The sequence below is a fragment of the Opisthorchis viverrini genome, assembly GCF_000715545.1.
Source record: "Opisthorchis viverrini unplaced genomic scaffold opera_v5_175, whole genome shotgun sequence".
NCBI lineage: Eukaryota > Metazoa > Platyhelminthes > Trematoda > Opisthorchiida > Opisthorchiidae > Opisthorchis > Opisthorchis viverrini.
The window spans coordinates 49,531-121,619 of record NW_008751833.1 but is presented as its reverse complement, the minus strand read 5'-3'; the positions used below and the strand labels follow the sequence as shown (position 1 = coordinate 121,619).

At 45.1% G+C, this 72,089-nt stretch overlaps 2 protein-coding genes across 2 annotated transcripts; one reads left to right on the top strand and one right to left on the bottom strand.

Annotated features, from left to right (window-relative positions):
* Window positions 1–27,583: 27,583 nt before the first annotated feature.
* T265_07566 (hypothetical protein) lies at window positions 27,584–56,938 on the top strand (the record flags this gene model as incomplete). Its single annotated transcript, XM_009173123.1, has 22 exons — window positions 27,584–27,629; window positions 29,529–29,743; window positions 29,783–29,858; window positions 32,847–32,962; window positions 33,002–33,077; window positions 37,108–37,320; window positions 37,625–37,815; window positions 39,185–39,289; window positions 40,039–40,149; window positions 40,828–40,899; window positions 41,864–42,083; window positions 42,367–42,446; window positions 42,764–42,871; window positions 47,204–47,327; window positions 48,640–48,717; window positions 50,168–50,231; window positions 50,318–50,432; window positions 51,849–51,925; window positions 52,737–52,963; window positions 53,688–53,747; window positions 55,373–55,587; window positions 56,603–56,938. The coding sequence occupies 22 exons, from the start codon at window positions 27,584–27,586 to the stop codon at window positions 56,708–56,710; spliced, it is 2,697 nt and encodes an 898-aa protein (XP_009171387.1).
* Window positions 35,869–56,520, bottom strand: T265_07567 (hypothetical protein; the record flags this gene model as incomplete). The annotated part of the gene is made up of 2 exons (XM_009173124.1): window positions 35,869–36,146; window positions 56,487–56,520. The coding sequence occupies 2 exons, from the start codon at window positions 56,518–56,520 to the stop codon at window positions 35,869–35,871; spliced, it is 312 nt and encodes a 103-aa protein (XP_009171388.1).
* Window positions 56,939–72,089: the final 15,151 nt, after the last annotated feature.

Genomic DNA, 72,089 nt, shown 5'->3' with positions numbered 1-72,089 from the left:
ATGATACTGTGAGCCAGGTCTAGCAAGCTGACATGCTTTGTCCAGAGTTCGCTCTGTCCTAGAGGTTTCTTGCAGATGGACGTGGATGCCAGCCCCTAATTATAGCACCACGCACGCACTGATCTTGATCTTCAGTTGCAGATACAAATTTAAACTCAGTCTTTCGCTAATGCTTTCAGTTTTCGTACGAACTGATCAATATTCTATCCGTTTTCCTGATTGTAGGTCTGCAGCACATAGAGTGCATGTATGACATTTTTCGGACGGACATATAATTTCCGTAACGTGTCGATTGCAGATTCATAGTCGGTGTGATCAGCAGTGTGATCGTATATTAACGGATCCACGAAATGGATGGGACTTTGAAGTTTGTCTGGTTTAGAAGATTGGACAGTTTTTAGATGGGTTTCGAAGGTAAAAAACCAGTGATCCCAGCGTTTTGCTGCATCTGTCGAGTTTGAGTCAGCGTCGAAGAAACGAGGTCGTAGTTGCGGGTCCAACGTGTTCTTAGACAAGTAAATTGAGACGTTTAAAATGTTTTTGAGAACGAGTTAAAACAGAGTCCGGGGTAAGCAACGTTCCGCTTGTCTAAGAACAAGCGTGGTTGAGCTGAAATGTACATACAGATGTTCAATACGACTATATATGGTAAGTATAATAATAAGCACACAAAAATCATGACGATAATCACAGGTAGGACTTCTGTTTTTAACGGCGGACTGGTGTCGATGTTCCATTCACACCCACTGCATTCTTCCAGTGGTAATATTTAAGATCAGCTGACTTGTTCTTGGAAGTGCACAACCCATCGTCTCACTGACACCTGCCATCTTTTAACCGGTTGATCGAATCAGCTGAACAGGGGCGCAGCTGTTGCCTGCAATGAAAGACATATCGATCTCCTGGGTATTCAAAAGGCACCAGCGTTCTGTCATTCTTCAAGGATCTGATTATGCGTTGTTTGAGGGATCTGCGTGCGCCAACACAGTCGCTAGTTCCTGGTATGGCCTCTCCCGCCGCAATAAGATATGCTGGTCACGACGATATCAGTGTTCATTTAGTCGAGTCAGATGGCTTGAAAAACAGTTCTGAAAGCTCAGAGTATAGCCTCTTTAACCCAGTTCCAATCAACTTCCCAGAAATATTCACAATCCGCATGACACTGCGCTTCCAGTAGCTTTATAACCAGATCAATTGGATACTCTTGGGCTACTGAAACTTGTACAAGTTGATGGATGGGAGCGACCTGCTCTGACAACGTAACGTTGACGGAAAGCGAGGTGATAACCGAGATAGCACAATGCCACGATTAGAGTCAAGTTGCGTACTGCAGAAGGAACGACAATCTTGAGCTGAGGCTCCCCATCGGCAACTGAAAGCCACATGCTCCAGCTGAGTCCATGACTGTCTTGCAGTTGGTGGCTCCCAAGTGACTCGATACGAGCGTTTGTGTTGGAAGTTCGTACGGGTCAGGAACAGACGGTGATCGGCACACAACTGAAGCGGTCGCTCCCCATTATCCGTAACCTGCGCATCCACTCCCAATCTACCATCAAATTGTACTACTTCCGGACCGAGTCGTCCAACTTAGGCATTTCTATTACTCGCTAAGATTACTATATCCGTCCCTCTTGCAGACCGAGGCAGTCGCGACAAGTCTTGATAAAACCCGCCCTTCTCAGTTTCAGAACTGCAGACTGTCTGGGCGTACGTTGATACGACGAATAAACACCGTTTACCAGATTGACCTGCACTGATCTTAATCGAGTCATACAAACGCACAGCGCAAAAACTAATAACCAGTCCAGTAGGACACTTTTATTCCTTGGGCTAAATACGAACCGCACAATGTAGATTGCTTCAGGATCATCTGATACCCCAAAAGTGAAATTTGAGACATCTAAGCTCGTGCTAACCGGCTTGAGGTGCACGATCGAAGTGAATCTTGAACGCACAATTCGGAAGCAACGATCGATAGATAGGGAAATCAAGGTTTCAGAGAGAGATACCAGTTATCCAATTTGCCATAGAGTACGGATATTGAAGGCTGCAGCGTAGATCAGACCTCTTGATGCTAGCAAGTGATTATTATGGTTTGCTTTGCTGGGTGACGGTTTAGACACGAAACAATGACTAAGTGACTCGCAGATGGGTTAATCCCACTGCATCACTCGATGGGTAGGGAGGGGGTGCAGGGGAAGACCGGTGAGCGAAGAGCTGCTAGAGTGAATGATACTTCGCGGTTGCTCAGGCCGAAGAAGGGGTTTTGGTTGAGGCACCCCTTTGAGCCTTTGACTCAAAAATATAACCAGCAAGACAACGGGATGATATATGGCTTTGTTCAGGGAGCCAGCCCCCCAGCCCCTAACTCAAAAGTATGAGCCGCGAGACAGTGGTTTTCAGGATTTTTTTTTGAGGGACCCTCTCCAGAAACAATGACCCAACAGTCTGATCCACTTGGCTACAGGGGGCCGGCCTGGCCTGAGGACACAGGGAGTAAGGCATTACTGTCTCACTCCTGGTGCAGCTACACACAGCAGGTGCCTTTTGTGCAGCACAGAACTCTATGGTTTCAAAAGTATTTCGACCGAATTGAATAATGCGCCGGCGGTTACGCTCAAATATTAGGCGGTCTGGTTTTGCGATTTTTAGAGCCGTATTTCCTCAGGAAAAGGCAGCATCGCTGCTTCCACAAGTCATCATCATCATCATCATCGACAGCATGACATCAGTGTTCAACACTGATGCTTCACTGCCGTACAAATACGCACATGCTAGTCTTCCGGGGGGAAAGCCTTACTGCCTTCACACTCCTATTGCAGAGGACAGTACGACTTCACCTCCGGACGCCTCGTAATACGATTACTCACGGTACGTACCGTTCCATGTTGGCCTTCCTGGCAGATTGAACTTTAATGGAGTTCCAACAAGTATAGCCGCAGGACCATTGCAGCATAGAACCCCGACCATCATGACAAAGTGACAGCTTTAGGTCGGGTGCAGTTTTCGTCAGTGTCTGTTAGAGTCATCGATCGTTTAACCAGCTGTAGACACAAATAGGTCACTCTGCAATCAGCTGCTGAGGATGTGTTCAGTATTGCAAATCTTATTGCAACACCTACGTCGATTCCGACCATGTCTTGGTCTGTGCAAAAAGTACTGTTCGCTCCCGGGGATCCTCCAAACAATCCACGTAAATTGATCCAGCTCAGAGGCAATAGTCACAAGTGCTTAGGAGATATCCAATCTAACTAGCTCTAGATTTTACAGCCAACTCTTCTGATGAAATCAGAAACCTCTGGCTACATATCCGAGACATCTGGCCGACCGTAGGCATGCACCTTAACTACTCGACAACGGAGGTGCTCCTCAAATATTTGCCCCCCTTATTATTACTCATTTCAGAATAATCCATTCCTGTTGGCCATGGATACAACCTAAATCATAAGCTCCTCAAGCTACAGTCGAGAATTTTCTTGAAGGGCTATGAAGCGCAGCGGTCAGGCGACCCGGCCCAAGTATAAGCTGCATCGGTCTCTGGAAACTCGAGGAAGCTGCCGCAAATCAACAGAGCAACTGAGCATAAGTAGAACAATCAATCAAGAAAGCGATGGACTCCTGATCAGCCCCCACAGACTCACAATACTTCGACCAGTGATCCAACTTGCCTCTTGTGTCATCACCCACATCCCAACAAATCACATGTACAAAGTACACTCATCAAACGTATTCGTAGTCTCAAGACTGACTGTCAATTTCAAAAGAGACAAGGTCTATGGCTTAGATGAACTTTATCTAGCGTTGTACACAGATAGAGGGTAGTGATGGAGGATCCTTAATGCCCTGTTAGAAGACAACTGACTGCTAGGGAAATTTTCGCTGCCATTATTCTCATCTATAAAACGAGCAAACACAGCACTTGTACCAACCACGTGGTCAGTATAATCAATATCGCTTCTGTAAATTCGATGTTTATTTTGCTTAATGGACTAAGTCGTGCGCGAACAATCAAACCGTGAAGAAAGTCAAGGTCCTGGCCGGGTCGAAGCCTAACTCACCGTTTGACAACTTCTGGAGCTGCAGTACACACCTACTGAAGATCGGTTCTCCTGGTCCTCACTGGCATCGAAACTGCTTTTCACGCAGTCGATTGGACCATCTGATGAAATCGTTCCACGGAAAACAGGGTTCCATTGGAATCTGTCGATATACTGAGGGTGCTTAGTGAGCATACAATTGGAAAGCAGGAGCACACCAGGAACCACTATTCAGCTTCACCATTTCCAGAATGGGTCGGTAAGGTTGCTCAATACTTTGTTATCGATGACATCCTCAAGAAAATGTCTGACCGTTTTACGCAAAGCGGTTAGGTTACTAACAAGGGAGTAACTTCGGAACCTGGAATACCCAGGCAACTCCGACTATGAGAACGAGGTACATGACATCATTGGAAGGCGGAAGACTCCTATCCATCGTTTTGGATTGAATTTCTCTTCACGGGTGAAGTGGTGGTATAAAGCCGCAAGTAACGCGTCCTTCCTCTTTTCCTCCATGGCACCGATCTCGAGTTGGTTGAGAAAGGTGTAATAGCTACCCCATAATTACTGACCACCGAAACTCAAGCAGCGTCTGAAAACCTTGGTCAGTTTTGGCGTCGGCGAGATGCGAGTTTGTCGCCTAAAGGATGAGTACACGCCTTAGGACACGCTTGGAGAAACATAGGTTTTTGAAGTAGGAGATGACAAGGGGATGACTGACTTTGATCACCGACGTCTACTATGGCAGCAACGAATAAGCACTATGATCGAAACACTGACGCGTACCTGGTGCGATGACAAAAGCGTGTCTTTATGGTGCCAAGTCATCGGTTTCCTCCTAGAATTTTCTTTGCAGAACAAAATATGGAAACGATCTCTACTGGCTCACCACGACTCCTTGGATCAGAATCTAAATAAGAAAACTGTATTGATCCGATATACTTAGCAAAGTTGCCCAAAATTGGAACCAGTGGCGCGTTTTTTGGTCTATTATCAAACCATCAACGCATTTTCCCCTCACATTTTCTCTCCATACATTTTAGTACTCAGGCTTTTTACTATATACCATACTTGTGAAACTACTATATATATATATATATAATGTTGAACAGCACAAGGCAAGCAAAGCCAGGTGACATTTTGGCTCGTGTAAATCTGCCACACGGTAGAGGAAAATTCATAACAATGAGCATGCTCATATCTACAATTAGTAAAGCCCTTGGATAATAGTGGAAAACACATCAACACTTGGAAGCAAACGAGCCAGTTACAAAAACACTCAAACCATGAAGCACATGAGGTAGTTAGGCTGAAGAAATCCCGCACAAAGAATGAAGAATTCATTGCATGGCATGCCGGTGGACTGGCAAGAGGACAAAGCAAGAAGAATGTTTTTCTCGAATAATGTAATCTGCACCTGAGGTGCCTTCACAAGTCCTGATACTACGTAACGGACTGTCTCAATTATAAAGCCCAACCAATGAGAATTAACCTTAAAGAAAAAAGTGTGACAAAAAAATAATAAAAAACGTTCAGCTATAACACCCTTCCGGTGCCTAGCTGTCATACTAACCGAAGGAAGCACGAGGGCTGGGGCACTGCCAAGTTGCCCAAGCCTAGACAGAGGAAGTCAAGAGGCAGAGGTCGGGTTCGAACCTGGCCCTTTCGGTCAGTGGACCCGCGCTCTAATCCCTTGAGCCATCTCGCCTCCCCCCCCCCCGAAGTAAAACAAACTTTTAATAGTAACCATACATTTTGCAGTCACAGCCTGTCGCAAAATTCCAAATCACCCAAACAAGGGTGTTTCGCTGTGCACTGATGGAGGTGTTCAGAAAACTGGATAAGCAGTTAGTGAGCGTGGTGTCAATGAAAACTGACACTCCAGACGTAACGTAGTCCACTGCTTCTTACACCGTTGCTCCCCGGTAATAGCATCACTGCCTTGAAACTTGAACAATAATTCTAATGTTCGGGTGAGATAGCCCTCTGAAAAGTCTACTACTTAAGCCGCTTTGCTGCGGCATTAAAGCAAGATGGCTCGTTTGCAGCCACTGACTGAAGTATTTGAAGCGCGTGAAATTTATCAGCATCCTAATAAACATAAAACAGTTCAAACAAACTATAACTTTGATACCGTTACGCCTACATGAATGCCATTATGAAGGACTAAAGGTCCAAATGTCATGGGTGCCATGTGCATGTACCTGCACAGCTGAGACTTACCTAAGTGGTCGACTTGAGTTAGACTCAATAAATACGGACAACGGAGATCAACGCAAACTAACTCATGCAGAACAAAACTTCGGATTAACAGTAATGAACCGACCACCATCAGATGTCCACGCTCACTTTAATGCAATGGAAACGCATTAAGCATCGAGTCTCGTCTGCGGCAAGTCACAGACAGTTACCCTCAAGGGCTTGAGAGTAGACAGGATAGCAGTATTGTCCAAGTCCCGGGAAAATGTTCCGGCCGTTACCGAGCGCATTCAACCCGGCGGATTATCAAACATCAAGAGAAAATTAGTATGGAGGCGAGATGGCCCAGTGGTCAGAGAGCGAATTTACTGACCGGAAAGTCTGTGGTTCAGAGCCGACCTCTGCATCCAGACTCTCCTGTCTAGGCTTGGGCAGCCTGGCAGTATCCCAGCCCTCGTAGTATGGCAGTTAGGTACTGAATGGCTGCCACAGCTGAATGATTTGATTTTTTATAGGGACTGACAATCAAACTTGTCGGATAACGAAGGCCAAAAACTCAGACACGAAGAACGCCGGAAATAACCACAGATTACTCAATTGAAACGATGTGACGGGTCCCTGAATACCTTCCATAATTTAATCCACTAAGAATCTGGTTAGCTCGATTATTCTCAATAAAGTTGAGCATCTGGACCGCTCGACCAAGCACGGTGAACAAAAGTTCACTGGCCGCCATCGGGCTGATGGGTCATCACCACCATTACCGACAACGCCAGCGGAGAACACTGGTGCATCACCGTCAAGCAGCTGGGTCAATTTATTGGAATAAAGCCCCATAACCTACCACAAACCTTAGTCAAACAGCTTGGATAGAAATCGACACCAGGGAGGCCACTGACACGCTTAGCCACTACGTGTTTCCGTACCTCCAGTTAAAAACAGGGATAGTCACGTGGGCTTCATTCTGGGAGGCAAATGGCATCAACAACACCCAGGTTTTTAGTGACAACCTTCATTAATTTTTGCCAGTCACGTCATTCTCATCAGCGTCAAAGACAGTGATTAGCCAGTAATAGTGCTTAACTACCATACAGACTTAATATAGTAATCGTTCAGCTGTAAAGCCCTTTCGGTGCCACTCAAGGGAAGCACGAGGGCTGGAATGCTGCCAGCTTGCCCAAGCTAAGACAGAGGAAGTCGAGTGGCATACAAACATGCTCCAGTAAGTCATATCCGATCCACCACGAGATTTCCGTCGTCCCAAATGAGACGCGTAAAAAATACTCCCCCCGACAGGCGGTAATTCAGCATACGTAGCACATCTTTAGGCCACCTTAGCTTACAGTTTTAGATGCATTCTTTTGGTAAAGCACACTCTGCTTCACCCAGAAGCGGCTTCCTGGTCATCCATTAGCGAACTCGCTGGCTTCAGAGGACTCCAACTCTAGTTCTGAAACATTGATCTCAGAATTGAAGACTTAGGACCTGAAGATACCATCCACCCGAAGTGGCCAAGTCTCACTGCGTGCAATACACTCCGCACTGTAGTCTGATACAACCGTCCTTTGAGATTCAGTGATATTCTATTTTGATAGCACAAATGGCGCGAATTCGCAAAGGAACTCTGGCCCATGAGACTCGTATGTTGACTTTGTCTGTCACACTACTATCCAAGCTAATACAGCTTCCAGGATACTGTACTGTCCCACATTTCCGGTGTCATTTCTTAAATTCTCAGAAGGATTTTTAAGGAATGTAAATCCCACAGTCTGCGCTCGCACTTTAAAGGTGCGCACTAGATACCGAAGAATTAAATGACCTTGGGGAGCTTTTCTAGTAATACCGGTGCTTTCCGATCTTTTTCATAAATGTAAGATGTATTCTGTGGGCGAGATGGTTAAAGCGCAAATTTACTGATCAGAAGGTTCGTGGTTCGAACCCGGCTTCTGCATCTCAACTGCTGTCTAGGAGTGGGCACCCTGACAGTACCTCAGTTCTCGTGCTTCCTTCTGGTGGCATGGCGGCTGGGCACCCATAGGGGCTACGGCTGAACGATTTTGTTCATTGTATTCTCCAGGCTGACAAAGTCCTTACCCGAGGCAAACTGGATACTGAGATTTTAGAGACCCTGTTGGGTTCGCCTGATTACTTCATCAATGAGGAAGTTAAACAGAGCTAGTGGAAACTCCAATATCACCGCTTCTGTGGGAAAAGCAAGCTGATCGACAGAATTGAACGCACCCTTGAAGTCTGGAAACATCAAGATTGTAGGGCTCTTATAGGCGTGGAGTTGCTCTAACACTTGAAGTGTGAAGATGCGGTCCACATAGTCCCCTCCAGGCCCGAATCCTGTTCGTTGTTCTCGAGTAGCGTACTCACGTGACCTCGTAAGAAGATGTGAGGCAAGCAACGCACACAGTCGAATTTCCGTCATGAGGAGAATGCACCTTATCGTGGTGTCACGGTTCGCATACTTCCGTGATCATTTACAGTTTCTGTCAGGTTGGTCAGTGGAAAGACGTTTGTCTCTGTATGCCAGGAAGCGACTTCTGACACGACTATCTACTACTTTTGCAATAGTTTTCTCCATTCGGTGGATTCTCTTACATGCATCCGGACAAGTGTTCCTTCTTCCAGTCCGTGGAATTAATTGGTCTTTTGCACTCAAAAAAACAGCGCCCAGCAGAACGACCATCCCCAGTCTAGAAGGCAAACAGATCGAGCGACTGAAAGGTACCTTGTGGGAGAGAGGGCAAAGAGATTGGACCACACAGTCTTTTTCGCAGGGTTCAATAGATAGAGGTCTTACAAACAGTGTCCTGGGGGGCATTTTGCTCCTTGAAATTGGGGCTGCTCGAGTAGTCTCACTTAAACTACCACTGCCTTGCGGTCAGGCTTTTGAACCAAAAGCACTGGCTGAGGAACTTGATCGTCCGCCTGTTTAAGTTTTGGCGCCCTGGCAGCATCTCGGCCAAAATACAACAATGTTGCTTGCAGAAAATCTACATTCATGCCACAAAAACCGTCGCTTGGTGACAGCCACTAGATCGTCTTGTTCGCTGCATACAACCGGGTGGATAAGGGAAAACACGTGACCGCTGACGACCCCTATCTTTTTTCGTCCTCCTCTCTTAAATCAAATCTTGTCCAACTCGACAATTGCTCTAAAGTAAACCCCATCTGTAGGTAACTTGTGGATTTGACACATTACACTTCCCTATTCACATCTCCAGCTCCGCTTCCGCTATTCAAGCACCATTGTTCTGTTCTTATTGCAGACTTTAACGTGAGGATCATAAAGTTGAACAAGCTACTCTTGCGCGTACTTCATCGCGTGACATCTGTAAGACGTCTGAAAATCGAATACAAGGTTCAAGTGCAGTTGCACTCTCTCTATTTAGGTGCCACAAACTACGAACTACGAGTAATTGTGACGGCGCTGCAGCGGGTTGCACTGGTGTTAGTAGTTCTAAATTCTGGAGTCGGAGCTGCATTGCTCGACTGGATATATGCGAACAGCCGCCTCTAAGCGGACCGGCTTTCTACTTCGACAAAAATTCGCAGTGGTCGAAATAATAAACGTTCATTGTTTGTCGTGTCTACTTATACGCCGCAGCTGCGATTCACTGAGAGACACCTACCCAAAACTGGCCATCTCCTTGCTCCTCACGAAGAGCTCAGATAGTCACGGTAGCGGGAAATTTCAGTGTACAGGAAAGACGCCTCAGGTCACTAGAAGTACGCCTGGGTTTTATGCTTAGTCTGAATCCAAAATGCAATTATAATGGTCAACGTTTTTTGCAATCTTGTCCTGATCATCAGACGTTTCTCAGCAGTACTGGATTTGGACGCAATACGCACCATTATGTTTTCTGATATCGTCATACCACCAAGTAACTCTGAAGCCAAATTGCCCGCATCGTCACCATGCATACTACGGGAACGCCACAGGACAACGGTTCTCCGAAGGTAGGTGTTTTCAACAATTTCTGTGAATGGAAAGCTCATGATCCGAAGTCCAATAAACAAGGCTGCGCATCACCAGCACTAAAATACAAATCAATCAAAATTGCACACTAAACCAGCAACTGTTCGCGTGGTTCAATACTTGAGTGCTGGTGGTTCCAGAATATACAGGTCGAGCCGGATCACACTCTCAGTCACTGCACGTTTATATTAAACTTATACAGATAATCTCGTAAATGAGCCCTCTACTCACCGATAGAGAAACTGCTAGGACGAACACCACACCGAAAACGCTTTACCACTCGCAGATGGGCACTGCTACGGTCAGGAGCCCTATCCCGCACACGATTGGCCAGAAGACGCGCAGCTTGCTGGTTCGGCACCAAGGACAGCTCTGACTGGGCACAAGTCTGTACGCAAACGGCCAATCATGATCCAGTATCTCCTTCGTCATAAAACCCACGGGTTTTTGGTGATTTTCTCAACATCTGTTTTCAAGCTGATTGCTTTTGGGAGTAATCTTGCATGTCATTCCAGACTGAGAAGAGCGGGGATGCCCATTTATTGCAGTAATAATCTTGAGACTGATAAAATTTTGGTCTTCTGTGGTACAGCTCTGGATACCCTAGCGAAGATTCTGTCGAAGATAAGAAACTCCGATTCATCCTCTGTCACGATAGTGAGCTTTAAGCAACTACATTCTTCGTTTACCGCACCGGCATACGTGACACAATGTGTAATATCCCTTTCAGTAATATTCAGACACAGACACGGCCATCGCGTGGTTTCATCAGTCGCTTCACTTTGCTTGTCGCGTGGAGCACGACAGATTGGCGAAAACAGGCTACTTTTAAATTCCCCTTACGGCTTCATCCCACATCCTGATTGATGGGGTATGTGGTATTTTGGTTCCAAGTAAACGTGCATCTCAAACTAATGTATTTCGTGGGCAATGTAATGCAGTATGTACGGCAGTGCTTACGGCATTCTCCAGCAGTTTGATAGCGTAAATGTACTCGGTTTACCTGACACAATCGCATTTTCGTAAAAATGTCTATGCTGGTCAACCGTCTTAGGGGGGAAACGGAAACCATTCCAGCTAGGTCCCTTATGTGGGTTAAGTTTGGAAAGACTATATACTAACACTCAACTTGATACCAGTGTCTGCTAATGCGTGGTGACAGCCGGACTGTGACGCTAGCTTCAAGAAACATGGCCTGAAGAAGCCAGTTAGTGGTTCCGTGTGATTACCATCATGTAGATCTTCCTTCCCTCAGTCCACGAACTCATCGAACACTCTTCTTGCGGCATCACCCTGATTTTCTGGAATGCTGATTTTGAAAACATTCAAAAATGAAGGCCTGGATTGTTTTTGCTTTACGATTGGCCCACTGAAGTGCACTGGCAATTTATTACGTTGAGACACTCATGTAGCCGTCACAAGGGGAATTTACTTCTTAGTGCAATTTTTTGTTCAGGATCCTATTCCTTGCCAACTTTTGACATATAACATCGTCCATCTTGGTCGCAGGTAACCATGCAGGGTAAGTAGAGTAGTTAGTTGGAGTGGTCTCACATATACCAAAAAATCTTACAGCAAATTTTCGTAAATTCCTCCAGTCTTGGATTTCTACATTATCATGCTCAGGTTACTTGAGAAGTGCACACTGATTCACACTGCTGCACCATGCCAGAAAAGGCCTACATACCGTGCACACCCAAAAGAATGCAAAAGTTATTAAATGACAACGTAATATTAGGATCCTCGCCGTCACATCTCTTCAGGGATAAGGTTAAACAATTGAACAAAAAGAAAACCACCTATTCCTGATGCTCTATCGGCTCTCCGTTTCTGGCATACATTTGTCAGTCAAACTGTTTCAGGTTTTTAAGTGTTGTTTGTGAAGGCTGACTATAGGAATACAACCGTTGCTGTGGATCATGCGCGTAATAATAATAATATTATTTAGTCCCAACTAATGGGTAGCATACATTCAGGCAAAATCATAGTATTACAGTCAGAATAAGAGCATGACTGATGGGGGTTGCGGTTATTGGGAGCTTCCTGGAAAAGGGACGGCAACGTGAACACTGGGCATTGACGAAATAGACTTCATCACACCTGAGGTGACGTGCGTAGGGATCCAAAATTACAAGGGCTCTTTAGCTCTTATGCAGAACATATCAGATTACACAATGTCCGGTCGTTAGGATTTAAAAGTGGCGGGAAAATGCAATACGAGTGAAGGTATAACAAGAGCTTCTTGCCTGGAACGCGACAAAAAACTTCAAACTGCAGTAAATGTGGAGCCAGAATAATGGATTTGGAGAGGCAGCAGAACTGCGACGACATGGCCGGTCAATTTGCACTGAGGCCCAAATCCGTCACTAGGGCTTCATGACCTTGGGTTTTTGGGCGTATGGCCACGGAAAGTAGGGATGGTGAAGTGGGGTAAAGTGCACTACGGATAAATGGTAGTAGGAAACTCAGAATCACAAGGTGCAGCGAAACTTGAGCGACTCACCAGTGTTGCTGCTGGAGCAGGGTCGAGTGTAAGAGTTACTTGGGAGAACGAGTTCACGGAAACTGTACGAAAATTGACTGACATGGTGAGAAGTACGAACAAAAGTCGTCTGGATCTTTGCATCCAACAGAACGTTCGGCAGATTGCAATGAACGCCTACCGGTGGCGGTTAGTGACAAATGAAGACTGATTGTGGTTGCCGGTAAGGGAACGAGTGGGCGAGAGGTCGTGGTCAAAGTAGGACGTGAACGATTGCGGGCGTGCTATCGATCTGGGAACCATAGTGCCGTACTTTCACTGCACTGAAATACTTCGGTTTCTAGACAGCCCAGTGATGGACGTAGTGATTGAGGTAGTTAGCTGAGATGCGCAGTCCTGTGATCAGCGGGATATTGTGCGTCTGCCGGTGAATTTCTCAGATCGAGCAACACCAATGTAATGTCGCGCGTACTATTTGTTTTTGTTTTTGTCTTTTTTTCAGGTCGTTCGTAATGCACAGACCAGGTGGAGTGGACAACGGCCAAACAAGTCATCCATAGCGCGTATTACCACTGGTCGAGGCTTGGGAAGAAGGTGAAATGAGATGAGATCAGTAAGGTCTGAAGAGTAATAGGGGTCATCAGGATATAGTCCTTTAATAGGGGAAAAACGAACAACTACCACATTTATGGCGATAACACCATGTGGTTAAAAAAGACAGGATAGGGATGGATTTGCACTTAGTAGTTTAGTCATCAAAGGTAACATAAGATTGCCAATATAACTATACTACCTGAGACAGGACAGTTCACTGTATGTAGGCTAAGAGGCGGTGTGGTGAGGGCAACCAAACACGTAACGCCTGGCAGGGGTGTAAATTCTGAGACATTTGGCTAGATTTTCTGGATGTTATCAGTCAGTTGGATGACACTAGGACAATCTAGGATGGAAGGTGTATGTAAATGAGATGGTCACCAGTCCGCGGAGCACTACTATCAGCCGTAATCGATGAGTGGTGCATGACGAAGAAGACTTCTGATGCCAGCCTCACATGCTGTTAGTGGAGAGTCTGGTGTCTCATTGTGTGGTTATGTCTTACACGCGTCCGCTCCTGGGAGCAGCAAGTTGGTGTGTCTTTTTGCTTAATTAACAAGGTGGGTTTTGGTGCGGTGTAGTCTCGATATTGACGAAGGCAGCTACAGCTATGTACGTCGACTTAGGCCATGGACATCGAGGAGTTTCTTCCGGTTAACTCAGGTATATTGTTTTTTAATACTTTTGGACAGGCGGAAGGCCAGTTTTGTTATTTTTGTTGTTTATGGCATTGCCAAATAACTCAACTGAAGCGAGGCTGACACCAGCAGTGACAATCAGAAGACAGCATTTTAATTTTTTATTTCCCGAATTTAAATGTCAGGCTCAGAACCACCACGCCATGTACCTAACGCAATCTAAACGTGCGTACCTGGAAAGCTGTCCACTGGATCAGTCTGAGGGCAACAATAGACATACCGACGACCGCGATTGCTAGATTTTCAATGTGTATACACTAGTGCACCAGGAAGATGTAGCTGACGGATTCAGAAAGTGCATCCCCATACTTCCGTTGATGCCTGTTTCCCCCAACTAAGTTTATAGGCGATGTTGAGATGCGCCCACTTCCAACCGGAATTATCGCAGTTTAAACCCAATTTCCACGAAGCATCGATACTCACATACGGCGGATTATAGTAGCATCCACCTCGTTACATCACGCTTGCTCATGTGTATTCCGGGGACCTGCAAGCTATAAGGCGACGAAAAAATTTACATGGTAGATTTTTTGTATGCAAATCAATTGGCTTCAGCTTAAGGGACGCTAAAGATGGGAAAAGAAAATTTCATCTCTGTGAAAAACGTGGGAAACTAACCTGGTGGATCGTCAGATAAGAAACACACCGAGCTTTGTGTGATCCCTGCGTGGTCTTGAAAACATGTAAACCGATCCGGATGACAAATAATGGGTTCTGTTCGGGTTGTGTTTACCAGGCTGCGCCTGCTTTAGACTCTTGCTACATTTGGCGGGTATATCGACACTGGTTCCGCGGCTGGTCACTGAAAGACAGTCACCAATATTTGGAATTGATCACATTCAACGTAAGAAGCCTTATTAGAGAGCTGAAGAGATTGCAACTGTGATTAGTTCTCCTCAAACTGCATTTCGTCCCTTTCATAGACAAGAGTTTAACCGAAGAAAGACACGTGGGGATTGTGAAGCGGGGTTGAAAAGTTCGCAGGTATAGCCACCCATGTATTGACCACGGAAATGATCCAATGCACAGTATTGAAATGCTCAGATCAACCAAAATTAACTTGCATCGGCAGATTGGTGCAGATCGCAATCTAGTGTTTTGTCTTATGAAAAGCCTATCAGAAGACGCACACCATTAGTGAAGCATATTGAAATCTGGTTCAGATGAACCTAAATCTGCGGCTTCAGTAATAACATTCTAAAATATCCCCTTTCAGAGTATTATGTTTCTTGGAGAGGGCCCATGTTATGAAGTGGAGCCACCCCAGACCGCCGAAGATGCAGTTGTTTTAGCAATCATGTATTCCAATTAATGGAGATTAATTCTTTGGAATACTTTGGGGTTAACCTGCATGTAATTGCCAAAACCGGCAATGAAGTGTGGCCCCCCAGACCTCTTGGATGGCTAAAATTAAAGAAGCATACACCAAGAAGCTCAAAAGTATGGCAGGACTTAGAAGGAAGCAGCTAAAATAGATATATGAGTAATAAGAGTCTCTTCAGGCGAATCAAATCAGACGAAAAACAGCTTTTGGTGAGGAAAATGCACAAGTTTAAAAGGACACACCTTAGGAGATCTCGTCAGATGTTATAGCAGAAATGAACACAGCGGTAAGCATATAATATTACCGAACACTGGATGTAGCGCCATCGCACATGAACAGAAAACGACCCACCTGTGTGCCCAAAGATTTGCAATCACACGTCTCACTCATCTCATTGACTATGCAGATAATAATGTCCCGGTGTTACGAAATTCAGAAGAGGAATATTTGCGTGCAGTAAATTGCACTGTCGTGGTAGTATAACATTTACCGAGAAAATTGAAAGCAGTGAGGCAAGTGACCGGGCGGACTACATCCATCCTTCGATATATGTGAATATCTATCGCAAATCAGTGAAACGATTCAGCAACATTATTCAACTGGTCCCCAAAAGCAAAGGTATCTCAAGAATAAACGTGACAACGATCAAATCGTTGCCGAAAGGCCAACCTTCCGGGTCCGGGCGACCACCAGCATTTGTACACAATCCAAGTTGCCTACAAAAATCCATAAATAATACGCAAGTGCTAACTGGACGCTTTTCTTCCCGCAGAGACTCTAAAACGATAATAACTGTAGTCCATGCAGATGACGCGGTGCATTTTCCTTCCTCAATATATTCCAGTTCTTTAATTTCTTTTATATTTCTAGTTCTCTGCCGAGCCTTCATAGCCATACCGCTCATTTTCAGTGTCCTCCAAACTAGCCGCATAATGTTTATTGTATGCACCATTGACGCAAAACTTAAAATCTTCCACTAGAGCATCATGCTCCTTTATGTCTCAGTGTTTTTGGTCTATAGTTCAACTTTTGACAAGACGGTGAGCTTTGGTCTGTTACTCACTACTCTTCTTTCTACCGCTTTTTACCGCGAACCCGTAACAGTGAGGTCAGTGTTTTTGCTTTTGTTTATGACTGTCATGTTGCCCTAAATTACTGTTACCTTCTGTTATAATCGAACCTACCGCTGACCGACCACGCTGTCGCACGAGTGCTTAAGCCTTCGAATAGTTTCAAACAGATCTGCTGCTGAAAAGGTTTTGAGGAATTATCCGACGCAAGCGTTTGTGATGAAGTCGCAATCGCCCACGCGCGGCGACTTGCCAGAAGTTGGAGGTCCCTTGGAGGTGGACTAATAAGGGGGTAGCGCCTCTGGACTGTTTCAAAAGTGTGGAGAATATTGGTAGCTGCTTCTGCAATATTAACTGCTGATTTGTTTTCCAGGTATGGCATTTTTGTTGAAAACTTTACATCACGAATTTATGTGACCAGCGTGTTGTGAGTGGCAGTGCTTCGAGTTTGGACGTGCTTGGTTGTCGGGCAACTGGGGGCGGATATGAGGTGTTTTCACCCAGATCGATCTTAGCCGATCTTTCGTCGTTCGGTTCGTCAGTTAGCGTGGTTTTCGGCTAGTGAATGTCCCGGTGGCTTTAGAAATTAACGTCACCGATCATTTCGCCATGAATCTCGCTCGTTTGTCTCCGCAATGTCTACCTGCTCTAATGGCAGGGGCTGGCGTAGCGTTACGCTGACTTGGAATCAATCTCCCGCAAAAGTGCACAGAGAGGGAAGATCATGATATACCATTTGGCCAAAATACGGAGCAAAAACCATACTTTTTTCCAATTTATTGCTTTTGTTTACCAATGTCCTAAGTTTTCCTGGTTACGCTGGTGCTAGTAAAAGATGGTGAACGATGGTTTGCGTGCAGTTCAGTCACCCCATTTATGGTTTAATCGATTTTGATTAACCTAATAGAAAGCGACCCCAGTCTGAAATTCATAATAAACTAAGGAGTTGGAATCAACGTCGTTTAACAAACCTAGAGCATATATTGCAGCAACGCGGTTCCAATATGAAAAGCCCAATGGAGGCGCATCGAGAATGCGATCGGACATTCGACCTCCATTTTCCCGAAGCGCTCATAATGACTTTTATAGACAGATGATTTCATGTATGCAGAAGGCGAGTATCCAGACAGTATGGAACGCAATAATTACGGGATTAGGCTTCGTCTGGTCGTTGGAAATAAGACGCACCGACCAAGGCACATAGAACACAACGTAAATTGGTCCCTCAAAAGTCTGGAAAATTTTGGTTACGACAAAAACATTTAGTTTGAACTTTCATGGATTCATAGATTGATACATGGAAAAGAGGACTTTGCCCAAGTTTACCGGCTGGGTTTTGTTCTTATCGTTAGCAGCTGTCATTTATCTTAAAGGAACCAGGGGAAAAAGCGTATAGCACTCTTTGCAGCGCTTAGCAGTAAGCTTTCCAGCACGAGGAATCGCAAAGACCATGTGACAGTGCTTTGAACTGTAACTAGATTGAATGTGGACAGCCATCGGACGCAGGTTATTCCACGCAGCAACTACCCAATATTAGAAAAATTTTGTGTGCGCTCTGGGTTCGAAAATATTGACATGTCCCCGCCATGTATTCGCTGGGTCAACGGTGAAAAAACCCATCGACCAAATCCTGCTCTAACATAGCGAAAGTAAGTATTTGTTCTCCTCAGAAGTCACGATACTCCAGGGGAAAAAAGTCAAGCACCGTGAGACTCGCCTAGAAGTTCACGGATTAAAGGCCGATCACCGTTTTATTAACGGCTCTTTAGACATGCTCAATGAGGATTACGTCCTTCTTGTGGTGGGTCAACCCCCAACCCACCGCTGCGCACAACTTCATTCCTCAATAACGCACTGATAATGTCACCTCGATTGATGGTGAGATGTTTGCATTCAAAATGTCCAGCTCAATACTCTTCTGGTTTAATGCGTCCATGGATTGACCTTTCAAAAATCTAACCTGGCTTCCCCTGCATTATTAGAGCCACGCAGTGAAACAAACCCTGCAATAGCCGAAGCTGATGGAAACAAAAACTTATCATCCGTAAGGTCCCTCGGCCAAAACACAGCTGTCTACACGACTGCGGTGAATGGAAATACATCCAAGAGCTACTGTGAGTAAAGAACGTCCCACTACTCGTGTAACCCGTGTACAACGTCCGTCAACTACAGGAGAATCGGCCGCACGTTGCCAAGTTCACGTTGATCCTAAGTGCTCACCGATGCCTTCGGTGTCTGGTACACCTGACGTAGATCTGCTTCACAGCGGCGTAGGCCTCTAATTTTGATGACAAATATTCACAACAAGCATCTGTCGGCCGCTTGGCTTGAGATAAGTCCACCAGATGGGTAGAAACCCCCGCGTTGAAACGCGAGGAACAATCTACCGGCGGTCGACATACGTTCTGTTGAACCCTCCGACTTCCCATGTCCAAAATACCGACTCACGCGAAATTCAACACATTGCGATCCCTCAGCCGCTGTTGTCTTATAGAAGAATCTGCCGTCAGTATGCAGGAGATTCATCTACAAACATGGACCTCATCGCAGTTAATGGAACCTGCTCACCCCGCACATCCGAGACGAAGGAATCCCCCCAGTTCTCATTAATCAGGCAGGTGCGAGATGTCCCAAGTGGCTTCAGCTTAAATTTACTGAACAAAAGGTCCGACCCGCACTGCTTGAACTCCTTTGTCTAAGCTTGGGCAGCCGGGCAGTATTCCAGCTCTCGTGCAACCTTCGGGTGGTATGAGAGTTCGGCACCGTAAGAGTGTTACAGCTAAACGATTATCTTTTTGTTTTGCCACTAATCAGGCGAGACTGGCCTTCATCATCATCAATGACAGCAACGCCAGATGGAACGATAACGCCTCATTGCTGTCCCGATCTAGACCTGTCATCTTGTGGTGGTCGGGCTGCTGTGCTGCAACGATCCTGCGGGCTCTACTGACTGGAACTAAATTCCTAGAAGGTCAGCCATGCCAGGAAGGCCAACGGAGAGCTTCCCGACAAAGAAACTTGGGACTTCGAACCGCGAGTAATCATATTACGGGGCGGTCTGGGGGCAAAGTCATACCATCCTCTGCGATATAAGTATGAGAGCAGTAAAGTGTTTCCACCAAGTGACCAGCATGTCGAGATTTATGGAAGCAATGATGCCGTCTTTCCGAGGAAGGAAGAGTTAGAAAAGGTCGGCCCCGAGAACTGCACACTCCGATCAGCCAACGATCAGCCGCGACCGCCGACGCATTATTCAATGTGGTCGAAATACTTTTAAAGCCAAAGAGCCCGCTGCCGCTCAGAAGAAAATTGCTGGGCGCAGCCGCATCAGGAATGAGATAATAATGCTCTAATCCCTGCTCCCTGAGGCCAGACGGGCCACCTACAGCCAAGTATGCCAGGCTATTGAGTCATTGGCTCCGGGAAGGGTCCCCAAAAAAGAACCTTACAACCGCTGTCTCGTGGTCCAGACTTTTGCATCAGAGACTAAGACAGAGCCCGCGATAAAAACCTACATCCTCCCACTGCCTTGTGGGTCAGTCTTCTGAGCCAAAGGCTCAAGTTGGGTTACCACAATTCACCCCACGTCTTCGGCCTGGGCAGCCGGGAAGTACCATTTGCCCTTGCAGCTCTTCGCTCACCGGCCCTCTTCCTCATTCCCTCCCAACTCATCGTACAGCGCGGTGCAATCTACCCATCCGCCAATCCCGTGACCACTGTTCCATGACTCGACAATCGCCCGGAAAAATAAACCAAAACAATCACCTACTAATGTCAAGAGATCCGATCTACGCTGCAACCTTCAATGTCCGCACTCTATGTCAAACCGGACAACAGGCATTCTTTGCCGAAACCTCACTTTCCCCTTTTATCAATGTATGTCGTGTCCCCGAAACGCGCATACAAAACCCCGCTTCGTTCGTGCTTCTCAACCCACTTAGGACGAACCGAAATATTCCGGGCATCCGGTGAATTTGACCCCATGGTTCGTGGTATCGACGGTGTGGGGGTTGGACTCAGCTCCAAGGCTGAAAGCGCCCTATTGGGCTGGGTCCCAGTAAGCAGTCGCCTTTGCGCTGTGCGATTGCCTGGGTCAATTAGGATTACCGCAGGTCGATGAGGTAAATGGTGTTTGTTTGTCGTATCAGCATATAGCCCAATAGGTATCACTTGTGAGACTGAGAATGATGAGCTTTATCAAGATCTGTCATGACTGCTTAGGTCGGCAGTAAGGACGGATTTAGTAATCCTGGCGGGCGATATGAATGCCCAAGTTGGACGAGTATGTCCGAATGAAGTACTGTTTCATGGTCGATTTGGAGTTAAGCTGGGCGTACGGATAATGAAGAGCGGCATCTTCAGTTGTGTGAGGATCATCTTTGTTCCTGGCCGGTACAAACTTCCAACACAAACTCATACCTAGTTACTTGGAGGTCACGTGCCACAAAACAACCGTGGACTCAATTGGACCTTATGGCTATCATTTACCAACGGGGAACCTTAGTTGAATATTGCCGCTCCTTCCAATGTACGCAACTTGGCCCCGATCACGCCATCGTGAATGCCCACATAGCACTTTGCTTTGCGCCAGTGCTACGCGTGCCGAAAGAGGGCGGCTCCGTTCATCTACTTTGACGAAGTTCAGCAGCCGGATATTATCGAGTTCACCTGGCTAGAAAGCAGCTGGAAACGCACAGTCATGTGGATGGTGAAGATCGCTTGGACGACGAATGTAGGAGAGTTAAGGAAGTAATACTGCAGATTTCAGGACTGCTTGCCAGCCCATCAGACTCGATTCAAGGTCAGCGGATCTTATTGCGATCAGCAACTACGGATTACGATGGCACATGAGGGTCGCTCGAAAGCCGTGTACTCAGGAGTTTAAAGAGTGACGGACACCGCTGGTGGATTTCGAAGACCCAAAAGGTGGAGCAGGCAACAGCTGCTCCCTGTTTTAATTGATTCGATCAACGAGTCAAGTGAAGGCAGGTGTCAGTAAGTGTCAGTCAATTCACACCCTCAGTCGCCGCCTCCAGCGGTGGGCTGAGAACATCCAAGGGCAGTTCACCTGGTCCCCTTTAACACGATCGTTGAACAAACCAAGCGAACACAAACAGAACATTGGCACCACCCAACCATCAATAACCGAAATCCAGCTTGAGGTTGCAGTTTTGAAGACATCTGTCCCTGATGGGCTTAACCCCGCGCTCTTCAACTTTGGCAAGGTACTCGTGAGCAGTCTGACAACGGCACTCCAGAAGATTTGGAACGGAAACAGAATACCAGACGAATGGAGGTCATCGACCGTCATCCGAGTTTTCAAAAAGAGAGCAAGAACGTCATGTGAAAACCATCGTAGTATCAAACTGGTATCCGTCACATCCAAAGTGCTTTCTGGCATTATTTTGCGCAGACTGATGGATTATCGGGAGAGACAGATCCGTGAAACCCAAGCTTGGTTTCGCCCTGGTCGAAGGTGTATCGGCCATATCTTTATCTTAAGACAAATTCTTGAACAAGGCCACTCCTTCAGACGTCCCATGTTGGCCGTCTTTTCTGAATTTTAAAGCCGCGTTTGACTCTGTCGATCGTCAGCTAATTTGGCAGTGTCTAGCGATCGAAAGTATCCCGTATGATGGCATTGTATGCGAGTTCTTGTGGGCGCAAGAGTATACGAGGAGCCTTCGCCTGAGTTCATCACTTCCACTGGTGTGCAACACAAGACTGTTCTCTTTCCTCTTTCCTCTTCAACTGTGTTGTTGATATGCCGCTTGAAATTTCTATGCACGCCTCTGAATCCTCGGCAGTCGAAATACCCCCAGGACGTTTCCTAACAGACATTGAGCATGCGGAAGATATTGCTGCTTTTTGTTCAGAGCCTTCCTAAATGTAAACGATTTTAAATAACCTGACTAACTCTGCCATGTGGTTTGACATGCGTTTCACACCTGCAAAGCTTAAGGTGATGCTACTAGACTGGGTGGAATCAAACACATACCTCATGCTTGCATGAAGTCAATCGGCATGGTAGACGACTTTGTTCACCTGGACAGCTGTACAGCTGTCCCAATGGACTGGTTGGAGATGAGATTATTTCTCGATTCGGAAAGACCGGAGCAGCTTTTCCCAACGTTCATTTAGTAACGTTAGTTATCTCAACTTATTTGAACAAAGCTTGGCAAACAGGTTTTTTACCGTTGACCCAGCAAACACCCGGCGGGGACATAGTAAGAAAATCTTCAAGCTCAGGGCACACACATCCGTTAGACAAAACTTTTTTTCATTTCGGGTAGTAGCTGCGTGGAATGACCTTCCTCCGACGGTTGTACACGCTCCTTCTCGAACCCAATTTAAAGCACTATTAGACATTTATTTATGCGAATCCTCGCGCTGGCGAGCATACTGCCCCGCGCTGAGAACATAAAGAGCAGTGCTACATCCTTTTTTCACTTGTGCCTTTCAGGTGAACGACAGCCACTGACCGACAAGAACAAAACCGACCCGGGAAACTTGGGCAAAAGCCTCGATCCTGTGTATCAATCCGTGAAAATTAAGCCGCCAAAACTAAAGTCCACGTCAAAAACAACCACCAAACATGCACAGGATATATTAGCACCAAAAATGAAGTCGGGAACACTTATACAGCGTCTCCTATACGTAGCGCAAGTGGCAATAACTTCCTGACGAGTTCTCGATGCGCCATTGGCAACCGGCATTCCGCCAATTCTTGGTCGTGATTGGCTGTTGGGTCCAGAATTTCCACCAATCAGATTTCTCCTTGATGCCGGACAAGGAAGCGTCCCCAATTTTAGGCCAATCTTGCGGGGATGGCCTTCCCGGCCCTAGCGGCACCTGACTGCGAGCGTCAAAGCGGGATCTATGTGGAATTCCGCCTAACACTTCGACACACGGCGCTGACGTGACGTGAGCTTGTCTGTCAAGGGAAGAGTCTATACTGCGGTGATGCGATCCATTTTGCTTTATGGACCATAGACGTGACCCCTACACGCACAGGATATACGGAAAATGTTAGTGTTTGATCGTTGGTGTCTCCGCAGGTCTGGTGGGACCATCATATAAGTAATCCTGAGGTACGCCAGATGGTCTTAGGAAGAAGGAACTCGCCCGAGGCAGATGAATTACTCACGCTTCATGGGTTGCGCTGGTTCGAACCTATACTCAGCATGCCAGAAGACCGTCTGCCTCTCAGAGCTCTTTTCCCCCAGCCCTGTGATGAGCGGAAGCGACCGAGAGATGGACAGTGTATGACCTGGCAACGAAATACGAAAACACTATCCAGTATACTTAGTCGGATGGGCAAATGCCGCCTCCCTGTATGGGGACCCCGGACTCAAATCAACAGTGGTTAACGACATTGGCCCAATCGCGCAGTCATCGCTCATGCACCAAAGCTAGCGCCTTCATTGCGTAGCCACCCAGTTTCCGAACAAACTCAACATATGTTGGCATATGCCTTTTCATCCAAGGCTCGGCTATATGTTCCAATTTCCCGTTTTCTGGTGATCGAAGCTGTAGCAGCTGGAACCATATACCTATGGCACACGGTGTATAGCTGATAAATTGATGGATTAATTGATTGATCAACTGATTGATTGATTGCCTGTACCTGCAAAGGTTATTCACGCAATATAACATGAACGCCACTGATATCGGTTAGCCGCCATATCGTTCAGTGCCTCCAGCCACAGCCCGAGGCTGAACAAGTACGCGGTTATTACAGCTGGCAATGATGATGATGCCTCCAGTCAAGCTCAGGGTTGGTCACATGGATCCAAACCTAAAGGCCGAATGGTACCAACAGTGTCCAAACTACTTGTAGCATCGTTATTCCCCTTCTGCTATGTCAAGTCCTTTCCACTTCTAGGTTTCACGTACTACAGAAAACAACGCTCATCTCGACAGGTCATAAATTGATGTGAATAACACGTAATCCAGCCAGCTTAGCTTGCGTTGCTGGATATATTCTTTGAGTGAAGTACAGTCTGCTTCATCCAAAACCCTTCTGATCACCTCATTCTGAATTCATTCAAGGTTTCTCAGATCTTTCGCCAGAGGTGGCCAAGTCCTGCTACTTGACAATAGTAGGACTCCTACTATAGTCTGATGTATATTTCGTTTGAGATTCAGCTATATTAATTTTTGTCTGGAAGTTTAGATTGCTGAAGATATTCCCAGAACTCCCGAAACTTACTGCGACACCTACCAAAACCCCAGTAGGGAGGCCGTCAAGCATTCAAGTCAAAAATTCCAGCTTTTGATCGAACGCTCACTCAGTCACTCAGTTCTACAACGACCACAGAAGCACCATCGACGAGTGTTCAGGCAGGCCACAAAGGCACTGCCGACGATGATATTTGTTCAAGCATTTCCTAGAAGCACGGTCGGTGGTGATGGGTGTTCACCAAACGCCCATCAGACAGCCTGGATCCATGTTAAAAGTACTCTTTTGGTATCGCGAGGTCCCTTGTAACTTTTGTCTCGCTTGTTCGAGTGTTCAGGCAGGCCACAAAGGCACTGCCGACGATGATATTTGTTCAAGCATTTCCTAGAAGCACGGTCGGTGGTGATGGGTGTTCACCAAACGCCCATCAGACAGCCTGGATCCATGTTAAAAGTACTCTTTTGGTATCGCGAGGTCCCTTGTAACTTTTGTACTCGCTTGTTCGCAATAAGGCCATCGTGCACCTTTTCGAAGAGTCTTTTCAAGTTGCGTATGGCGTTCCGAAAATTCCATTTTCATTTCCTGAACTCTCGGAGACATGCCCAAAATCTGTACGTCCTGCGATGTGTGGGCGCGAAATATGCGCCGAAAGATAGAATGACTTCGATCAGCTTTTCTAGTATTAGTTGCGCTTCCTGGTCTCCCGAAATACCAAAACGTTTGTCCGCATAGTCCAGGTCGGGGTTTTGGAGGCCTTTCAGTGTCCATCTCACTATCTTATCCACGAAATTAAACAAAGACGGAGAAAGTAGACATCCTTGTCAGACGACATTGCTTGCATCAAAGCTTTCGGAGAACTCTCCATACACTTACGCGCCTGCAATTCTGTGAATGTAAACTACAGGTGATATTCACGAACCCTGCTGTCCAAGCACGTTGAAAAGTGTTCACTGGTCTAAAGAATGGAATCCACTCTTGAAGCCAAGAAACGCCAAGATCGTAGGGCTCCTATACGCAGGAGTTTCTCTAACAATTGGTGGAGTGTTTACGCGTGGTCCACACATTTCAAAAAGGTAGAAGTCTAGACCTCAAGAGGGCATCTATGTTCCATGTGACTTCATTGACCTTCCAACGCCTTCCAACGTTCGAGTTAAAGACAACGACCCAGCGAGTCCACGGAGGCAAAATGGTTACGTTTTTGTGGAGTGGCATAGAATTTGAGAGTTGAGAAGAGAATGCAATAGCTCCTATTTAGGATCGCCATTAGCTGCGTGACGTAGCCAGTCCTATTGTAGTCACTAACCGTTCGTTTGTGATGTCCAGGGGTTCTCATTCGGGAAGTGACCGAGTTAACTGGTCAGAGCTTTCGTTCTCTGGTGCCGATTCATTCAATGACTGCCCCTACGTCGCTCCATCGCATACAAAGCTACGCTCTGAGGCACATTGTTCTGTGGTGTAAAGAGTGAAGTATATGGCCTAACGAGCGTAATCTGTGGAGTGTGACGAGGTAGTTTGTCGAGGGAGAGTAAACTTTCTCCAGAATTATATGACCTCATTAATCTGATATTCACACCAATTACAAAGCTGTCATGGGCTTTAGCACTCCTGAGGACTACGTTGTTCGAAACTCGGTTCCTTAAGGTTCAGCTGTGCCAGCAAGACCAACGGGGAGCAATCTGACGAAGAATAGCCAGTCTACATACTGCGAGAGACCCTAGTACGAGGCTTCCTGGAGTCAAAGTTGTACTACCCCCTGTGGTGGGAGTGTGAACGCAGTAAGGTGTTTCAGTCGAACACGGTGTCCTAATCTATGGAAGTAGTCATACTACCTTCTCCCGAGGAAGCACGGGTCAACAAAGTCCTACCCTAAATCCACAAACCGATCTCCCAATGGTTAATCAAGAATCCGGACACATTACTCAATTTGGTCGAGACAATTTTAAAGTTGTAGAACCTGGTACTGCTCTGAAGATACCTGCTTTAAGCAGCTGCACTAAGATTCTGACGGTTGTGCCTTACTCCATGCACGTACGAGCAAAAGTAAGCTTTCACTTGAGTTTATAACGTCCAGTGGTGTAAGGTAAGGCTGTCTTCTAGCATCACTGTCCACTCCCACCACCACCTTTGTAACTGATGTGCTGTTTGAAATTCCTCTACCTTCCTCTGAAACCTCGGGCGTCGAAATGTTCTTGAAACGATCGCTCACAGACGGTGTTGCTGCCGTTGGTTCAGATCCTTCAAAGATTCAAGCTCTGCCTTACGATCCTGTATGCGCTTCACAACTGCAAACTGTGAAGTTCTGCTGGGTTGGTTCAAACCCAAAGCTCATGCTTGCGGACTTGCCGATCGAGATGGTGGATAAATTTGTTTACCTAGTTGGTTGTATAGGGTGTGGTAGGCTGTGGAGGGTTGCTCCTCAAATCGGAAAAGGTAAGGCAGCGTTTGCCAAACTCCGGCACCCATTGCGCTGGCGTGACGTCAGTTTATCTGTCAACCGTAGAGTATACACGCGTCACTGTGCCCCATACTGCCTTATGGGTCAGAAGCATAGCCTCTACTTGCGGAGGATGTACGAATACTCTCGGCGTTTGACCACCAATGTCTGGTCTGGTCTGGTAGGAACATCGGATTAGCAATGCTGAGGTAAGCCAGATAATTTTTTTGAAAAGAATGAGGTCTTCCACGATGAATGAATTCCTCACGCTTCATAGGTTACGCTGGTTAGGATAAGTACTGTGCATGTCCGCGAATCGTCTGCCCCGCAATGCTCTTTTCGCTCAGCCTTGTGCATTTGAAAATTATTGGGAGTTAGATAGTGTATGGCCTGGTAACGAATTATAAAAACACTCATCAGTAAACTTAGTCGGCCGCCAGAACACAACACACAAGGGGTTAGTGATACTGGCAGACATGGCTCAATTACGCAATCAGTGGCGCTCATTCATCAAAGCTATCACCTTCAGTTCGCAGAAACCCAGTTCCCAGACTAACTGAACACGCTACCGCTTAATGTGCTTCCTGCCCAATTGTATTTATCACACTCTCTCCCTTCCTGGTGATCGAAACCGTAGCAGCTGAAAGTAATGTACCTTTGGTACATAGCTTATAACTTACAGTCCCAATTAGACTAAACTGATGTTTCCACCATATGCAGTACTTCGAAGGCACCTATTTTTCTGCGTAGAGAGCTTTTGAGGGTCTTATACATGCGGTGGCCATATCTGTGAACTATAGTGTGTGACAGGTCGGAACGCCGCATTGTGCAGTCAAGCTGATATCACGCTGGCGTCACAAATATCGACGGTTAGCAGACGCTGCCCTGGCCTTCCTAATCTGGGATTGTTTTCATCTATCGCCAGCGGTCTGGGACTTATTCGGTTAGAGTGACGTATCTCCCACCTTCATCGGCTCACCGTATCGGAACAATATCCGGGATATGCTGAAAACTTCGGATCCATAATTCTGAGGTGAATCTGACGTCACACGCCTACAGCACACGGGCTATAAGCACCTGACCGTATAAAGGTGAAAACAACCTAGCCGTTATTGGCCCATGACTCTGCGTCTATTCACATGTCCATTCACATTTAAAGCTTTTCGTGCCAACAGCTCCCATATTCCAGAGTTAGAACCTTAGGAGAGGATACCAATACTTAATGACACAGGCCGGAGTGGTTCAGTGACGCAGTAGTTGATACGCATGCACTAGCGCTGTTGGCCTCAATGCACAGCTGATCGACCCCTTACTTCAGGGTGAAAGTAGAACAAACCAATTTGAACTCCTTGGGCCATTGACTCCATGCATGACGGTCCCCAGTCCTCGGTTAAGAAAACTGCAACAGCGTGGACCAGCATGTCTTCGTACATGATCTATGGTCAACAAACTAAACTTACTGAAGTGTGGGACTGCAACGGACATCCTCATGTTCTTCCTCTTACATGTCCTTCCCCTATACGGTAAACATTGTCCTGGTTGGTAGCTGTTAATTCTACCTGCCTCTAGAGCCTGTTGAACATCTACGCACTAAACTGAAACATCACAAGATGTCTGGGTGGAATGCGAATAGCTATTGGAAAGGCATATTGGTAAAAAACGGCGCAAGAATATGGCGTGAAAACCATTGTGGCATCAGTCCGGTAGTCGCACCATCCAGGGTACTCTTTGACATTATTTTGCATAGGTGGACTGATTACCGGGAGACATTCGTGAAAATAAAGCTGGGCTTTGCCCTGGTTGTGGTTTTATCCACGATACAAGTCTCGGAGCAGGGCCAGTTCTTCAAACTTAATCGATGGTCGGTTTCCTTGAACTAGGGGCTGCTTTTGACTCCGTCTACCATCAGAAATTATGTGCTTTCTGGAGGTCGAATATACCTTAGATTTCCATATTTTACGTGGACACGATATCTAAACGCGCGTGGGTGCATACGGGTATACAGCAAATTGTCGTCTCAGTTCACTAAGTCCAGTGGTGTAAGGAAGGGCTTTCCTCTCTCACCGCTCCTCGTTTTTGTTATCGAAGTGCTTTTGAGTGCATAGCTATACATTTTCGTTTGATAGTTGGGATGATTTGACATCAACCCAGTGCCTGGCTATATATGCCCTGTTCTCCCCTTTTCTGGTCACTGAAACTGTTGCAGCTGAAAACTGCTTACCCTTGGTACCTGGTTTTTCTCCGAAAAACTAAGCTGTTGGTGATATACTCATCCACCGGACTGAGACTATATGTACGCGATGACGCACCAGAATCATTCGAATTGTATTGTATACGTGAATTTCCACGATCGATTTCGTTCGTTATTTTCCCCACTAATCTGTCTGGTCCATCCACGTTAGCAGCGCATTGTGTAAAATAGGGTTCGTTTCTAATCCGGTGTTCGTCTTCGAAGGGGTTTTGTCTGAGGCTACTTTATTCATTCTGTTGAATTACTTATGTTTAAAAAACATGTTGCAGACGCTCTTGTTACTTGCGGCATAACGCCAAACCAATGTGCAATTTTCGGCATGGTGAATCGGAAGAAAATTCAGCTGTCCTTTTTCATGCGTGATGAAGTTGAACCGAGGAATCGGTCGGGTGTGAATGCTCTGCAGTATGATGTACATAACGACCGCCTATTCACCGCCGGTCGGGACTCCGTGATCCGGATTTGGAATGCACAAAAGCCGAAGGTAAATGTGAAAATAACAACTACTGCTGTCTGTTTTTAGGATTCACTGATGCAATGCATGGAACATCATGCTGATTGGGTGAATGACATTGTGTTATGTTGTGATGGGAAGAACCGTGAGTTTTTTGTAGCTTGATGCTTTGCTTTTCACGTCAAAATTTTCTGCATCATTTTTACCAAATTATATCTGAAGACTGCAATTTCTCCTTGTCCGTAGTTAAAATAGCACACACGAACATAAAACATCATTGTTTATGTCACTGCATTTCGGATGAGTTACCTAACAACTATAGAGATGTTCCGTGACGCCGAAATGAAGGTCAACCATTCCATAATACTCAGTCCTTCAGTAGCTGTCACTATGCGAACGCCATTCCTATCAGGTTCTAAGCCTGCGTCGCTTTCTTCACGAAATTACTTGTGTGATGTTCAGTCAATGTCCGCGTTTACCTGTATAAAATTTTGGTTAGAGTAAATTGGACAAACTGTCACCAGTTCTGCAACGAAAAATTTCTGTCATATCTGACATCCGTACCGATTTGAATCTGGTGCTAACTTCAATATTTGATACTGGTGGGTGTCAGTTTCATCGTCATCATCATTAACAGCATGACATCAGTGTTCAACACCGATGCTTCACTGCCGTACAACCGTGATTTATTTGAAAACCTTATGGTGAGGAAAAGAATAAAGGTGGACGGGAAAGGGGCTTAGTGCAAGCTTACTGCAATCATTCCGAGAGGCCTACATATTCAAACACTCATTCAGGCAATCTGAATAGAAAATGACAGCATCCGCGAATCGTCTGCCCCGCAATGCTCTTTTCGCTCAGCCTTGTGCATTTGAAAATTATTGGGAGTTAGATAGTGTATGGCCTGGTAACGAATTATAAAAACACTCATCAGTAAACTTAGTCGGCCGCCAGAACACAACACACAAGGGGTTAGTGATACTGGCAGACATGGCTCAATTACGCAATCAGTGGCGCTCATTCATCAAAGCTATCACCTTCAGTTCGCAGAAACCCAGTTCCCAGACTAACTGAACACGCTACCGCTTAATGTGCTTCCTGCCCAATTGTATTTATCACACTCTCTCCCTTCCTGGTGATCGAAACCGTAGCAGCTGAAAGTAATGTACCTTTGGTACATAGCTTATAACTTACAGTCCCAATTAGACTAAACTGATGTTTCCACCATATGCAGTACTTCGAAGGCACCTATTTTTCTGCGTAGAGAGCTTTTGAGGGTCTTATACATGCGGTGGCCATATCTGTGAACTATAGTGTGTGACAGGTCGGAACGCCGCATTGTGCAGTCAAGCTGATATCACGCTGGCGTCACAAATATCGACGGTTAGCAGACGCTGCCCTGGCCTTCCTAATCTGGGATTGTTTTCATCTATCGCCAGCGGTCTGGGACTTATTCGGTTAGAGTGACGTATCTCCCACCTTCATCGGCTCACCGTATCGGAACAATATCCGGGATATGCTGAAAACTTCGGATCCATAATTCTGAGGTGAATCTGACGTCACACGCCTACAGCACACGGGCTATAAGCACCTGACCGTATAAAGGTGAAAACAACCTAGCCGTTATTGGCCCATGACTCTGCGTCTATTCACATGTCCATTCACATTTAAAGCTTTTCGTGCCAACAGCTCCCATATTCCAGAGTTAGAACCTTAGGAGAGGATACCAATACTTAATGACACAGGCCGGAGTGGTTCAGTGACGCAGTAGTTGATACGCATGCACTAGCGCTGTTGGCCTCAATGCACAGCTGATCGACCCCTTACTTCAGGGTGAAAGTAGAACAAACCAATTTGAACTCCTTGGGCCATTGACTCCATGCATGACGGTCCCCAGTCCTCGGTTAAGAAAACTGCAACAGCGTGGACCAGCATGTCTTCGTACATGATCTATGGTCAACAAACTAAACTTACTGAAGTGTGGGACTGCAACGGACATCCTCATGTTCTTCCTCTTACATGTCCTTCCCCTATACGGTAAACATTGTCCTGGTTGGTAGCTGTTAATTCTACCTGCCTCTAGAGCCTGTTGAACATCTACGCACTAAACTGAAACATCACAAGATGTCTGGGTGGAATGCGAATAGCTATTGGAAAGGCATATTGGTAAAAAACGGCGCAAGAATATGGCGTGAAAACCATTGTGGCATCAGTCCGGTAGTCGCACCATCCAGGGTACTCTTTGACATTATTTTGCATAGGTGGACTGATTACCGGGAGACATTCGTGAAAATAAAGCTGGGCTTTGCCCTGGTTGTGGTTTTATCCACGATACAAGTCTCGGAGCAGGGCCAGTTCTTCAAACTTAATCGATGGTCGGTTTCCTTGAACTAGGGGCTGCTTTTGACTCCGTCTACCATCAGAAATTATGTGCTTTCTGGAGGTCGAATATACCTTAGATTTCCATATTTTACGTGGACACGATATCTAAACGCGCGTGGGTGCATACGGGTATACAGCAAATTGTCGTCTCAGTTCACTAAGTCCAGTGGTGTAAGGAAGGGCTTTCCTCTCTCACCGCTCCTCGTTTTTGTTATCGAAGTGCTTTTGAGTGCATAGCTATACATTTTCGTTTGATAGTTGGGATGATTTGACATCAACCCAGTGCCTGGCTATATATGCCCTGTTCTCCCCTTTTCTGGTCACTGAAACTGTTGCAGCTGAAAACTGCTTACCCTTGGTACCTGGTTTTTCTCCGAAAAACTAAGCTGTTGGTGATATACTCATCCACCGGACTGAGACTATATGTACGCGATGACGCACCAGAATCATTCGAATTGTATTGTATACGTGAATTTCCACGATCGATTTCGTTCGTTATTTTCCCCACTAATCTGTCTGGTCCATCCACGTTAGCAGCGCATTGTGTAAAATAGGGTTCGTTTCTAATCCGGTGTTCGTCTTCGAAGGGGTTTTGTCTGAGGCTACTTTATTCATTCTGTTGAATTACTTATGTTTAAAAAACATGTTGCAGACGCTCTTGTTACTTGCGGCATAACGCCAAACCAATGTGCAATTTTCGGCATGGTGAATCGGAAGAAAATTCAGCTGTCCTTTTTCATGCGTGATGAAGTTGAACCGAGGAATCGGTCGGGTGTGAATGCTCTGCAGTATGATGTACATAACGACCGCCTATTCACCGCCGGTCGGGACTCCGTGATCCGGATTTGGAATGCACAAAAGCCGAAGGTAAATGTGAAAATAACAACTACTGCTGTCTGTTTTTAGGATTCACTGATGCAATGCATGGAACATCATGCTGATTGGGTGAATGACATTGTGTTATGTTGTGATGGGAAGAACCGTGAGTTTTTTGTAGCTTGATGCTTTGCTTTTCACGTCAAAATTTTCTGCATCATTTTTACCAAATTATATCTGAAGACTGCAATTTCTCCTTGTCCGTAGTTAAAATAGCACACACGAACATAAAACATCATTGTTTATGTCACTGCATTTCGGATGAGTTACCTAACAACTATAGAGATGTTCCGTGACGCCGAAATGAAGGTCAACCATTCCATAATACTCAGTCCTTCAGTAGCTGTCACTATGCGAACGCCATTCCTATCAGGTTCTAAGCCTGCGTCGCTTTCTTCACGAAATTACTTGTGTGATGTTCAGTCAATGTCCGCGTTTACCTGTATAAAATTTTGGTTAGAGTAAATTGGACAAACTGTCACCAGTTCTGCAACGAAAAATTTCTGTCATATCTGACATCCGTACCGATTTGAATCTGGTGCTAACTTCAATATTTGATACTGGTGGGTGTCAGTTTCATCGTCATCATCATTAACAGCATGACATCAGTGTTCAACACCGATGCTTCACTGCCGTACAACCGTGATTTATTTGAAAACCTTATGGTGAGGAAAAGAATAAAGGTGGACGGGAAAGGGGCTTAGTGCAAGCTTACTGCAATCATTCCGAGAGGCCTACATATTCAAACACTCATTCAGGCAATCTGAATAGAAAATGACAGCATGGTCGCCACTGACATCGGTTAGCAGCCATATCTTGCAGCGTCTCCAACCAGGTGCAATGAGGATCACGCGGTCCCCATCCTGGAAGGCGAGTAGCATAGATAGCACTTAGGTGTTTCGTGATCTCTTTCCTACTCCTCTTCCAAGTCACAGGTTGGCCACCTCTCTGCATCCGCCACTCTCGGGTATGAATCCTGGAAGGCGAGTAGCACCGATAGCACTTAGGTGTTTCGTGATCTCTTTCCTACTCCTCTTCCAAGTCACAGGTTGGCCACCTCTCTGCATCCGCCACTCTGAATCGGGTATGAAAAAACAGCACTCTCTCCGGCAAGCAGTGATTAGGCATACGCAGCACATGTCCCAACCAACGCAACTTCTGGTGCTGGACACATTCTATAATGGACTTACCCACTGCACAAACGAAAACTCGATTCCTAATTGCCTCGTTGCGGACACTCCAACACCAACCCACAAGAGCTATAGTTCTGAGACAACGATGTCGAACACCTTGAAGGCGTCTCAGTTCCGCTGCTCGAACAGGCCAAGTCTCACAAAACAGCCCGCACTGTAGCTTGATACACACGTCCCTTTAGATTCAAGGATAAACCACTCTAACGCCATAGGTGTCTCAAATCAACAAACGCGACCCGAGCCTTGTGTGTTGATCTTCGTGTGTTGATCTCATCTGTTACACTACAATCAGAACTAATACAACTTCTAAGATAACTTCCAGTACCCCCTGGATTGTAAGTGACGTGTTCAGTGACTGAATGTCCACAAGCATGACCTTACACTTTGTGGGCGCAGAATGCATACCAAAGGACGGGATGACTTTGGTCAGTTCATCCAAAATCACCTGTGCCTTCTATCCGAAGATGAGAACGATGTCTGGATATTCCAGATCGAGGAGGCTATCATCACATGCTATTTGAACACCAGTGTTTTGGAGACTTTTCAGCGTTCGTCTCATGATTCCATCGACTACAAAGTTAAACAGGAGTGGAGAGAGTGGGCACCCCTGACGAACGCCACATTGTGTTCAAAAGCTTTTGGAGAATGCCGTATGGTCTCACACTTCTGGAATTATGGGAATACAAAGAGCTTATTATGTTCACGAACTTCCGGGGAATTCCTTGGTGGGCAAGCGTGTCAAGCAGAACAGACCGGTCAGCCGAGTCGAATGGGCCTATGAAATTCAAGAACACTAGAATGGTGGGTCGCTTATACGCATACTTTCTAGCACCTGACGGAGTGCGAAGGGTGTGTGATTGGACGCAGTCCCTACTAGACCGGAATCCCGCTTGCTGCTCTCGAGCCACCATAAGGCGACGAAGCACAAGTGGCGCCAACAGTCTCGTTAGGACCGGGGTCAGGCTAATCTCCCTGTAGTCGCCACACTCACTACGAGCCCCTTTCTTGAAAATGGGCACTTTCACCGACTTTCCCAAGTTGTCTGGGACAGACTCCTCTTTCCAAACAAGCAAGCAGATCAGACAAGCGCTGACTGAGGACTTCACTCCCATCTTTGAACAATGCGGGTGGGAGTTCGTCCGGACCAGAGGCACGGTTGCACTTGAGAAAACATATACAGTCATAAACTTCAGAGGGCGTAAATGGCCCCATGTTCACCGTCTAGGGTTCTACTTCACCCGTGAGCTCTACATGTGTGCCAGCTGGTGGCCACGACAGTCGTTGCTCGAAGTATTCAGCCCACCGATCAAGGCAATTCTCCCTTATTCGAGATGATCGTTCCATTCTGATGCCTGATGGCTTCACTCACAAGTGGTTTCCGGCGACCGGTCGCACGGGTCAACTGAAATAATTTTCGGGCACTACCAACTTCTTTGGCCTCTTCCATTTCTTTGGCTATATAGGATGTTTGTACTGCATAAAAACAGCCTGCGATCAACACACAGCTGAAGCAATCGTTCGCCTTTGTCCGTACGTACCGAGTTCAGTCCATGTCGACCTCCTAATTGAATCTCAGATACGCTAAGCCTGCCTACTTGTGCATTCAAATCTCCGGCAACCACAACGATGTCTGAGCTTTTAGCTCTCCGCAGCAGGGCATCCAGGACGTTACAAAACCTGTCTTTGACGGCGTCGGAGTTACAGTTAGTTGGCGTAGGTAGACACGATAAGCCGACATCCATCAACTCCATGCTTGTGAGCCTCCTTCACATACTTTTCCAGACGAACCGCAGAGGGGCGGATGTCAACGGTATCCAGTGGAGCCGTCAGAGTGCGGACACTGAAGGCGGCCAGATAGATTCGGTGTCGAGGCTTGGAGATTGATCTGGAGATACCTGAGGATGTCGGCGCCATGTGATGAGCAGATGCTTCAGGCAAAACCGATGCAAGACGAACAGAGTCATCAGTCCCAAAAGCTGGACCTACAAGCGATGAGTTATTAATGGGGTATGGAGAGGGGGAAGAAAAAGTATGTGAAAGAGGAAGAAAGGAAGCGTCAGCAGTAGCCTGTTTTCGCTTACTTTGCTGCTCTATGCAGCGAGTAAGGCGACCCGGCTGATGGCACCACGCAACGGCGGATGTGGTGTGAGTTTATTTGTATATTTTCAGTTCATGATTGTGCGTGGACTGGGATACTGTCAGGGCGCCACACCTAGACAGGAGGATGATAAGGATCCTCAACCAAAGCCTTTGGCTCAAAAGCCTGACCACAAGGCAGCGGTGTTTGGCGGGAAATGCAAATGCATTACCATTTCTACGGAAAAAGTTGCTACATGTTCCAACCCCCAACCTGGAGGACCAGAAGACTCTTTGTCAGACCGTAAACCATTGACCAATCTGGTATGAGAGACTCTGAGTGTCCTGGGGACACCCCCAGTATAAGTCAGTGGATCGCTGAGTTGCGCGAACCTCCACACCACGGTGAGGTGCAGTCCCTTCGTGAAAATGGAAGTTTCACTGTCGAGAAAAGCCGTAAGATGAATGAGATACACACAAAAGTCACTTTATTCCACCACTTACTATGAACCAAGTGTCAACTGTATGAATTTACAAGGCTGATTAGAGGTGTCAGTTCCAGGATTTGTTCTACGATTCTCGCCCAAACTAACCACCACTAGAGCAGTGAGAATAGCCTGATACTCCATGGTGGATATGTTGCAAGACCGAATCCATTGTTCAGTCACTCATTAAAAGACAGTGTGTAACTGGTGGTGAACATTTAACTTCGACTTATTTCAACGACAGACATAGCTGGTGTCGGAACGGGACCCTAACCCATCCATAAGCTCACCAATTGCTTCTCAGGCATTTGTAGAAGGATAATTTCATTCCTGCTTAACTTTCTATCTCACTTTAACCATGTGCTTTAATCTCTTATCACAGTCATCTCCGCATCAAACGACACAACAGTCAAAGTTTGGAATGCCACCAAGGGCTTTTGTATGTCCACGTTGCGGACTCACAAGGATTATGTTCGTGTGCTTGCTTATGCTCAGCATCGTGAAGAGGTTGCCAGTGCTGGTTTGGATCATGCAATTTTTCTGTGGGACGTTCGGACCCTCACAGCCCTAACACCGACAAATAATACAGTAACAAGTAAGGTTATTCCCATGTGTGCCTCATTTTCACCTCATAGCCAGAGCTGACAATTCAGCCAATTATTAGGGAAGACGTGTACGCCACTGCCCAGTATGACAGGAGTGGTATAAATCGATTCGTCTGTCGTGTGTCTATGTGAGCTAATTTGTGATCACCGTGTGCCTTCATTCGCACGACTGTCCTCACTGTATGAAGCAGCTAGTTTTGTTTTCAGCAATATCTAAGTAACCAATGTATGTTGAAATCCCTGAGATTTCATACCTTAATCTTTGGGTCTTAATTACGTTTATACTTCACTCAGCGTCGTCGTTCACTGACAAAAAGGAGAGTATTTATAGCTTGGCTATGAATCCTTCTGGAACCGTGCTCGTTTCCGGTAGTCCTGACAAGTTAATTCGAGTTTGGGATCCCCGAGCTTGTCACAAGCTATTCCAACTGCGTGGTCACGCTGGAAATGTCCGCGCTCTCATCGTCCGACCTGATGGCCAAGAGGTTTGTAATTTTGCTTTATTATAACTCCTACGTGCACCTGTTAATTTGTGAATCACCAAGGATCTTGTGTGCCTCGGTGTTCGGTTTTATTACTTAATCCAAAAAGTTAGTTGAAATCGAACAGCAAACAGATTTGTTTTGTATGTGTACGCCAGTTGATCGGAATAACCGCTGCAGGACATGTAGTTGAGATAGCCGTACTCTACTGGTCCGTTGATGCTTCAATCTATCAGACGTTGGAGCGCAATCTAAGCCCACCAAATCGCCAATTAACTGTAAACGAGCACCGCTGTCCATAATTTGATACTTCCTTCAACTGCGCTGGAGGAGGTAACTATTCCTCGGATGGATGGAGATTTCGGCGGAGTTGTCATTTGTGTTTATGACACTTTGGAAGTGAAGATTGGGTGTTAAAACCCATGGGCAACATCAGACAGTGTCGTCATTTGTCACCTGATATTAGGCGTCTCTTAAACTGTATCACCATCCCATTTCTACAGCCGCTGATTAGGTAATGGTTTTGGGTCATCTGACATTCCCATCGCCATTCTCCCTTCAACTGCGAATTCTATGCATCTGCGATGTACTGTGGTGCCGTGTAAGCGGAAGTCAACATGTTTGTATATGAACTGGGGGGCAACGTGGATCAGTCCGACATCTATCCTTTTCAAGTTGAACCGTATTACCTTAAACAATTTGGAGGTGAAGGATACTTGCTTGAGTGGTCATGTACTGTGGGCTTTGTACCTGATACAATTTATGGTACTGATCGAACTGTTTGTTTGTACTACCGTCGTCCTGTCATAAGTCGAACGGCAAACTTACCAAGAAGATGGTGTTTCAGTGGGGATTTTTGTCTGTAACCTTATGTAAGAAGTTGGCCAAAGTCACCCAGCCACTGTTCACCACAACTAATGGTACCAAACACTGTATGGTAAGCTGGTACAACTTATATCCCTGGCTTATGTTTTACATGGCATCGCACTTGTGTACGGCGTTTCGGTCCAGCTTAGCTCTGTGGGACACGACCGCATTTCAGTACGAGGAGAAGAGTACTTAACGATTTATACCGACGCAGCTGGTTATGCATGTCGCTTGTCTTCGTATTTCCGTAGGCATTCGACGGCTGATACTCCAGCGACGGATTTGTCCAAGGAGCTGGTATAATACCCATAGGGTGTCAACTCATCGCTGCAGTCAGACAACAACAAATTGACGCCGAGATACATCACAACGTGGTTGCACTACCAAAGACCGAGATACAGTAGATGATTTATGACAGGCCTGGTAGCAAGTATTTTTATAGAAGTTTTACTATAAAGTCGTCATGCTTTGGGTTTACTGTCATTGTTTCGTTTTTTCCCCACAGGTTATTAGTGCAAGTTCCGATGGAACCATCCGCATATGGTCTCTGGGAATGCAGTGCTGCACGGACACTATTCGCGTCCACTCTCAGGGTGTTTTCACAATCCAGGTGCGCCGACTGCCTGCATTGACCCATTAGTCTTATTCTATCGCCCCAGTATACATTGTGCCTGTTTATCTGCACCAATACCATTTTGACCAATGGATTCCAGGACAAATTGAGCAAAAATTGTTTAGGTTTAGTTTCTACGCTTGTCGTGAGGTTGCTTTAGTCTTTCAGCCGTTATGATGCCTGAAATTAGATTCCGAATTGGATGTGGCATCTTTGAGATCTGCAAGCTTCTATTAGTCATCTGTAACAGGTTTTGTTTGTTTCAGGCAACTCAGATGACCGGTTTCGGAAGAACATCTGGCACCCTTCGTGTTTCTTCTTGGGTCTTATTTTTTCCATCGCCCTGGCGACTAAGTTTATTTCTTTCAACTTCCTTCAGCTTTCCATGTATATCTTCCGCAGTTGAAAACGCCAGATGGTGTTTATCTCCAACATAACACGTGATTTTGATTGACACTCACAATGACTGTTTATATATATCCATGCATTAGGATAAATCATGCGTGGCGACCTACCCGGTCTTGTACGACGTCGGCTCTACCAGACCATAGGTTTCTCCGACCTAGGATCATATCTCTGGTACGACCAAATTGACCTATTTTCTGAAGTTGTGGCAGAAAAGTATGGCTTTTTCAGAGCTGCGAATAGTTGGCTGCCCTGGTACTGTCTTATGGTGGAGGAGCCAGTCCACATTCTTGTCACATTATCAACGTTATTGCAAACACATCTACACTTTTTTCCGTTAGGTCAATGAAGCTTTGTGTTCGGCTGGTACGGATCGGAACATTTGGGCCACAGATCTGTCAAATCCGAATCGATCTGTGCTGCTTGGAGAAGAGTCTGATCCTGTGCTTCGAGTAAGCTTTCTTGGCATTGCCAATAGGTGTTTTGGATCGTTTGAATGTGTTCTATCGGTACACCTTCTTTAACATGATGAGAACATCGCACTCTTCAGTTCAAAGTTGTAATTAAAGTTCCATTCCAGAAAAGCCATCAAAAAGTGTTATCGGGTATTGTCTAGACGTAGCATACCACTCATCGGTTAGTAGGCATCTCTTCGGAGCTGTTTTACAAGCGCTAATGTAAACACGTCTGAGAAACTTGATTTTTTCAGGGAGGTTTTTCTTTATTTAACTAACTAAATGATCAGTTAAAGTGACTTCCACTTCGTAGTGTCATCAACATCGCCCACAGCGATACACTAGCAGTAGCTAGTGGCATCCAGCTCTCAGCAGTCCTTCAAAAAGTCTCTTGCCATGAACTTATACAAGACTGGTTCTCATCAGACTCCTACAGACTGGGGATATCTACAATTAAAATCTGAAATTACGGTTGACACTTCCTTCGCTTGAGTCATGAAGACGTCAGATTGATACAGCCGTTTCGCAAGTTTGCAAAACTTAACCTAGCACGCTCCCCCTCTTTTCTTCTCGGAGATGTTTATATGCCGCTTCACACGACATACTTACGCACCTAATAATTTTATTGTGACAAGATTCCCACTAACATATGCCCTCATCTTCGGTTACTCTCAGCTTTTGCTCGTCGAAACCCCTTCTAAATCTTGCCTGTGGACTTCGACGTGTAATTCGAACGTGAACAGATGGGTGAGTTCCTCGGGCATTTCTTCATAGTCTGTGTTTTTAACAGTAAAATTTGGTGATCGGATAACTGTTCTGTTATTAGTTTGCATGTGGATAGATAGTTGTTGGATTCTCGGTGAGACAATAAAGGTGTGGTCGGATCCAGAAAAGTTTAGGTATCTTACGTGTTTCTCTCTTATTGAGTCTCCTGAGGTGAATTGGACATGTGTTCAACAGTTTCAGGTTGTTGTTCACAAGACCGGTTGTCCACCCACCGTTCTGTATAGCTTGGAATTTAACGATAGACGTGAAGAGTGATCGAATTAACTGTTTACTTACCCAGGCACTTTAACGTTACGGGTAAGTTGTCCGCTTACTTTTGTTTTTTTTTCAAACTGGTAATCAATCCTCGTGGACGAGCTGATAATTGCCGATCCATAGGCCTGAAATAAATTTGTGTTGCGTTAGCCTAGACTGAAGTGATCAAAACCTTGTACAAACGTTGTATTCTTCGGGGATCGTGCACAGTGTTGAAGAGACTTAGAACCGGACACTCCCATCTGTGGGGCTCTACTATTAGCCTCTGAGCTTCAAGTGGCTGACTATCGTCAGGTTTCACGTAAACATAACAGCGTGCCACTGAAACTGGATTAGCAACATGTATACTCCAAAACAGCGGTCTTGATCGGGTCATCAAGTGATGACACTTCAGTTGGATTCCATGGAACTACTTTCTTCCTAAATAAATTATCAACCGGTTGAACACCGAAATCCACGAACAGCATGGCCCTGGTCACTTTCTATTCGCATTTTGCCCTGGTCCATCATTAGGACATCTTATTTGATCGCTTTTTTCCTATATAGGCAACTTTGTCGGGGTATCGCGAGCCTTTAGCTATTCCAAGTTCGAATAGTGTTTCTCAAGAGTGGCCAGATTTCTCTTAGTTACAGTGCGCTGCATGTTGTTTATTGTCTTCCTTTATTCCAGCCAATTTCCCCATCTGGCATGACTCAGCGCGGCTCTGTGGAGTCGCGAAGTTTTTCCAGCAACTATGATCCTCGAGAGTCTAATCCACCTGGTCCGGCTTTGTCCACTTCAAATCCTTCTGTTCGTGAGCCGATTCATCAGCATGCACTCAGGGGGCCTTCAACGGATACCAGTCATTTGCATAAAATGGAAATGTTGAAGCCAGATCTTACGATCCACGGTATGTTTTCATTGAGCTCACTTCACGACTTCGAACATGGTCCCAAATGCTTTGGCTGAAATTCATAACAGGCAGTACAGTTGCCGTCGCCCAGTTAAATATTGTATATTTGTAAATCAATTCGAGGACGTACGGTAAAGCACGGAGCAGGAGTGCCACCATCTTCAATAACAAGCGGTTATCGATGTCCTGTTTCTGAAGTAATTGGTCTTTTTCACGAAAAAACTTTCAAACCCTGCTCCTGTCGCAGATGAATTCCACCTGCCTACCGTTCCTTCTTCAGGCGGCACTTCTGTTATCCAGTATCACGTGTGCTCAGAAAAACGCTTCGTCCTTACCAAGGATACGGACGCTAACGTGGCTGTATATGACGTACTGAAGGCAAGTCTGTTTGCCACATCTTCCTTTGTATGATAACCAGTCCAGTAATGACCACTTTTTACCGTCCCACTAGTGATTCACAAACGATTCATCTGGCAAAATTGCGTAATTGGAGTCCGCGACTCCCTTTGGTCCTCGAGAGAGATCAAACTTCCACCAGTCACGGAAGCTCACCTTTGTGTATCGCAGGGTTTTCAAACGTGCACATATATCTTTTGCTTTATTTCAAGACTTGCCTCACTAGTTTCGCTCATTAATTTTGTTTATTCCCCGCCATCCGTTTGTCTCATTGTCTCCAGGCCCGTCTTGTAGAGAAGTTGGGTGTCGTGGACTTCGAAAATGAGATCAAGAAGCGCGAAAAATTCATCTACGTTCCAAACTGGTTCACAGTTGACCTCAAGTGTGGAGTGAGTTCAACGGGGCTTTCGAATTTTTATCTACTGATTATGAATGCTACCTTTTTTCTAACCGGGACTTGTACATCATAAATACTGATCACCACCGCATACCTCGGACGAATGGGGTTCGAATCAAGTGCACTTGAAGTGAGGACGGCGAAAAATGTTCGTTCTCTTATGACATCATGTAACAAAGTGTTTTCACTCGTTTACCATACATTCGTTTCATCTATCCAAATTTTTCCTCCGCGTGATGTTCCGATTCTTCTTAGATATGCTCTTTTTTCGTACACCTGCGGTACGCCTGTAATATATTTTCCTTCTTATCCTGAAGCCAGTATGGGACGGTACACATGTGCCGGGTGAAATTCCGAAGTCAGCCTCAGTTTTGTCCAGTATATGCACGTAGCATAATCAACCTTGGAACATAGGCTACTCATCATAAGATACCTTGGTTATACGTCCCGTTGTACAATTAAACTGAGTCAGCATGAGTCGTAATGCAAAATGCTAATGCATTTTAGGTGGAGAACCGCGTATTTGAAACACCGGTCTTCTTGAACCTGAGTTCGCCCAAGGCGAGATTGAGTGAAGTGATATAGGGATGTTGAATGACGTATGAGTGATACTCATCAGCTAAGTTCCTTTTGAAACGCTCAGACGGATAAATCACTTGCTCTAGTGCGAAGGTAGCCTATGTTAGATCGTAGCGGAGCGGCTTACAAAGAAGTGCGACTGGGTGATCGAATATCCGAAAAATCAGAAGCGATATAGCGTGGTTATATCCGATTGTGTAGTCATTTATTCCGGGTTTGCTTTACGGTACAGGATTTAGACGGTGTTTGCGAGAGGCAGAATGAGGCTACAACTTCCAAAACACCCGTGACTGAGGTGTATCCAGAATAAAGAACCACTGAACCTGAAAGCTTGTATTTGTTTGCAGAATCTTAATTCATGGGGAATGAAAAAAGCACCTTCGCTGTGAAGGGCTCACATGCAAGCTAAATGGAACGGCCCGCAATTTGTGTCAAGGATTGTGGAATACCAGACTCGTTTATAAATCTGGATACTCCAGCTAGAGCCGCACGGCGCACACATCTTCAAAAGCTTAACATTTCTCTCACCTGTCTGTTTATCCAACCTATACGCTACATTTCCGTACGGATCCACATGTTTGCATGCGCATCTGATCGGCGTGTCATTACCCGATGATGCCGTTTTCAAGCTTAAGGGTGCTGTCGATAAGATCCTATTTTTCTGTCTATCCTATATCGAGGTAATGAGCCGGCGCAAGTGGACCAGGTGGAAATGTGGTGCACACACAACACGGTTGTTCCGAATCAACCTCGCACCGTGCGCCAGTCTCGGAATATTTTGAGCGGTTATTCTGCCCTCCGAGTTTTGTGGACCCAAACAAAATATTTCAAATAGTAGGTACTACTCGCGTGTGGTAGATAGAAAAAAGACCAGCTTATCAGTATTTCACATTTGCAATCCAAAAAGATAACGAACCTTATCAGAATCAGTAAGTTTCCAAGTCTCAAAGCGCCGTCAACTATTGAAAATCTTTTGACGACTTTTTGACTGGTCCTAACTGACTGGTCTGAAACGACGCCACTCATCAGGAATGAGACAGTGATACCTTACTCCCCGAGCCATCGAGTTAGGTCAACCACATTGAGCCGAACAGGTCAGACTATTGAGTCACGGGCTCCGAGAAAGGTCCCTAAAGAAAACCCTACTACCCGTTGCCTCGCGTTCAGACTATTGAATAAGATTCTTATGACAGAGTCTCCGAACAAAACCCTACATCCTTCCATTGCCTTGTGAGTCATACCTTTGAGTCAAAGGGTATCTGCTATCGTTTGCGCGCACAGTCCTGTGTCCACTGATGTCACCCTTGAACCTCTTCCCATCACACAACCAAACATTGCTGAGCCGTTTGACTGTCATCCATCTGACGGATGTGTCTTATGCTCCTCACTGCCTATTAGCAATGAACAAAATTACACCTGGCTAATTTCGCAACATGGCTCCTACATAGGAGCCTTCAACTTCCCTACTCTTTGTCAAATTGGTAAACAGGCAATGCTCGCTGAAACCTAATACTCCTGATTGATTCCAGGAAATCCATCATTAGGTAACGAGTACGGCGGTGCACGCATATTCCTCAAACGCCAACTAGTGAAGATTCTAATGAGAGACCGAGAATTCGAGAGTTGGAAAGGGATTTTGTTACCGGAAACAGCCGTGCCCTATATCAACTGATACGACCAACTAACCCTAGGGAAGCAACGGTCAGTGAAGCAAAAGTGAAAAAGGCGGTTCATTAATTCACTCGCAAGAACACCGACTGGAGAAATGGACCGACCAGTTCGAAGAACATTTTGGTTGGCATGCTGCCGCAAGGCCTCTGGAGATAGTGCGTACGGGCGAATGGAATGTAAACCTTAATCGCCTATCGGAAGAAGGAATAAAGTACGAAATATCTGCACTGAAACGTGAGAAGGCACCGGGTTCCCAGCCTCCAATGCGTCTGGGGTCAAAATGCTCCCAGGACACTCGCTCACAGATATCGAGTGCTCGGACGACGTAACTATTTTTGGGTGATACGAATAATATTAAATAATGTAAGTGATTCTGCATCACGGTGTGACATGCGCTTCGCATTTGCAGTGTAAAGTCTTGCTGCACGACTGGATGGGGTCGAACTCGAGCCTATTGCGAAAGAGCTTATTGAGGTAGCAGACAGATGTTTCTGCCTGGGCAGCTGTATCAATCCCGGTCGTCTAGCCAACGATGGCAGTCCTATCCGAATTTGGAAGGCCAAAGCAGTTTTCGTGAACCTACGTCGTATGTGGCCTAGGCGTGACGCCAGCTTATCCATCAAGGAGCAAGTCTACAATGCTGCATGGCGCTACTTATTATTATACGGGTTGGAAACCAGGCCGCTGCGTGCTGATGACGTCAAAAGACTTTCAATATTTGACCGTCGATTTCTTCGTAACATTACTTGAGTCTGTTGGGTGTTAACACCGGATCATTAATGTTGTAGTAGGTCGAATGTTCCTCGGAAGAAGTAACTCGCCCATGATAGGTGAACTGATCGCACTGGCGTGGCCAGGTGCTCCGCTTGCCAGTTGATCGACTTCTTCGTAAGGCTTTTTTCGTGTAACCGCATGAAAACGAGCCAGGGGAGATCAAACAATGACTTAGCAGTGAAGTATAAAAGCCATTAGCAGCAAAATTGGCAGAGTTGTTCGTTGCCTTATCTTTGGATGGGGACATTTCGAGGGTTACAGACATTGTCATACATGGCCCAGTCGCGCCCTTAATGGTGCTCGTGCGCCCAAGGTATTACCTGCAATGCATAACTACCCTCTCTATCTCTTACTAACAACCCTGTATTTACGCCTCTGGTGTGCAGCTACCTATCCGGTTTCCCTAAATCATTGTTGAACGAAACTGTATGGCAAGTTTGCAGTTCTTACAGCTGATGATGCTGATGATCTTGGCCTCCTTCCGCTTGCTGGTCGTAGTGAAATGAACTGAGATATACCCATCCAAAACGGTTAAAGACGCAACAACTGACAGTTTTTGCTCAAACTTACTGCATTATTTATCTAGTCAGTAAAATGACAGAAGGTTGATTTTATCCACGGAACTTCGTATTTTTCCGAAAAGACGAAGCTTATGTGCCTTAGCAAAGTGGGGCAAAGCCGTCCATAAATAGCGAACACATAGTTATGGTCCACGCATCGGGGAGCTATTAAGTAAATCATCTTATGTAAAAAATACCTATTCCTGGAACCAAGAGAAATAATCAGTGTTGTGTTCAACTTGGAGGCGAGCGTTGGAGATTTTGCATAGTTCAATTATTTTCCGGAAATATTCAATTATTTACCTTGTTTGTTCATAAAACCCGCGTAGAGCTTGATGTTGGTTGAGAGACAAAATTTTCACACCCATTTTCGATCCTAGTTTCCTTTCGACTGAGCCCCCAGCTAAGCAACACGAAGCGAACATTAACTAAGATGTTCCTGAGGGCATTCCTTAACAGAGGATACTATGTTTTGTTTACTACCACCTCAAGACTTCGGTTTCCTCCACTGTTCTTGATTCACTGGTATCATTTTATTCAGCGAGCATGGCCTACAGAATAGTGAAGTATGGAGTCTGCAGTCATTCTCACACAGCTTTAGAGACGTTTGTTGTTACATTCGGTTAGCTTGTTCCGTTATAATCGTCTGACAAGTATTAGGGATACAGCGCAGGTCTACTGAATGACTGCTCAGTATGTCCAATATGTTTGTCCAAATTACACATCCTTCTCACTCACAGATGCCGATTATCCATTTGGATGAGACAGATGGCCTCTCGGCCAACATAACTCTCGCTGATGCCTGCCTTCTTGATGAGTTCGAACAGTGCGATGCGTCGGATAGCCCAAGTCCGGACACTAAAGGTACACCTTTTTCTTCTAACTGATGCTTTTCTTGAGATGTCTGATTGTTTATTGCAAGAATACTGAGCGACTTCAAAACTTAATTTCTAAATGATATATTTATATTCCATTTACCTACGGAGAAGCTAGGCTGTATTGTGCCAGTCACGTTGTGAATGATTTGCCATAACTCTGTGTGATCTGCAAAGTAACGTCCATACCTCAAACCAAAGCCAACTTTTTCAAACGTTTATTTTCTCGTGTAGTGAACACCAAAAAATGCCCAAAGGCCAAGTACGTTACCTCCTATTTAAGCAACGGATACATTCTGAAAAGGTGAAATCCAAAACGCGCCACCGTAAGCTGGCACTCAGCGGATGCCAGTGCCCGATTTGATGCTTGACTGACCAGCAGCCCTATCTTATGAAGTAGGCTTATAGGCCGTTATAGTACCCAGTTATGGGCTTCAGATTTGGGGTTCAGCCTGACAACAATCGACTAAATGTTGGATTTTCTTGTTTAGCTGAGCTGACAACAGTTGTGGTTAACGTTTCAGCTATCCATACCCATCAACACTCCACCCCGTTCACCGAGCTTGTCAAATCGGTTAAAAAACGTTCCCTCATAATTCACTCAACACAGCAGGGTACCGTCGGCCGCATGAGTTGTGGCTTGCCATATACCGAGACAGAGTCTGTAAGCTGGTTACATAACCCGGTGAGCAGGTCAACCCAGTCTCCCGAAGCTCCACAGCATCGTCAATACATATCGTGCTTATTGTGTGTTCGAGTCACGCATCAGCCATACGGAGTTGATGACGTGCCTCGTGATACTGTGGCAATGATGTCCTAGATCAGGGTGCTGGAAACCTTTTTAATCACAGGCCCGTTCACCATATCGACATGGGTCCGCGGGCCGGGTGAAAATGCACAAATGGATGATTTATAAATGATACTGACACAGAATTACGATCAATAGACGAGATGTGTTTTCTTGACCACTGGGTAACGAATCCTCCATTCAGACTACTTGTTTTAATGCTTCGCTACTACTCCATACTGACTTCACCTCACTTGTTGTCCTGGAGTTTCGCCCGACAGATCATGTGTTTGGTGGAAGAAAGAACAAATACTCAGTAGTAGCAGAATGGTTCACAAGACATCACCGATTTTAGTTTAGAGACCTTCGTCCTGCCATGTTCGGATGGCATGCTGCATTCTGCTGTAGTTCCGTTCGCGTCATCAGCTCACATTCATTTCCCTTTGGTGCTTGATATGCTTAGTGTTTTACATAAAGGTTTTTTGACAGCATCCATATCTGTTTTGGATTTCAGTAAATTATGGCGTCCTACTTCTTCGTTCTCTCTTTGCCCGTTGGCCAAAAGCAAACGCCTTCGCTAATTTAGAAAACGGTCAGTCACCTGCGTATTTCTTACGACCGTTCTTGCCTCTTTTGTGTATTCTAGCTGAGGTTTTCTTCGTTATCATCGATGTTCCAATGTAATTAATGTTTTATGTTTCCACCACGATATTTTCACCATAAACAAGGATGCGGGAGTCTAGGCAGTGTCAATATTCATTCTCTACTGCTGTCTCACTGTCGAGTCTTTACGTAAAAGCACGCGCCTTCTTTATAACGGTATTACTTTGTGGCTAACGATGGGAGATTCCTGGATGTCACCAAATGTTTCATACGGAAAACTACTGTTTCAGTCCATATGGACATTGTGCCCTGGCGGAGCACATTTATTGGTCGAACTACAAAGCGTGTACCCGAGAAGTGCACCTCCACAGTTGGATTTCACTACGTGGAGACATGAAAAATAGACATTCATCATCAACATCATAAAAATAGGGATTCAGTTGAGTCTCCCGTGAAAATTACTATGCTAACGGGTGTATTTTGCGGAAAATACCAATCTTCTCGTGTTAGAACTCCATCTTTTTATAAGAATCTGATTAAGATGTTTAAGCTGGAGGTTTAGGAGGCTTGGATTGTCTTGATAGAGATCCACGGTTGTTAAGATCTGTTGAAAAGCGTGTTCAGCGCTTTGCGTCACGTGTCAGAGGTTGAACATCCCTAGAATCTTCTCAGCCCCACATCAATTCATCTTGAGTCATCGAGACACTTTAAGATCACTTCCTGGCCATTTCGAAGATGTCTCCAAAAGATACCGACAAAGCACCAGGATATCGACTGTCATTTCGATTTCAATCACTGCATAATTTGTGGTGCAAAGCAAAGCGAACTGACTGTGGGAGATCGACAGACTTCGTGCATCTATCTCGTGGCCGCTGTCCCACAATTATCTCAATTGGACGGACCTTATGACGAAGACGAGCACCGTATATACCACCGTCTCCAGCCTGAGGAAACTCCTTTTCACAGGACCTGTTTTTCATGATTTCCCGTAATTGCTTCGATACTCCGCAGAATGAGGTTCATTGTGTATCCGATTAACCATCGCATCATTCCACTGTCGAAAGCCTTCAGAAACGATGTTCTTTCCGTTCCACGGCATGACTACGCAAGCGATGTACCCTAACAAATTCACTTCTTACGCAACCAAGCCTTCACAACGTGTTTTAAGAAGCCATTCCGCAATGTATCTACGGTAAACGGATAAAACTACCTTTCCGTCACGTTTCCTATGGCTTAGAGAAAGGTATCTTGATAAGTATTCGGACAATAATCAAACCACTTTTCGGCACCCTCGTTCTCCGTTGTGGCTCCGACTTCTTTTCTTGCCCTTGTTCTTCTTCGTACCCTTATAGTCTCTGGTAGCTCTTATATAAATGCTGTCGGCCACTTTTCAAAACCCAAACCGAGCTTTCAACCGACCTGTCTTTTCTAATCCTCAGCCCGACATGACCCACTGACGTACAAGGTTCTCGGCGTGCCTGATCACACTCCAGTGATTTTAAGGTAATTTCAATGCGTATTTTGTTCATTTAATTCCCCTGACCTCCTAGCAGTCTACCTCATCACTTTGTTTTCCCTACGTTTTCTAGCGAGGGAACTGGACGTGCTCTTATACGCTTCTTAGTACGTGACGCGGCTCCACTAAATGAACAACTGATGATTTGTGACTCCGTGCCGGACTGGATACGTGATATTGTTGTGGACGTAGGTCTCATTATTGCCGTCCCCTTCTTACACGAATAAGTGTCATTTCATTCAATCGATAAGATTTTTGGCCATAAATAGACGATGCTACGTAGGCTTTGCCGTGAACAAGTACCAGAACAACTACTGGAAATTGAGGATTTAACCGTCTCCTGAAGTGCTACCACCTTGATTGAAATAATCTTACTTGTCTAATGAAATGAGATTCAATTTTTCAGGGGAACAATTAAAATCAGTCTCTCCCATGTGAGTGAAGGTGTCTTGTCACCAAGGGGTGTTGGAAAACTGAGTGGTAACCTCATGCAAATCCTAGGAATTAGCAGAATGTCCACGTGCTGTCTTCTGAACTGTGGTATCTGTTGGTAAGCATTTTCTAAGCAAGACAATTCATATGGTGACTTTGGGTTCATTAGATCGCTCCATGGAGGTGACAACTTTTGCCCAGTCTTATGGGGTCGCAGCCACCTCGGGAACAGCCTGGGTTATAATCCCGTTAGTGGGGTCTCTACTGGGACATACGTACTTAAACACTCAATGCGTGAACCGTGCATTCTGGTCTTTGTTAAGGGATCGGAATTTTCCAGAAATACCAGTGGCAGATCAGGCTTCTCAGCCTCATTCCGTAGTGGTCTTACTTTGGGTGTGGCTCCTTCAGTGAGAAGCTTATCAGGGGTATTATATATATATATATATATATATATATATATATAATGCGCAACATACGACACAAAGCTCTGTGTTCACGGTTGGTATTTGGAGCCCCACAAATTGCTAATAGCATGAAAGCGCTACCGTTTGCATGTTGACCGCAGCCGTTGCCAAAACTGATTCCTAACCGGTTGTCTCAACTTCCCTCAGTTATGCTCGCGCTGCTGCCCCCAGTACTTTTTCTTGATAGTCTTAACTACACATATTAGTACGAGCGGAAAACCTGATACCTTGTCGGCTCAGTTTTATCTTTTCAACCTGGTCATACGCCCTTAGATGTGAAGGTGTTTTGAATCTGAGTTGAATTCGACAATGTTCCAGTGTGTTGAGCAGGCAGGCCCTGTATAATTCTCAACCGCATGCTAATTGTTTTGGCCCGGTTAGATTTGACGTAGGTAGTGACGCACACTTCACTGGGGAATCGGTTACTTAGGAGATTAACAACGAGTTCTACGATAACGCTATGTATGACGATACGGAGTCTTAAGGTGTAGTGTACTGCTCAATGGCCGTAGAGATTGATCGGTGATAACTGCCAAACAGACAGCCTTGTTTGGCCTCCATGTCCCCATAGTATATTTTCCACCAGAATAAAGTTTTAAATAAGTTACTCCGATTTTATGACTGTGTTCTCAATCATGAACACTGATGGCGCTCTCAGTTATGAGCGATGTTATTGATCGATAGTTTCTTTCGTTGACCACACAGAGACGGATGCCGAAATCAACTCGTATTGAATTTTTCCTGCTCCCGGGGGTGCGTGAGTACAACGAGAAAGGCCAGTGGTAGGTTACTTTTCCTGGGTTGTTTTCCAACTTTTTAATAGTACTGCTCATACCAAGATGGACGACAGAATGTTAGTGATAGGTCTGCCAAAATATCCATATTATCATCATCATCATCATCATCATGGAGATCACCAAAGCAATATCTTGAGAAATGTCTCCTAGGTAGATTCTTCTGTGAATTCGGATAGTTTTTAGGTGACATTCTTGTCCAATTCCTATTCGTTTATTTGTGTGATGATTACAGACTACAGTTAGCCGTGGTTGAAGGCAAGTGGGGAACGGAAACCCAATTTTGTTTGTGACTCCATTGGCGTCTAGTTTCACAATAAATCGTCAGTTGTCCTCAGGTCCCCTTACTGGCGACAGCACCAATCTTCTTGTACGTTTCCAGTTTGAAAGACCAAATCTAAATGAGATAGCTAATGATGAAGTAGCTTTCAGAATAAAACAAGTGATGTTTTATTGTGTTCCCTTCTTTTCCTGATCCTTCTTCAGCAGTTTCCTATGACCTGTAGGCGCTGAGGATTCTACAACCGCTCCGTGGATTTTTAGTGCTCCACCGTTTAAATAATGGCCGTACTGGAGCCGCCTGAGACGTGCCACTTTAGAGGATAAAAGACAGGCAGCTGCTCAGACAACAGAGTCTGAACTCGCCGTATAGCTTCAGCGTGTATCACTGGGTGATTATTGAATTCTGCTTTGTTCCCATGAATTATCTAGTGGTCACCAGCTCTACTAAATTCCCATTTACCGCGCCAGAGAACAAACTCCCGTTACTTCATTGCCTTTTGTTGTATTTCATTTCCAGCAAGATCGTGCCGCTTGTGTCGATGAAACGCGACTGTCTTTCAGCGAGTGATATTCTACTGATTCGTAAAGTGATGGACTACGTTTATCAACGGCTCGTCAAATTAGCCGAAGCATGGACCGATACGAATGCAGCTACCACCGGCACTAATGCAATGCCTAGTCCTTCTTCTGGCCGCAATGCAGGAACCTTATCGTCTTATGCCAGTGGGGATCGATTTGGTCAAGGTTCGTTTGTTTTTTGCTTTCCAGCTCCTCTTCCAATTCTTGAGTCAACTCATAAGCACTACCTTCATTGGTCATCTCCAGTTAGGTCGATTTGGGTCGAATAGGCAACCCGTGGGGAGTCGTAAGTCTCTATATGATAGCTCCAGTGCCCCCAAGGGGCAAGCTCTTTTGAGATTGACACTCTGGTCTTAATTTCTGTTCTTATTTTGTGTTCAACATAACGATGGACATACTCGAATTATGAACTGAGAAATACACCGTTCCTTTTACTGTACTTTGGAAACCATATCGGGCTTGATATTTCCTCAACTTTTCTCAGATTATCAGGCGAAGTGACTTCATGTAGCCTTTGGCTGTATTGTATGTGCAAAGCTAGCATCCGTCATGAGTCTTGATTATGGGTGGTGTTACCTGACCCTCAGACTGATGACTCACCTACTGAATTGGATATTTACTTTTACTTTCACTCGTTGATTAAAAGATGCGACTTTTCTGTGGCTTTCTGTCGTTGTTTTGAACCCGTAGGCCGCAGTCTTCGAAACTCCGGGATGCTACTTATCTAATATACAGAAATACAAGGTTCCGTTTTCCGTTTACTTTACTGTATGAACTCCTCAGACCCCCGACTTTAGCTGAGGGCATCGTAAATGGTGCACTCCGTTTTATTCGACGGTTTACCTTATGGAATATAGAATAGCATTTTCCACCCTTTCGGCGTTCACAGCATCCAGTGTGTCATCCAGGCACATGCTAGTCAACCATATGCTCCATTTATTCATGCCCCGTAAGTCTACTTTAATCGTGTTGAGTTTTGTGGAAGCTCCAGTAACCGTTTTTGGTTCCTTACCTCTTCATACCTTTTTCCCTTTGCTGTGTATCCTGTTTGCTTCGGGTGTTTCCATTCCGTCCAACTCTGTGTGACCCCCCTTCTTCTTAGCAGTTGACCCTGTGAACTCCGCAGCTCATTCTTTTGTCGAGAACTGGTCTTCTATGAACTAGATGAAAGTGTTCTAGGCAAGTTGGGTTATATCGGAGGGGCGGAAGGAGAGCTAGGGAAACTTTAGCTGAAACTAGATGTGTCCTCTAACCCAAAGCATGAATACTGGCTGACCTGATATAAATTTAGTTCCTACAAGTATTCTAACTACCTGCTTGATTACTCGCATGGCGCATACTCACAAAACAGTGTGTGCTATTCTCACTGAACTGCTTATTATTAAGATGTCAAAATCCAGGAAAATCCGTCTCAACATGAGTAAACAGGGAATAACTCAGATGATCGTTTCAACTACTACATAACGTCTATTTGTCTACTCTCTCCGTTGTGCGAATAACGTTCAGTGCTATTGTGTGTGTATGTATGATTTCATCAATGAACGGGAGTTTGCTTTACGTCGCACGAATTTCGTGTTAAAAACAGGAAGTCCAAGATAAGCCAAACTTTACAATAAAAAGGGATAGTTTTCTCAAGCACTTTGCTCACCCACCCCTAATCCTAACTTAATAATTTTGTGTAAACATCCATTTGCATCTTTTGCCCCCCGCATTGCATTGTTCACTTTGACATGTCCTATCGAAGCACAGTCCAGTGATCCCACTAGCTTCTTTCTACAATAGAGACTTGTATACTAGGTCCATTAAAAAGTGAAATGGACTACCTGAATTGTTAGAAGTGTGACATACCTTTCGTGGTGTCTGGTTTCACATGAACCCGGGTGTGTTCGCTGCACACAGTTTTGCCATGCTTACTAATACAATACAGTGACCCAAAGGCACTTGGTCGCCGTGCCACTAATATGGACATAATCCAGTCGTGAACTGGACAGCATCTTAGTATTCCGCACTTTGCATGATTAATCTAGGGCAAACTAGCAACCGTCACATCATTAGAATTGAAATAACTACTGAAGTTGGTCTTATGTATACATCGCATGCCTTTACAGAAATTCGTAGTGAGATCCCTTAGCAAAGTTTATTAGCCTAGCAAGTGGCAATGTCATCTACGATTTGGGTGTTACCAGCGTGCACAGCTGGCAACGGTCCAGCTATGACGCCCCTCTCTAATTACAAACACTGCCTTATTCAAGAACATCTCAAAACGATTGCTGCAATATTGCTGCGCACTAATGTTATATCATTATCAGATATTCCGTCTTGGTGATGGAAATACCCTGAACCTCAGTTTATTCACTGATGAAAGGCAAGAAAGTTTCAAAGGATGCTAATATGACTAATGCTCCTTCTCACCACAATCCCGGTCAATCACATGGATGTGGGCCTTTTCCAAATGACACAATGTGTGCTGGCGTGCACTAACAGACAGCTTGACTAACGTGTTTTCTTTCTATTGTGCGTGAAAATTTTGTCAAAAATGGTTCCACAGATTTCAGTCTGCCTTATCCTCTGCAGCTGGAATGCAAGCTGGGGATTCACGTGCTGCCACTCGTTCACCCGCTTCTGCTTATTCGCCCACAGGAAGCTCTGCCGATCCTCGAGTTCCCCCCATGGCTCCTTTGGACTTACCGCCAGAAACATTTCACGCTGACCTCGCTGTAATTGCTGAGGTTGCCGCATCCAGTAATCCGAACCCGGAAGATATCGTGGAGATATGGTGTGGTGATCAAGTGAGTGTGCGAACTTGTATGTGCTATGGTTGTATCACGCGTTCAACCACCTTCAACGCCTTTGCGAACTTTCTCGACGTGTTCAACTGCTGCGCATGTGTTCGAAAAGACAGACCTGGAATAGATGAAATCCACGGATGCTTAAGGATAACCTCCGAGATAAACAGTACATGAGTCACACAAAATGAAAAAGGTTCAATTAAATAATAGGAAAAGGTTGTGCACTTATTTAGACCGTTTAAATTGATTAATATTGTTCGTATGTTCGGAATTTGGTTCCCGTATTGTTTCCTGTATCCCCCAATATTCGCTTGCAACCGTGGGCTACTGATTTAATTAAGAAAGGATCAGGCACTGAATATACCGTGCATGAGGGGCTGGATGACTCAGTGATCAGAGCACGAATTTACCGACTGGAAGGTCCGTAGTTCAAACCTGATCTCTGCCTCTCGAATCCCCTTGTCTAGGATTGGGCAACCTGACAGTGTACCAGTCCTCGTGCCTCTTTCGGGTGGCATGGCAGTTAGGCACCGAAAGGGTGTTACAGCTCAACGATCATCTCCTTCTGTATACGCGACATGAGATTCAACGAGTCGTCCTTTGTCAGAGATTTTCGACCCTACGCATTCGTAAGTCATTTCGACACACAGGATAGTGAATTTTATCAGGCGCGAATCACGGCTGAACCCCATAGGACATGTAGGTATCTTTTTCCAGTCACAAACAACACCACAGGTTTAGCTACTCATCACGAGAACTGGTACAAAGTTGATTTCTGTGCCTTGCGATTATATGGAGGTAAGAACTGTGCGGGACATTTCGTAACTTATCTACTTCCACCACAGGATTAATTTCTTATACAGGACGAGAACTTCGAAATTCTTTGTCAATCTACTCACCTGTTTGTTTTACTGCTGAGTTATTATGCTCCATTGTGATTCTGATATCCACACTTCTTATCACTGCTTTTCGCAACTTTCAGATTATGTCCGCTTTTTTATTTTTCTATTTACAGTACTTGGACCCGAACATGAATCTCCGTAGTGCGCGGCACTTTTGCTGGAAACAGTCAGGCTATTTACAGCTCACCTATATGGTCCGCCATGAGAAACTCTCTTCCTGACCATTGTCTTTTAGCTAACGCTCTTGTCACCCGTGCTAACCTATCCGGTTCGTTCAGGATCTTTCTCTATTGCTTCTTCTCCTTTTGAAACTTGACCATTAACTTATTTCAGTTCTTGACTAAATACATTAATGTGTGGTTCAATTTCCTTCCGAATCCATTTTCTTTCTTCATACCGTCCCAATTGTACAGTCAGTCTAATTTTATCAAGACATTGTTACGTGATCGTCCAACGTGTTCTCCAATTTAATCTTGTCTGTTGCGCGGATCGACATGAGTCATAGGCGCACTTTCTCGGACATTAGTCGCATGCACCTAAATGCTGTTTCCACATGATAGATGGCCTTTATCTTATTACTGTAGGTTTGAAGGATGGCGTCTATTACGGTATCTGACCGAGTTGAGAACCAGGCTGGACAGCGCGACCGAGAGTTTTAGGCACGACATTCGGCGGGCACAGTAATTCTGCAAGCGTCTTCCTGGTCCAGCCTGTTTGCGCAGCCGATGTGTTAGAGTTCACCAAATTTATCCTACTCGGGGTTCGCCATAACTGCTGGCCTCGATGGCTCTCATTACATGAATAAATAAACTCCATGGACAGATAAGCTACTTCCACTCGCGGTCCAGTGATGTACTAGATAGTTTATTCCTGATTCGCCTTTTCGAAAACATTACAGAGTGCCTGGGAAGTCAGACCAACTCTTCGTTTTAAACAGATTCACCCATGGTTTGTGGAATAGCCAACTGAACTGAACCACAACAATTCTCTTTTGATCCACTTCCGAGCGGAGATCCTTCCTCACCGTGAATAACTGATTTTCGGCTCCGATATGTTGCATAACCCTAGAGAATGGCCGTAAAGTATCAACCATGGTAGCTGCTGCAGAACTTCATTCTAGTCTGCTTATCGATCTTTACTGTGTCTACTCAGGATAGATACACTTTTCGATCGCAGCCAGGAAGTAAATTGCTGTATCTCCCGATTCCATTTGCGCAAAACCGTGACAGACAAGTCATTCAAGCTTCTGTACCAAGTGTGGCGATGGAGTTCTTGTCTTCAGGGCAGTTATCCGATACGAGGTATATACTGACCATATGAGGTTGTGTTCGCTTCGGGGTTATCACCACCTATTGGCTACTGACAATGAAAATTTTGTTTCCCATCGCGATAAAACTATGTGTATGGCAGTGGTAGTAGTTACAAACACCAAGGTGGTTTACGATACTAAGTCGTACTACCGTAGTCCTTACAACCAGAAGTGAACTCGTACCATATTGACCCTCCCGTGGTGTCATCAGCCAATTTGCCTTGCCTGTTGAATACGTCGAGGCGAGTAGTCGAAAACTCCATTCTCCCCCACCCCATTATTAACGTTTTCCTTGTAGACCCATCCATTGGGGCCAACTACCCCATCCGTCTTTCATTTGTTTTTGCTTCAAGACCTGGACGTCAGCAAACACTGATTGTCAAAGGCCCCCGAAACTAATCTTCGATTCTTGATGCACATTTTACCTGGTGACTTAATTTTTGCACCCTGAACGAGCGAGGAAATACACCTCCGTCACTACACTCTGTATTACCTGGAAATGATGTATGCTGCCTGTCCTAGGCAAACCTTTAAGATAAGTACACTCGTTTGGTTGACTGCCCTATCAATCTACACTTGCTTCCACAGCGAGTTTGATTGGTCCTGTGGGCGGCAGGTAAGGTCTCGTAAGGTTTGCGTAAGATTCTTCTACTCCCGGAAACACCTCTTTTACCCTCATTGTATGTCCACTCTGGTATCCACTATCTCATTGCCATGCACCTGAATTCGACGAATATCCACTCGCTACCACGTTTTTCTTCGTTTTCGCTGTTTTTATCGAATGCCGCCTCTCGCTCGCCTTATAGAAGGGCACCTGAATTTATACTGCTTGATTGCATGTATATATATATATATATATATACATTGTATATATTGTATATTGCCCTGTTAGTATAAGATTGTGTTGCGTAACACGTGTTGCGTGTTTATCCGCTGTCTATGCACATCTTTTTCACACTTTTGTATGTACTTTCGTAGTTTTCACCCAAATCGCCATGGTCCGGTCGTTCGGTCTCGGTAATCCTACCTCGTCCGCTCCGAACTGATTTGATTTTTGACATGGGTGGTTTGAGATTAAGGACTAGTTTACGTCATCGGACATTGTGAGGAATATGCTAAGCTCGCGCGACCCGTACATACCTCCACCAAAATCGCAACACCTAATATGGATATGTCTGTTACGGAGGCTGCACTCGACTGCTCTTGACAGGATTTCGATTCTTTTTTGCTCTCCGTGCACTCCATATGAGGTATCCTCGGTTAGAACGGAGAGGCGATTAGGAGTCCAACAACCAAAAAGTCATTCGGCTCACTTTTCTAACATTCAGTACTTAGTTGATAGAGGGCAGTGGGTAATGAGTTTGAGCTCCCTCATCAAATTGACACAGGGTGTCCTGTCTTTGAGATATACTTCGGCATAACATCTCCCTTAGGTGTGTATCTACTTTGTGCTTGGAGTTGTGGTTCTCTTCCACAACCGACTTCCATAGGTTTTTTGAACCCACGTGACATCCGGAGGGTCGCCAACAGCCTGCATCCATTCTGCTTACGGATCATAGAACGCTGACCTCTGTCGATTGTCGTTATGCAGCGACAAGGCAATGAGCGTTTCACTGTATCACCACAGAGGATGTGGTTAGGTGCCTCCTGTTTATCGGAGGCAGTACGTTCATCGCTTTCAACGTGTGCTTATATTCAAACCCTTCGACCAAACATGTTTGATCCGGTTCGTTTCTCCTTTAGCTGAATGATAAGCCTCTTTCCTATATTTAGAAAAAAAACGCTTGTGTGGCGCGAGGTTCGTTTTGAAGGAGCCGGTGTTAAATTGGAGAGTGTCGAATGACCCTGAATATTATTCGAACCACCACGCTTATATTTTGATCCTTTTCGGTGTCACCACTTCAAGTTTTTTTCGCAGTGCAGCATCCCAAGTAGTGTCGTTTTAGCGATTCATGTTGACAGTTAATTTGCTTCCAGTGTACATGTAAACGCATTCATCCGGATTAATAGGGAATTTCCAAATCCATAACTTTTTAGAAATCCGACACAAACCGTGTGGTTACAAATTTCCCTCCACAGCTTTGTGTCGTCTGCCTATACCAAACGAGGTGACCAAAGGATCTCAAGAATGTCATTAGCATAGACAAGATTAATTTCTGTTCAGGGACGTAGCCCCGAGAAAAGCTACTGATGACAGATCTCCGTGAAGATGACTGTTTTTGCACCCTCACAATAAAGCCACAACCGACGTGGTGTTTAAGACAGAGGTGATATTGTAACACTTGGATGACAAATTTGAGCCCTGTCGCCTTCAGGGATAGCTTTTACGACGTCCTGGGTGCTAAAAGCTCAGATATCGTTGAGACTGCCGGAGATTTAAATGCACAAATGAGATGCATTTGGGTGGTCGACTTTAACAGGGCTCAGTACATACAGACAGAGCGGACGTATGATTTAGCTATGTTCTGACCCTAAGCTATTTTCATGCAAAACTAACTGATCACATACCATCAGTTACCTATTGTGCGGATCAATAACTGACTGGTTCCTTCTGGAATAGTTGTGTAGATTATGACGATGCGCTCGTCTGGAGCCGCTTTACTGTTCGCTTTTCAGAGCCTCACAAAGGAAGGCTAAATCGCTTAACCGCTGAGAGGCTCACAAATTTCGAACTTTAACGGTCTAGATTTCAAGCTTCTCCGCCGTCCAATCCCAGTTCGTATTGGAATGAGATCGCCACGCCGGGAGCTCCATCTGCGGCACGGTGCTGTCAACTGCACTCGGGCACTGAGTGTCAGTTAGAAGACTGTTGAATCCCGGAGAACTGTGCTCATCGGTTCCGATCAATTATCAGACGCCGAGTCAAGCTTAGCGTGCTAGTCGACCGTGAAGTCCGATTATTACGGAAGGCTGAAGAAATGGAGGTGAAAAAAGCCATAAATTTCCGCAGATTACTTCAGCTGATCCATGTGACCTGCCCCTGGAGACCGCCGGCGAATGAATCAAAAGTCATAGAGTGTAGCCCTGTTCAAGAAGGAAGAACCGACCGGACCGAGCACTTTGAAAACTTTTCACGGCTATCTCCTGCCTATGCCTTGGAACGCTATATCCAGTAGGACGCGGAACAGTGAACCTAGAATCCCTACGGTTTGGGATTTTTATGACTGCATGTAGGTCCATTAATGAATTAAGTACATAATTAGATCAGCTTGACTCCAGTCTGAACAAGACCCTTGGCAACACTTGTCTCTCATTGACTTATGGTAACCTTTGAAGCATTGACCCGACAGCAGCAAGCTGGATTCTCGTCTTGGATGGGTGTTTTGATCGAATTTTTACAACGTCATAAGTATAGATAACCCAAAATTTGGGTGTTCCTGTATTTCCGAGGCGTATTCAGCTCAAATGACCGGTTTGTTCTGTTTAACACTTTTACCCAGCAAGAAACTTCCCGGAAGTGTGTAAATTTAGTAAGTTCTTTTTATTCTAAAACTTGTGGGGTATGAAAATTTACTGAGAACTCTCATAAAGCGTCCGCACACAAAGTTGTACCCGACAAAGCTGCCCACTCTCTCTCCATCCCTATTTACTTCCGTGGTAGACGAGATAATGAGGCGAAAAGTAGATCTTCAAAACCGTGGTGTTCAGACAGCTGTTGACGAAGATGTTATCCAATATGCAGGTGACATCGTCCTCGTTTGCGAAGAGGGAAAGAAGTCGTAGATGTTTTGATGCGAATTGATCAAAGTCGTCCCGTCCTATGGCACACAGTTTTCACCGACTTATTGTAGGGTCATGCGGTAACTGGGTTTCCCATGCACAACCCAAGGAAAGACATCGGAAGTTGTGGAGCTTATTATGTACCTTGGAAGTTCTATTAGTTCCGATTGTTGTGTGACAGATGAGCTCAACACATAGATCTCTAAGCCTAGTTCACGCTCGCTACTTTAAGACACCTATATACCCGAATCTCAAAGGAAGTGTGCATCAGGCTATATTATCGGATCTTGCTGTACAGCCGTTGCCCTGAGAGCGGCAGACCTGAAACGCCTTCCATCTCAGACGCATAGCTGGTGTAGGTTGGACCGGCGAATCAGCAGAGGCAATAAGGAAACGAATATTCGGTTGCGCCACAGGGAGTTCAGTCTAAGGATATGTTCAGCACCGAGAGCGTCTGTTGTATGACCATGTGTCGCTCACATCGAACCACTGCTTTCCTATAAGAATGCTGTTTTCCTCCCCCGATTCAGAGTGAAACCAACATAGGGGTGCTGTGCGTTCGGTCTGTTAGACAGGTTTGAACGCGATTTCGAAATTTCCGGATACTGTCAGTGCTAATCGCCTTCCAGAATAAGGATTCGCGTGATCCACTCTGTGCTTTAAATTATGGTTGGTGATAGATGTTAGTGACTTCTGAAGGGGCGTCTGAAGGTGTAGGCGCCTGTAATTATTGCAGTTGTCTAACACTGGATCTCTTTGTCATGCACTTGTATCATTTTTTCGTAGAATGAAGCTATGGTTGTAAGATGGTGAAGCATCAGTGTTGAACACTGGTGTTGTGCCGTCGATAATAATGCTGGCGATGAATTCGTACACAACGCTGTCGTTTTGTACGTAGCCTTACATTGATTTCTCTTACCTATAGGGCACCGAAATGAATAGTTTCGTCAATGACGTATCCAGTAAGACTGGTTATACAATTATGATAGACTAATATTCAGGGTGGTACTAACAGGACACATATTCCGAGGGGGGTCATCTTGAATGATTGCTACCTAACGTTGACGCTGACATGTTGTGGTAGGTTCACGGAGGGTTACAAACACAAGTAAACTGGCCTGAGTTGACCGACTGGTCATCCATAACCCTCGGAATGAAGTAATGAATCGCTGAAGATGGCATGCTTCATCAGTTTCGACGCATCGAAGCGTGAATGATTTCTTGGTCAAAGCGATCTGAGTGCTCATGTTTAAAACACAGGAAGTGATTCCCTCATGTTGAGGTTCATTCCAAATGAATGAACTAATATTCACTGTTAGGTCCTTATATAACCAAATGCATCACTGCTAAATTCGTAACTTCTTAAAAGCATAATTTATCACCGGCCTACCGTCTTTCTTCATTTTATTTCAAAAGCTGACTGCAGGCTGCTCACAAGTTGGCTAATGAACTATCCGATGAAATTTTCAGACTTTTTTTGATACATGTGATAACAATTCTGGCTAAAATGAAAGTTTTACCCCTCGCATGAAGCTAGTATGTCTGCAATAGACAATGAACAAACAACTGCATAGGGTTGCGGTGCTAATGAAGTGGTTACATTGAAAATTTCCATTACTAGCCTCAAAAGATGTTGAAAAGTCGGGCCAAGTGAGTTAGAATGATCAATCACATCATCATCTTGTACTTCGCTAACGGTACTGACTGGGAGCAAAGGGGTAGCTACCACAGACGCACCTATCATCTTGTTGTTGCAACAGTGAACGAAGCTTGAACATGCTTTCAATTTTTCATCATTGTAAGCGTCACCCAGGGACTGTTTTTTCACCTCGTGCCGATAACGTCGGTGCCGCACCGCTTACGTGCTCTGATAAAGTGCATCGTCCAGTGTCTCGTATTGATCCCGGTGAGCCATTTGCTGTCATCGCTCTAGGCCGCTGTAGGTACGCTGAAAACGTAGACTACTTGGCTCACCATTAGTAGTCAAAACCATAGCTTTCAGGACTTCAGCTTAGTGCGAAAACGAGCATGTTTGGAGTGACGGGTCTATCGGTGGATGCCAGTGAGGGAACTCGCTGGACGGAATATAATCTAGAATGAAATGAAAAAGGTCTTCATGCCAAGCGGTATTTTATGTTGTTCGCTCTTCTCCGAGTATCTCATTCTTGAATGTGAATAAGGTTGTCACATGAACCCACTAAAGTTGCTTAATTTCCACACCCACCGAATTATTTGTTCACTGGTGCCCATACAGTCAACACTTACCATCCTACATGACAGTCACCTGACTATTCTATCACTTTGTATTATTCTCCCAGCTCACGTGAGCAAACTACTTGCGTTCTCTGACAACGCAGCCATTTATTCCAGGTTGTTGTGAATCCTTGAACCTGGATGTTCTGACATGTTTTGAAAGGTTCACATGAGGTATCATCTTCGTTAGCCCATTGACATGTTTTAACTTTGGAAGCATGTGCTGCTACTCGTACTGCATCAGTATTTCTTTTGCCTAGTTTAGAAATTAAACATATCCGGGTAGGGTTTACCCTCGCGGACTTCCTTTTTGACGGCCTTGGTTCGAGCCTCTACATGGGCACCTGCAAACTAGCTACAAGCCGTCTTCCTGAAAATTATGTATACATGTTGTTCCACCGACTGAAGACAAAAGGCAGCACTAAAGAGCACCGTCACCTCTGCTTCCACGCGTCTCACAGTCCTATGAGAATGCACTATTGGTTTCATCTCAATCGGAGGTCCACTGCCACGAAGGACTGAGGCAGGGTGATCCACTCTCAATATTGCTCGTCTTCAAAGTAGATAAGATTGGATTGTCAACGCCAAACTGTGCTTCCGATTCCATGACATCTTAGTGGTGTTCTTGTCCTTGGGTAATGTCTTTGTCTTTGCCTGATGTCAAGAAATTCAGGCTTGCTTGAAGCTTGAAGCTGCTAACGTCGAGTTAGGTGAGTACGATGCTCAACGCCCAAATACTGAAGGCATTTGTGGTCTGTGAGAACAGCAAACAGTGGACTACTGTTGTCTCAGTCGAGCCTTTTGCTTTGCCAAAGAACGCAACGCTCCTCGAGGTCCCTTGGCTTCCTCTGAGTTTTAAGAAGAAACGAGTTTGCTACCACCGATAACAGCTGATGAAGCTTCTCCGTGATTTGTGTTGTGATCCCTTGAAGCCTCATCAGCGAATGGAGGGTAAGAGGTACTACCTTTTCTGTTGCTCGTTTAAGCCCACCGCTACCTTTTCACGAGAGTGGATAAACATCGGAGGATCGATATGTGCCGTGTACGGAAATACATCCGAATCAGCTACACTCACGCTGGCAAACGATATTGAAGACTCGGTATCATAAGCATTTTCTACAACCATCTTAATACAATGAACAGTCCATGTGGAAGAGCCGCTGTCTACCCAGCACCGATTAGTACGTAGCGTGTCCAATGACCATGTATTTCGCACAATTGTTCAGAATCCCACCCGTCAAAACCGGGTCCAAGCAATAAATGGTGGCCGTTCGGAGCGGGAAAGTTGTTCGGCTTGCTTGTATATGCAGAACGCGTGTTTTCGCAGGCATTTGTCTGGTACAACATAATTTGAACAACACTCAGAAACGCATAACATGACTATGGTTGCCAGACGAGCCTCCGTTACGTGAAAACTGTGGTCACCCGGAGAATGTGGTACATATTTTGTAGTCATTTGGGATCACGCTCGATATGATACTTGCTATGCTGGTCATAATCGGGTTGCAAGGGAACGGGAAAGACAATTAACTCCCTTTGATATCTTGAGTGTGCCTACTTCGACGTGTTTCCGAGCCTGACTATGTTTGGTGCTCAGATATGTCAAGCGACTGTGTTAGACGTAAACATGATCCCTGATAGACGCAGAATGCGTATGTGGAATAAAATGAAGCGGAAGTACAGTAGCGGCGATTGTTCTTCTGCTATCATCTCAGCCATTCGAACCATCGATTGTTGTTGGTTCCAGAACTGATTGTCATTTCAAACCGAAGCGCCTGCTCTCTTCAATCTACCATTCCCGCTGTTGGACTAAGATTTCTTGAGGTCACAATCAGTGACTTGTGTTTGCTCACTATTATAGGCTGCGATACTTCTATGAGTGATACATAGCGTTACCAATGTCTCACAACTGACCTTGTATGACGGGCACCTTGGGTTTGATCTATGAATCTTGATTTAGCATTTTTTAAAATGTTTTTTTACATAAGTGATCATGCTGTTCAAATACCAATGGTAATAAAACTGGTAGATAGTATTAATATTCATATTTGAACGTCTATCCATGAGTGATCTTACTTTTGAAGCATCCAATACAGGTTGTACATCCAAGGAATTCTGAAAGAGTAGTTGTCTTCAGCTAGACATTAACCCAGTCTCATCTTGGTAGAACGATCGTCCGTTTTCTTCTATATCAGGCTGCATTCTCACCTCTTGAGGTTGGGTATTTTAGATGTTTTGCTTATTTTTAGTTGAAAGGATGTCAGTGGTAATATCCCGCATATTTCTAAATCGTCCCCGTACTCTGGTCTCCTCCAAACGGAATGGCAGAGCATGATGCTTACTACAATAAGTCTTGGATTTACACCAAGTGCATGCCAAATGTACACCACAATAGCGTACGTGTCGAAATTCTTCAGATGTGGCAACGCATAGAATGTGAGTAACTGCGACGCCCTACGACTCCACGCCCTCTCAGACAGATCCGATTGAGAATCGAGACAGTAGGTGTTGCCTATTGGATGAGGATTCTCATCTGTGCCTATGCCGTTTGAAGTGTTCCCTCTTATTTGCTCAATGTATTCATATCATCACCTTACTTCTTAATTCAGATGGATTTTTATCTCTAAACGCTTATCTGGTTTAAGATTAGATGCGAAATTGCGTCAGCCCTGTGACTTTCGTGTGCACATGACTGCAATCGTTGGAATAAAATTGCATGAACAGCAAAACGACTTCAATTTTCACGTGTAAACGCAATGAGAACACGTGCCTAGGACGCAATTAGAAGGTGATGTGTGAAGGAACGAAAATAGTTTCGTTGTAGGCACCTTGAAGCAGCTGTGAAGGTTGAAACCGAAATGATGCGGTATTGATAAGTTCTCGATGTGTTTTGACATGAAAATAAACTTATTTTCACCGTAATAGGTCAAAGCAGTGAACACTGACTGAAACTCGGTCGATGTAAGAAGCAAGTGAATAAATCGCCACAAGCGAATAGCATGTAAAGTTGATGACGCCCCAATAAGGGAAGATCAATGTTGCATCCTCATCCCTACATAAATACAAAGCGCTCAGTACAGTATTTTCCTCCCCTTTAGGGACAGCAATTTAGCGGCACTAGTTTCCGTTGTCTGACCACCATACAGAGTAGGGTCCGTTCAGCTCAGTGAAAGCGACAGGTGTATTTCAAAAGCGACTTAACCGTCCGAGACAATGTAATCAAGTGAAGGCCGACGTGGTGTCACATAAACTCTACTGTTGTATGTCATGCAGATTGCTTAAGCCTGGACAGGAGGACGATTGCGGTCCTCCACTAACAGAAAGTTAGTAGGTTACTACATTAGTCTTAATTTTAGAGTAGAATGAGTGACACGTTTTTGGCCACTAACGTGGTGAACCAAAAAAACTTATCGTCGAAACGCTTTCCGTCGAAAAACCGAATAGGAAATTTCGTACACCTTGTACATATTCCTCCAGTATAACTCAGTTGTCCGTCGAGGTTCACGTACCATGAGACTGTGGGCAGACAGTCTCCTCGTGTTGCACTTGGCTACATACTGTTCGACTTTCCTGAGCATTGTCACTATCCATTATGAGGTTCTAACACGGCGATATTTTTTCCGTAGGCTCCTTGTAACCTAAATCAGGGCCAGTATCTAAGATGCTGTTAAGATACCTGTGTATTGAAAGCAGCGAGGAAACCGCATACGCAGTAGCTCAGTTCTGTTTAGTGTTCTCTGTCGCGTACTCTATGATCGATGACCTTATTCATATCCACTCATCATTTTTTCTGGTTTTATTCTAAACTGACATTCTGTACTCCTTTGAAACTGTGAGCAGGCTTTTTGAAAGTAGGTTGGAATACTTCACTTCGTCCGATGTAATTGTACTATATATGCGACGCTCTTGCATGTACCTGGCGAAAGCATACTAGTACATGATTAACCCGGTATGATGGTCGTCCGTCCATAGTAGCTAAGTCATTGAGAGTCTGAAGTTATCAACACCGAGGTAAGCTCCATTGAAGTCCACATAAGGGACAACGTATCTCCCCAGTCTACTTTAATGGCACGTTAAACACAATCCCACTTGTTGAGGCACCGACATTTTTGAGCTATCGCGCTTTGCTTCATCCTGTGTTCCAGATACACTGAGCTTAACTCTTAATGCGACTAACACACTGTGAATTCCTGAGCTGAGGTAGGATTGCTATTCCGGCGAAAAAGGTTCATTGAGAAATATCAGAAAGCACAACGGTTAACGTCCAAACTTACTGACCGGAAGGTCCGTGGTTCGAACACAATACCCGCGACTTGACTCCTGTCGAGGCTTGGGCAGCTTGGCAGTAGTTCAGCCCTCAAACTTCCTTCTGGAGACATGGCAGTTAAGCACTAAAAGGACGATTTTTTAAAATGCTGAGAAGTACATTTGCACCAGTGCGTGTCGAGCTGTCAAGTACCTCTGCCCTGAGACGCAATTCAAACTTTCTCCGGTCGTCATTATTTTGAAGAATGATTACATCGTTCAGAGTATATTGAACTGCTAAAAAACTATTTCTATGCGGTGACGTCGACCGATTTCGCACGCATACTGAAAATCAGGCGACAGTCACTTGCTGATGCGTGACCTTCGGTGAGTATATGCTACTGCATGACCTAAACCTCGTTAGTTTTGCATAATGAATTCCCAAATTCGAATTACTCCAATGATTAAAGCCGTGCCTGCTACGTCAATGCCATGTTGTAAACAGACATATCTTCTCAGGGGTGTGGATAATTCAATGAGAGAGCACAATCGCTGCTGTGCTTATGTGACCATCTGTGTTTTGTGCGATATGCGCCACCTAACGCCAATGACGCGCATTTGCTATTCTGTTTATGTCACGAGGTTCTAAACTATGTTGTATGCTTGTCTGCTCGCTAATATATTCGTCAGTTGGTTCCAGTGTGTCAGTGTAATGCTCTAGCTTAATGCTTTGTCGTTTCGATCACTATCTGTTTAATAGACTTCGTGTTTTATTGTGCTGTACTCAGAAATGAACACCAAAGATAATGTGAGTGAAGTTGGTATGCAAGTGTGTAACGACACGTCCCGGTGTATAGTCGACTCAGGATCGTATAACAACTCACACCAGTTGTGTCCAGAGGCCCTAGGTTTGATCCAACAGGTGGAAACCAAAGCAGACGTGGATTTAGTCAATCTTGAAATGGTTCAAATAACCGAAAATCCAGCCATAGATGTGTTAATCAAAGAGAAGTTTGTCTGTCCCATATGTCACGGACTATTGGTACGAGCGCGTATTCTGGTATGCGGACACCATTTTTGTCGTGAATGCCTTTACTGTTGGTTCAAAGTGAGCCACATGTGTCCGATGTGTCGACGCCCGGGTAGACTGAACGTTGCAGCTTGGGGTATCGACACATTCCTTGATGAGTTGGTTCAAGCTTGCGAAAATCAGGAATTGAAAATGCAGCGGGAACACCGAAAGGCGGAACAAACGAGTGCGGCCCTAGACGAAATGGAGACTCACACAACCTTAGTAGCTACTGTGACCACTAATTTCGCTCAAACGATCTCCGCGTATTCTCAAGGTGAGTTTCTTTCAATGAAAATCAACCATTGTTAACGTTGATTTGTGCATTTTCGTTCTGGTTAGTCCAACTACTTAAACACAATGGTTGATGAGTCGGCGAAACTAAACTCGTGATATTATTATTATTTTCACCATATTGGAAGACTGCAATTTTAAGTGGGTTCCAGTAAGTTGAAATAGGTCTGGCTACATATGAGTCCGTTCATAGTGAAAACGTCTGTGACCACACTTTGAATATGCTAAATGAAGCTGCTCGTCATTCGAACGACTTAGGATGGTCTTTATCAGAGAACAAATGACTGACATTAGAACATTACCAATGTCCAGCAATAGTCATCAACATACTATGGTATAATTTGTGATTGGTGCAGAAGTCGTGTGTGTCTCTCGCCTCTTGTGCGCGGGTTCTTGTGTTACGTTGTGTGAATATCGGACACCCGAACTTGCGACTGAGCCAGTGTCACGTTCGGTTTTTCGTGTTTGATTTGCCTCTTTCTGATGGATTAGGCCAGACCAAAAGACAGGATACCCAGGCCTATCAGACCTGTTATCGCACGAAGACATCATGAAACTAGCCATTGACCTTTCACAGCATCTCTGTGCATATAGGTAGAAACTTAGCCGCGGTATTCGCACGTTACCATACTTGGATCAATGGTCCCCAGCTAGTGCATGGGCTATACTTTGCCAAATTCACTCACGCATCTTGGAAAAAGTTTCACATAAATGTTTACCATATTTTTGGACAAACTCCAGGGGGTCCTACTAGGCTTGCTAAATATTCCCAGCAAAATTTGACCACTTTTCCCCTTGATTCAAAATAGGGTATATACCCCTCATCTTCGTTGGGGAAAGTTTACTATATGGCTTGGGATGTAACCTGTGACCAAACAGAACAACTGCTGAAGCTGTTGGTACCGGCGCTCTTTTCAAAAATGGACATTGATACCGTAAAGAGAGCCAGTCTGTATTCAGGGTTATCAAAGAGGACACAGTCGAAAATGTCCACAAAAGCCGAATTGCCCCAAAGTGGTAAAGCCTGGATTGTGTTTAGCGTGTTGATAAAAACGGAATCACTGGACAACTTAATATTTTTCCACTTGCAGGCATAACAACGGATACATGGACACAGGCTGGAACGGAGCCATAGGATGCACGTTCTTCAAAGTTTCGGAAATTGGAGCAGCTCATTTGCCGTTCAATATGACTTTAATGGATAAATTTTGTGAAGGTGATTTATTGAACAATAAACCTCACCGTATGCAGTGTCGGTAAATTGCGCAATGTGCTTCTGGCTCTGCTCAATTTCACATGAGTATGTCACTTTTTCTGTGCCAACCACGACTTAACGATCTATGATGATTGGTGTGTATAAAAAAGCTATGACGTCAGAACTTCCGGATGGACAGAACCTCGTTTTTACATGTCTAGGTAATTGATTGACACATGATGATGAGGCCAGTTCTAAAACGTCGGAAAATCACTTCAACAGTTAGATGAACAGATAAAAACCAGTACTGAAATTAGTATCCTGTGAAATGGCCAGATTAGCTGGCAATAAACGTCTTGCATCTAATAATGCTGCCTAGTCGTTGACATCATGGTCACAAATAATGTGCTCCGGAAAAGTTGTGATCAATTAAAAAAGGAGAGGTAAACCATGAAAAACATGATTGGGAGGAATCCCGGTAATGAAAAGATTGGCAGCTCATCCAATGTAGATGATCGTTGCTTTGTTTACCAAGCTGGGAAATTTGACTGTCACCAACTAAGCTGATATCACCAGTGTGTTGCTAGGGCTCGGAGCGGATCATAGCGACAGGTCAGTGGTTGTACGTGAGTAAGGGACGGATAGTTCTACCTTGCAAAAGGAATATATCAGAACCCACAGCCACACTAACAGGCGAAAAAGGAATCCTGGGAGCCCGTAAACTGAATACCACTTTGGGGAAACTGATCTCAATACCTAAGACAGCATTAATAAAACCAAGGGGAAATTTGATAAAACATATCAGCTTCAGCAAGCACGGTGTAGAAAAGACAGGAGGATTAAGTATGCGAATGACGGAAGACAACACACTCAGTCCTTGAACAACATAACTGAAGCCAGTAAAGTCACAAATTCAGTCCCAAAAAATTTCCACCACGCCGAGACACGAAAAACGGGAGAAATTTCCGGAAGAATGGTACTTCACGAAATATTCGATCAACCGACAATCCAATGGATGCACCACAAGTGCAAAGGGTCAGTATCGCAACCGGAATACTCGGAGACCCGGCCCTCAGATTAACCAACCAAGACTAAAGATACATCTTGGAATCACATCAACGTAAATCACAGAGTGGAACTCAAAGAGGTCAAGACTAGTGATCACCCAGCACTGACTATAGGAAGAGGATAGAGAGGCCCGGTTCAGAGGCCAGATATGTACCGACTAATCAGAACACAGGATAACAAGCCAATCAATCGTGAACAAAAGACAGCCCCAGCCCGTGGATTGACACACATGTAGCGCGCACAACCACTGACTCATCACTACGCCGTACTCCACCCCCAACAACGCAGTGATGATATCATCCCGCTTGGTGCTGAAATGTTCACAATCAAAGTGCCCAGGTGAGCTAACAGACTAACGAACATTGAAAGAAATAACAATAAGAGGGACATTGTAGTTAGCTGAGCGAGTTCGAGTTCATATCACGCAAAGCTGAACCATTTAAAACA